General features: G+C 41.4%; 1 protein-coding gene across 1 annotated transcript; it reads right to left on the bottom strand.

The window, feature by feature from the left end:
* Window positions 1-36,600: 36,600 nt before the first annotated feature.
* On the bottom strand, window positions 36,601-66,072 carry LOC145415950 (protein CDV3 homolog). Its single transcript, XM_080285054.1, has 5 exons — window positions 65,740-66,072; window positions 56,377-56,580; window positions 54,007-54,112; window positions 49,640-49,751; window positions 36,601-44,499 (listed from the first exon to the last, which is right to left on the bottom strand). Exons 1-5 carry the CDS (start codon window positions 65,944-65,946, stop codon window positions 44,385-44,387), a joined length of 744 nt encoding a protein of 247 aa, XP_080141180.1. The 5' UTR covers window positions 65,947-66,072; the 3' UTR covers window positions 36,601-44,384.
* Between the last annotated feature and the right edge of the window lie 306 nt (window positions 66,073-66,378).

Here is a 66,378-nt window from a genome sequence, read left to right as displayed (position 1 = left end):
ACCCTTGAGTGGCGCCCCGACAACCCCGGGCACGGACCAGCCCAGACCCTCCACCAGGACTCCCACCACATTCAAGGGCAGGCGCCGAGCAGCGTGCCTACTAGCCCTGTTTGGCCCCAGTCCCAAGGTCCACCACACCTCGAAGGCCCCCACCGGGAAAGAGCCTCCCACAACGCCACCCAGCAGCCTACACTGGACGCCAGAATACGCAGCCAGAGATGACCGTCCCTCCCAAGAGTGCACCACTGACAGCCCACCTCCCACACGTGGATGCCACCTGCACCTACCTGTGATTTAGACTCTGTGTCTTACTTGTGTGTTATATAGTGTTGTACTGTGTTCTGTGTACTGAGCAAGTCCACTGTATCTTTGTAAAGTAATATACATGTAAGACTGGTTAGCCTGTGTTTAAACCCTATTCCATTGTTGCATGCTCTTGCCCGGTCCTGAAGAAAAGAACGCAAGTCTATGCCCATATGCTGAGTTCAAGAAGTTGAACCCAGAATATGCTGCATAACATATCTATTCCCTTTCTTGAATAGGGAAACAATGCTTGCTTTCTTCCAAATATCAGAAAATTTACCTTGATCTACGTATTCCTTGAATATTGAATAAGATGGTCTGCTTAACTCTTCTGCACATTCATGTACAACACCGAACCAGAAATTTCATCAGGACCATTTGCCTTTCCATTGTCTAATTTACTTAACTCTTCCTGTAATTCTTGTTCTGATATTTGTATACAGGTATCTGGTAATATGTGTGGGCATGGATGTTCTATATTATATCTCTCATAATTATTTGCTTCTGTAAAAACTAATTGGAAGTTTTTATTTAGTGCTTCACAAATATCTTTTTCTTGTGTATAGATGATCCCTGTTATGCAGCGTACTCCGAGTTCAACTCCTTGTCCTCAGAGCATGGGCAACTGACTTGGGTTCTTTTTAGGACCAGGTCTAGAGCATGAAACAAAAGGAACAGGGCTCAAACACAGGCTAACCAGTCTTACACGCATATTACCACAGAAGATACAAGTGCAGGACACAGTACAAATGACACAATACAAACACAGTATTAATACATATGGATAGGTGGTGGACTACAGGAGACCAGGTAGTTGCAGGTGTCATTCAGGTGTGGGAGGCGGCCCATCAGGCGTGCGCTCCTGTGAGAGGCACAGGTCCCTGATCGTGTAGTGGATTGTCCGGTGTGTGCTGCTGAGCAGTATCAAGGGAGGCTCCTCTCTGTTGGGGCCTCAGTGTGTGTGACAGCCCTCGGGACTGGGGCCGAACAGGACAAGCAGGCGCGCAGCCCCTGCCCTTGGAGGAGGAGGGCATCTCACTGGTGGATCTGGGTGGGTCCCGGCCTGGAGTCCTCAGGGTGTCCCTCGGTGGCTGGGGGTTGTGGTCTTGCTGGTGTCGGGAGGCTGTCAGGGTCTGCCTGTGTCCTCTCATCCTTGGGGAGTCCAACAGTGGCTGGTGACATCAGGCCACCGTCTGTAGTGAGCACATTCCCAGGATCATGATGGGGCCGCTCCAGACACTCTCCAACAGGGACTCCACTGGGGAGCAGGCTCCGCCCCTAGGGGTGTAGGGAGAGTGAGAGGGGCATCCCGCTCAGCCTCTGGAGGAGTGAGGCAAGCAAGGGACGCTACTCTCGAAGGGAGCCACAGGGGTAGTGGATGAGGGAAGCACGGTTCCCTCCCTGGCAAGTACTGTGGATGTTGCTGCGGTCCTGCTGTCAGTGGGGCTGCAGACAAGGGAAGTACGGTGGACATTCCCTCCCTTGGTGGACATTGCTGCAGTTCTGCTTTGCCCTGGGACGGCAGGTGAGGGAAGTACAGTGGATGTTCCCTCCCTGGCAAGTATGGTGGACATTGCCATGGTTCTGCTTTGTCCTGGGATGACAGGTGAGGGAAGTACAGTGGATGTTTCCTGCCTGGCAAGTATGGTGGACGTTGCTGTGGTCCTGCTCCTTGCGGGGTAGGTGAGGGAACTACAGTGGACATTCCCTCCCCGGCACGTACAGTGGACATTGCCGCAGTCCTACTGGGAACTGTGAGAGCACTAGTCCCACCCCAGTGCTGGCGAATGTTGGTCCGGCTGGAGTGTAGTGCAGCAGGGTGGTGTACTCCCTACTGGCTCTGTTGAGAGGAAGAGGGGCACATGATGGCGTGAGACATAGGCCCAACTGGCTTGGGGCCCTTATGCGCCTCCCTGTGGTTTCCCCTTGGGGTGGGTGTTTCCTCATTCCATCTGCGTGCCTCTCTGTGGTCTCCCCTTGGGGTAGGTATTTCACTCCCCTCATCCATAATGGACACTATTTTATCAATAACTTTGGTTTTGCTTCAGATGTAGCTGTAAAATGGCTTAGGTTGATCAGTGCTTTTATTTATAATGTCTTCGTCAAACAGTCTTTGAGCATCTCACCTTATCCTTGTATAATCATTTCTTGCCTGTTGATAGTTGTTATATACCCACTCAATATTGTGTCTTCTGTATCTACTCCACAGCAAATCTTTTTTTTCTTTTGATTTTTTGCATTCTTTATTAAATCATTTCTTTATTTTCATTTCTGTTTCTTTGTGCTGAGGGATGCACTTTTGGACTCCTGTTTCATAAAATTCACAGAAATTTCTATATATAAAATTTAATTCTCGTCCTCCAAGCTCCTTTTCCCAATCAGTTTCTAAGAAATACTTCTTTAGGTCATGATAGTTGCCCCTTTTGTAGTTTAGGCACTTTTTGTAACTCTCATTACTGTTAACTATGTCATATGCATTTCTGAAGCCGCAATTTAACACTGCATGGTCCCCTTTGCCGAATGGAGGGTGATACATTATATTGTCAATATAATTTTCTTGTGTTGTAAATATAACATCTAGTACTGATGGATCATTGTCCTCTTTTTCTGGTGTTATCCTTTACATGTTGTTTTAGAAGAATCTCCTGTGCAAGATCCAGGAGCTTCTGATTCCAGCAGCTTTCATGGCTTCTTACATCTAGAGTATTCCAATTTATATTTGTATTGAAATGTCCAGTTAGTAAAATTCCTTCAGATTTGTCTTCCATGCTGTGTAGTAATGCTCTTAAACTCTGAATTGTACTTTCTGCCAGGTCTTCATATTAGCCTCTTTGGGTGGCTTGTATAAATTTGCCACAATTACTTTCCCTTCAGATGTGTTACTCTCTACTGCAGTTATTTCTATGTGTTACAACGCTGGGTGGTAACCATATATCCAAACCATACGTGCTCCCTACGTGTCAACAAGTGGGTTGGTGGAGGGTTAGTGCCCCTCCCTGTAAAGCAAATAACTCAAAGTCAAATGGCCACCCCTTACGGGACTATGGTGTCTGGCAATAGATATATAGATAGATAGTGAGGGTATATCTAGGTCTTTCTTTGACTTGTAGATTTTTCTTTGTTAATTTTATAAATTCTCCTCCTCTTCTAAAATTTGTCTCTTCTCCATATACTGTATTCCTCTAAGTTTAGGGTATCATGTGAGATCTTTGGGGTTAATTTTGTTTCAGTTAGGCAAATAATATGTGGTTCCCTTTCTTTGGTATACTCTTTCATCTCTAATAATTTAGATACCATTCCATCTACATTTGAGTACATCAACTTAATCATCTTGTTTACATACTTCCCATAGCTTGAGTCTCCTACCTTCCTTCTTTTTATTATCTGTTAGTTATGTACCACTTTTGTACCTGCAAACCAATTACTTTGTAAAAAAAAGTTTACTCCTCTCTTCCTCTGCTCTTTCCTAGTTCTTTGTTTTTGTTTCCTCCCTCTTCTCCTTTAGTATTCCCAATTCCTCTTGAGTTAGGCATCATATTATCCATACTTTATAAAATTCTTCTTTTTCCATGAGTTTGTTTGCATTTTTTAGTATTTCCTCCACTGTGATCACACTCTGGAAGGTTACTTTTAGGGCGTTGACTTATTTCTCTCATATTTCCCTAGCCTTTTGTGTTCCTCTGTGTTTTTACCACAGATATCCTTTGATACTTTCTTCAATATGCTCATTATATTTGTCCTCTCCTTTTTGTCTCGATTTTTTTTTTTTAATTCTTCTTCTTTTATAACATCTATATGTTCTTACCTACCTAATTGTACCTAATTGTATCTTTACAGGAATGAGTCAAGCTCATACTGTCCCGTGTCTTAAACCATATTTATCGTACATATCCTTAAATTTGTGAATTGTTTTGGCACACACTATTTCATTCGGTAGTGCATTCCATTGATCAATTGCTCTGTTTGGGAAACTGAATTTCCTTACGTCTTTATCACCTCTCTTCTTATGCAGTTTTTTGCAGTGTCCTCTTGCTGATGCTTCTCCATATGATAAGTAATAACTTATGTCTATTTTCTCCTTTCCTGATATGCACTTATATAGCATTATCATGTCACCTCTTTTCCTTCTCTCCTGTAGTGTTGGTAGATTCAGTTTATTTAGTCTTTCTTCGTAGCTTAGGTCCCTTAAGCTTGGTATCCATCTTGTAGCGGCCCTTTGAACTTTTTCAATCTTGTCTATATGCTTTTTGAGATAAGGACTCCAGACTACTGATGCATATTCCAGGGTTGGTCTAATGAATGATGTTATTATCCTTCTTAGCATGTCTTCATTTATGTATGTGAATGCTATTCTCATATTTGCAAGCAGTGTATACATGTTCCGTACCTTCTCGCTGATGTGGTCAGCCAGAGATAGTCTGTTATTGATAATCACACCTAGGTCTTTCTCTCTTTCTGATGTGTATAGGGTTTTATTTCCTAACTTATAATCCCAATCAGGTCTCTTTCCACTTTTACCAAACTTGATCACATGACACTTGTCCACATTGAATTCCATTTGCCAATTACTACTCCATTCATGAAGTTTTTTTAATTCTTCTTGTAGCTCTTTACAAGAGTCTGTGTTAGTAATTCTCCATTGTATTTTTGCATCATCTGCAAACATATTCAGATAGCTCTCATTTCCAGTGTTACTGTTTATATCATTTATATACACTAAAAACATGATTGGTGCCAGCACTGAACCCTGTGGTACTCCACTAGTCACTTCTTTCCATGATGAGTAGTTTCCTCTTAGTACTGTCCTCATTTCTCTTTTTATGAGAAAGTCTTGCATCCAACAAAACAGTTTGCCTCGAATTCCTCCTTGATGGTACAGTTTCCATAAAAGTCTTTGGTGTGGTACTGTGTCAAAAGCTTTCTTGAAATCTAAATAGATACTGTCCACCCATCCTTTCCTTTCCTGTACTGTGTTTGTTACTCTGTCATAGTAGCTCAACAGATTAGTAACACATGATTTTACTTTTCTGAAACCAAACTGTCTTTCTGTTATCATACTGTGTTTTTCTAGATGATTTACCCAAGCTTTTCTTATAAGTTTTTCTAATACCTTGCTTACAACACTGGTCAGTGATACTGGTCGGTAGTTGAGTGGATTTTGTCTATTTCCTTTCTTGAATAAGGGGACAATATTTGCTTTTTTCCAAATATCAGGTAGTTTACCTTGACTCAAGGATTTCTTGGAAATTAAAAATAATGGTTTACTTAACTCCTTTGCACATTCTCGTAAAACTCAACATGAAATTTCATCAGGACCACTTGCTTTTCCTCTGTCTAATCTACTTAACTCCTCCTGTATTGCTTTTTCTGCTGTTTGTATATCTGGTAGTATGTGTGGACATGTGTGTTCCACATAGTCCCTCTCAAAATTTTTTTCTTCTGTAAAAACTAATTAGAAATTCTTATTTAGTGCTTCACAAATACTGTATCTTTCTCTTGTGTATAAGTGATTCCCTTGTCCGTAATGGATTGTATTATATCTTTTACTTTGGTTTTGCTTCTGATATAGCTGTAAAACAGCTTTGGTTGATCACTACTTTTATTTATTATATCCTCCTCAAACTGTTTTTGGGCTTCCCTCCTTATTCTTGTATAGTCGTTTCTTGCCTGTTTGTAATTATTATACGCCCTTTCACTATTGTGTCTTCTGTATCTATTCCACAACAAATCTCTTCTTTCTTTTGATTTTTTACATTCTGTATTGAACCATTTCTGTATTTTCTTATCTGCTTCTTTGTGTTGTGGGATGTACTTCTGGACTCCTGTTTCATAAAATTCACAAAATTTTTTATATACAGCAGGACAAGGGAGGTTAAGAGACTGGTGAAGGAGAGTAAGAAGAAAGTGGATGAAGAGTTTGGGAGGAATCTGAGTGTGAAATGGAGGGAGAGTAAGAAATTGTTTTGGAAGGAGGTAAAGAAAGTAAGGCAGTGTGAAAGGGGAAATAATAGGGGAGTGAAAGATAGGAATAATAGATTGTTGGTGGAGAAGAGAGAGAAATTGAGGAGATGGAAGGAGCACTTTGAGGATTTGTTGAATGTAGAGAGTGAGAGCAGTGTGAGTATAAGTGGTTAGGGAATGGCTGGGAGAAGAAGAGATGAGAGGAGGGAGGAAGAGATCAGTAGGGTGGATGTAGTGGAAGCGATGAAGAAGATTAAGCTGGGAAAGGCCCCTGGAATATATGGAGTGTGTGGTGAAATGCTTAGGTATGGGGGTGAGATTGTTGTGGAGTGGATATGGAAGTTGTGTAGATTGGCTTGGGAAGAGGGAAGGGTTCCAGAGGACTGGAAATCAGGTATAATTGTTCCTCTGTACAAAGGAAAAGGGGAAAGAGAAGTATGTGGTAACCATAGGGGTATTTGCCTTCTTAGTGTGACTGGTAAAATATATGGTAGAGTACTCATTGATAGGGTTAGGCATATGACAGAGGAGCTAGTTGGAGAAGAACAAGGGGGATTTAGGAAGGGAAAAGGGTGTGTAGATCAGATATTTGTTCTAAGATGTTTAGTGGAGAAGTATCTAGAGAAGGGAAGGAAAGTGTATGCTGCCTTCATGGACTTGGAGAAAGCTTATGACAGAAAAGACAGCCAAGGTATGTGGAAGGTATTAAGAATATATGGAGTGGAGGGGAAATTGTTGAGTGCTGTGAAGAGTATGTACGAGGGAGCTAGGGCTACGGTGCGAGTGGATGGTGAGCTGAGTGAGTTCTTTGATCTCAATGTGGGACTGAAACAGGGTTGTGTGATGTCTCCATGGCTGTTTAATATATATATGGATGGGGTTGTAAAGGAGGTGCAAGGTAGGGCAGTGGATGTGGGACTGGCCCTAATGAATGAGGGTGAGATTTGGAAGCTTCCTGTGTTGCTGTTTGCTGATGATACAGTATTGTTGAGTGAAGATGAATGGGAGTTGCAAGGTTTGGTGAATGAATTTGGGACAGTGTGTAGGAGGAGGAAGCTGAAAGTTAATGTAAACAAAAGTAAAGTTATGGTGTTTGAGAGGAATGAAGTCACAGAGTGTGCAGTGAGGTTGGATGGTGAGGATATGGAGAATGTGAGTGTATTCAAGCACTTGGGTAGTGTGATGAGTAAGGATGGAGCTTTGGGGGATGAAGTACGTGAAAGGGTACAGCAGAGAAGGAAGGTTGTTGGTACACTGAAAGCAGTGATGAGAAATAGGGAGGTGAGTATGGAAGTTAAGAAGTCACTGCATGATAGTATTGTGATCCCTACCCTGACGTATGGAAGCGAGGCTTGGACCTTGCAAGAGGGGAACAAGTCAAGAGTGAGAGCAGTGGAAATGAGTTACTTGAGAGGAGCATGTGGTGTGACGTGGAGGGACAGGTTGACGAATGAAGAAGTGAAGGAACGTTGTGGGGTAGATGTGGATGTGGTTGAGAAGATTAGGAGAAATACACTGAGGTGGTTTGGACATGTGGAGAGAATTGAGAATGAAAAACTGACTAAGAGGGTGTATGTAGGTGAGGTGGAGGGAGGGAGAGGGAGGGGTAGACCGAGGATGAGGTGGAGGGATGGAGTTGAGAGGTATATGAGGGAGGGGGGGGGTGAGTTGGGGGGAGGGTAGTCAAATGGTGGGTGACAGAGTGACTTGGAGGCGTTTTGTCTGCGGCCACCCTTTGTGGGATTAGGGCGTCGGGCTATAGATAGATAGATAGATTTAAATCTTGTCCTCTAAGCTCATTTTCCCAATCAACTTCTAAGAAATACTTCTTTAGGTCTTGATAATTTCCCTTTTTATAGTTTAGGCTCTTTTTGTAACTGTCATTGCTGTTTACTATGTCATATGCTATCCTGAAGTTATAATTTAGTACTGCATGATCGCTTTTGCCGAGTGGAGGGTGATATATTAAACTGTCAATATCATTTTCTTGCCTAGTAAATATTAGATCTAGCACTGAAGGTACATCAAGTCCTCTTTTTCTGGTGGTTTCCCTCACATGTTGCGTTAAGAAAAACTCTTGTACGAGATCCAGGAGCTTTTGGTCCCAACAGCTTTCTTGGCTATTTATATCTAAAGTATTCCAATTTATATTTGTATTGAAGTCCCCAGTTAGTATAATTCTTTCCGATTTCTCTTCCATTTTATGTAGCAATGATCTTATACTCTGAATTGTACTCTCTGCCAGGTCCTCATATTCGTCTCTTTCCCATGTGTTTGATCTGGGTGGCATATACAAATTGGCTACAATTACTTTACCTTCAGATGTGTCAATCTCTACTGCAATCAGTTTTACTTGTGATGGTATATCTAGTTTTATTTCCTTGACTTTTAGATTTTCCTTAGTTAATATTATAATTCCTCCTCCTTTTTTTAAATTTCTGTCTCTTCTCCATATATTGTATTCCTCTAAGTTTAGTATGTCATTGGATATCCTTGGTGTTAATTTTGTCTCAGTTAGGCATATTATTTGTGGTTCATTTTCTCTGACATAATCATTCATCTCTAGTAATTTAGATACCATTCCATCCACATTTGAGTACATCAACTTTATCATCTTGTTTATATACTTGTCATGACATGGTTCTACTACCTTCCTCCTTTTTCTTCCATCCTGTTTGTGTACCACTTTCATACCTGCAATCCTATTACTTTGTAAAAAAATTTCTTCTTCTCCTCTTCTGATCTTCCCTCATTTTTTGTTTTTGCTTCCTCCCTTTTCTCTTTCAGTAATTCCAGTTCCTCTTGTGTTAGGCATCTTTTTATCCATACATTTTTGAACTCCTCTTTTTCCATAAGATTCTTTGCATTTTTTAGTATCTCTTCCACAGTGTTTACACTCTGGAAAGTCACCTTTAGAGGTCTTGTCTTGCTTTTCTCGTATTTCCCTAACCTTTTGTGTTCCTCTTTGTCTTTACTACAGATTTCCTCTGATACTTCTTTCAGTAAGCTCATTACATTTGCCATCTCCTTTTTGTCTCTTGTGATCTTGTTTTTAACTTCCTCTTCTATGCCAGTGATTACTATTGATTTGTTTATCTCTACTGAATCTCTGACTAACTTTGGATTGTTTTGGATTATTCTTTTCACTTCCTTTTTAATGCTTTTTTCCTCCACCCTTGTTTCTAAGTCTTTTTTTACTTTCACCATTTCAGCATACGTGGTTTCTACATCATTTTTGTAGCTTTGCACAGCTTCATTCACCTGTGTTATCTTCTCCTCAGTATCACTGCTCTGGTCCATAAGTCTGCTTGCTTGCCTAATTGTCTGTGTGTCATTTTTGAACTCTTCCATAACACTCTCGTGATTGACTACTCTACTTGCCATTTCACTCACTTTCTTCCTAAGTGTACTCAGTTCCATTGTTAGTTCACTGATGGTTGTGTCTTTCTTATTGGCCTCCCTTCCTAGTTTTTCTATCTCTTCCTTTTGCAAGTGCATTTGCTTCTTTATTTCATCAATTTCATTTTTGAAAGCCATTTCTAGTTTGTGTACACATTCAACCAGTCTATTGTGAGTCTCCACTTCAACCAGTTCTTGGAAGAAATCAACATTTTGCTTTTTACTTTTATCCCTTTTCTTTTCCAAGTTTGTTTTACTGAAGTATGTATCCATTTTGTAATACTAAATGAACAGAGTACGTACGCTTTCCCCGTGTTGCTGTAGTCTAAACAAACCCAGCTGACTCAGCGCATTTTTTTTTCCTCGTGGTTTTTTGTTCTGTTTAAACCAGTCTTGTTTAAACTTATTATTTTTGTTTTCCTTTTAATAATGAAAAATCATTTAGTCCAACCTGGTACAGAGCTTGACTCATTGAAAGATACTAATTTAGGTAATGCCACTGGCCGTGTTGGTTTGGTACGGAGCGCCGATGTCGGACGTCTATATCTGATGACTCCCTGTGTGTGTGTGTGTGTGTGTGTGTGTGTGTGTGTGTGTGTGTGTGTGTGTGTGTGTGTGTGTGTGTGTGTGTGTGTGTGTGTGTGTGTGCACCCTCTACTTGAGGGACTCTTAGTGTGTTCTTCCTCCATGGTGCAACCTCTATAGAAGGCACCTCAACAGCATGACTGTCTTCAGGCAGATGACCTTCCCCTCTCACAGGGGCAGACTTCAGTACACAACAGAGGACCTGGTTTACCAAGTCCCCCAGTACAACCTTTCCTTCCTTATTGATATGCACTCCATCTGTCAGGTACAGGTGACCACTGATCATCATACTTGAATGGGTCAACAAACTGTGCAAGAGTGGGAAGGTACATGTACCCTTCATTGATCCTGATGACCTTGGAGAGTGCATGGTCACTGGCCCCAAGTCCAACCAGAACCCCTACAAACACTGCCCTTTAAGTCTTCAGCTCGCAGTCATCCACCACATAAGCTGCCAGCAGGTCATTTCTGGTAACTTGACCAATTATTTGTGCACTTTGATTCTGTACTCTTATGTTTTCTCCAAGTTTCTCAGTTTCTTTTGCCTTCCATCCTGGAAGACATGTAACACCATTTTAATACAGGTACCTCCAACAGCAGCAAAGTATCTCCCCTGATCGTTACCTGAGAGTAACCTGTTGATACAGTTTGGTTTCTGGTTCTTGAAGATAAAGAAGGGCATAATTATTTGCTGAGATGGGTGAGGGCTGCATTGATTTTTGGTTTTGCTTGAGAGCCTTCCAAATTGCAGCCTAGGTAACCCATCAAAACCACCCTCAGTGGTTAACTCTACATGACCAGCTGGCAAGCTATGTGACCCTTCATGTTTACTTGGGCTCCCACTTAGGGGTGCAGTCCCATTAACAATTCTTATTTACTTTGCATGTCTCTTTTTGCAATTTTCTTGTCTCCCATTGACCTAGCCGCAACATTCCTGGCCAGTGCTGGCACGATTATCATCTTACTTGCTGACGGTGCATCAGTACAACCATGTTGCCTGAAAGATCTCACCTTAAGGTAATCATCACTTCATGCAGCAGTTTTATCTGCTCTTTGGGATGTCACACCTTTCACATACATCCTTCAGGGGTTGCAGAGTCGCAAGAAGGTTGTTCTGCAAGGTCCTTGTGGTTTGCACCACTAAAACTCCACTTCAGTTGTGGACCTTGCCCTGTGGACATATAAACACTCTAGTACAGGTAGTTGGTCCATTCATTCTGTATATTTTGACTTAAGTACTGCATGAGCAAACATCAGTAGAGAAAAATAGGACTACTGAGTAAACTTTATGTCATTACCAAGTATTAGCAACGTAGAAGATTTGGTGCGTGGAAGAGGATAGTTATGGTAAGATGCCATGAATACAAGAAGTTCCTGCAGGGTCAGAAGTTGTCAGACTATGACAATTCATTTGCCCTGGGCCTTGATCTGCGGTGCAGCCTCTTTGGTCCAGCACACAGTGCTTTGTCCTGTTTTGTCCCACAAAATGACAATGGTGTAGCCACCCATGGCAAGGTTGGCAAAGAATGCCTGGGACCAGCAACTAGCCCCATCATGTAAAACACCCAATAAACCTCAAACCTCTGTGATAAACTTGAGGCCTTCTCAGGGACACTTGTAACCAGGTATATCCCTCTGACCATATGGCCAATTAGATATCCTTCCAGAAGGAACAAGCAATTGAAATACTGTATCCCATGTTGTGAGGCAGGACAACCATAACACCTGCTCCAGAGGCCCAGTAGTACAAATTCATAGGTCACCCAACAGGGAGGCTGCTGTGGTAGCTAAAGAGATAAGGACCACTTCAAGAAAAGGGATGGGAGGCCTGTTGATAGGGGAGGGACAGACTCTCACCAACCAACTGGTTCCCAAGAGTATGGGGGGGGGAGGGGGGAACAGTGGCTCTTTGGTCACTCAGGGGTGAGGAACCACTTGGTAAGTCAACCCATGCAACTTTATGAAGCTGCATGCAAGCATGCACATATGCATGCATATGTCTGCATGCACACACGGAGAGAGAGAGAGAGAGAGAGAGAGAGAGAGAGAGACAGACAGACAGACAGACAGAGACAGAGAGAGACAGAGTCTCCAATTTAATACTGCATAATGGGCATGAGGAGGTTGCCAATAATACAACTCAACCCTTTTCACAAAATTTTTGATAACATTATTTTGTATGCCTCAGTACCAGAAGTCTACCTTACCACAGCCAAGTCTTGGAGGTAAGGATACAAATCTGAAACCTTAAATATTTTCACATTATGAGTCATCTCAATATGTATTCATGTTCTTTATCCTGAAATGAAAACCTATGAATGTCTGAAGACTAAGTTCTTACAGAAATGCTCTATGATTACAAACATAACTCTACCAACACTAGTAGTCTGGAACATCAAACATGATTCAACCTATAAAGCACCACAGTGCTGCAAACACTCTTGCTATAAAATTACCACTTGCTAAAATGAACACACAGCACTGACAGCCTGACCAAGCCTGCCTCCTCATTCATCCTGATAACTTCATCAAGCTTTTGAGGTTTCAAATGTAATGGCTTATGGCTCTATTCTGATTGGCATAGGGGGCATTATGATGCCTCTTCCTTAGTGATTTACCTTTCTTATTTCAAGTTACTTTCTCTCGAATGTAATGCACACTTGTTTAACATCAACACCATGTGCACCAGGAACATACATGAAGATTATTAGCTAACTGTGATGTTCAAAATTAATCACTAAGGAGAAGGTGTTACAAAATCTCCAAAGCCAACTAGAAATACAGCCTTATTTGGAGCTTTCAGATTGGCCATACAAAGTTTCAGCCATATTGTGAAAGCTTGAGGGCATCACTGTACTATAATTCTCATTTGTTAGATAATGTCTGGTTTGTTTTACCCTTCAGTATGATGTCTTATTAACAATATTCTTGTTACTGCCACATAATTTTTTTCAGCTTGACTGGTATCTTATAATGTAGGAGTGGGACAAAATCTCCATTAGCCCCTTCAGCTAGATGGCTTTTATAATAATGTGTTCTTGTTAAAGGGACTCCACATGGTGAAGTGCTTAAAACAAAAACATTATGTACATCCTCTAGAAGTGAAGAACAAAACAGTGTTAACAGTGGTATATGGTTGTAGAGAGAATACAACTAGCTGGCTACATCATTCCATACAACATCTTGGCCCATGTTCTTGTCAGCTTAGGGCCTATATTCTAGGCGATACAGGAGGCTTCTTAGCACCCCTGTCTTATATATTTATTTTGCATATCATACCTTAATATTCTCCTATTATCACTTAATATTGTTTTAATACTGACAATGTTTATATCAATAACATACATGAGAATACTGAGGTGTAATATGCAGAATAAATCACTAAGGAAGACGTGTTACAAAACTCCAAAGCTACTTGAAATACAACTCTATGAGAATCTGCAGTATCTATTCCTTTTTTCTTTAAGTCACTCACAAGCATTCTCTTATACATTATTTATGCAATGCACATCAGGACATTACAAAGATATGAACGGCATACAAAAGAGGAATGAGGTGTAATATGCAGAATGAATAACAAAAAAGAGGTGCTACAAAACCAGTGAGGTTCACAACAATATAGGCCCTTGCTTCATAGTAACATATTCTCTTGGTCTTAAGAGGACAACTACCACCTCTTTCTTAGTGGTACACATCCAGATTCTCTTGTAGTTATGGACAGACTTTACGTGTACATCATAAAAGAGGATATGAATATGAAATATTCAAAACTAAACACGTAAGGAAGAGATGTTACGGAATCTGATAACCCCACAAAGTACAGTACAATACACAATACAGTCAGTGCCCATTACAAATTAAGAATGTGTTCTATAATGGCATGGCTTTTCCATACAGCTGGTACTGTAAATAGGGGGAAACTGGCAGATCAGGTTTATACAGCAAGTAGGAATGAAATACAGTATTAACCAGCAACTTGTCTGTAATACGAGTACTGCACAATACAGTATATCATGGATTTTATTAAAAGAAGAAATGTCAAAATAGGCAACTTCTGATAAGGCTTTATTGTGCTCAGGTGCAAGCATCACACCTGCCTGGGATTTCTGAGGCTGTATCCTCATAGGCTTACAAGATTTCTTAGCATATCTTCCCTCACATTTTATTTCTGCATATCAGAAATTACCATTCTCTTTTGCATAAAATGTGAGAGTATTAACATGAAAAAAAAAAAATCTAAAGAATATTAAAGTGTACAAGTACAGACACATGGACAAAAGGTCATCCTCAAAAAACATGGGATGAAGTACTGAAACATAACTCAAAGGCTATTGGTTTAGCTAGGAAGGTAATGTGATATTGTGTAGCTTGGATAGATGCCTCTGGATAAAACACATCTTACATATGCAAGCTAGCTGGGATCTCAAAAACATTTATGATCAATCCATGTCATAACCTAGATTTGTCTTTGTGGGAAGAACTAGTGACATGGGAGGATTTTGCACTCTCTCTTCCTTGTCTTTCCTGGGAAAACAAATCACAATTGCACCAGGGAATTGATCATAAGTGTCTTTGTGAATCAGGCACCTCAAAAATTGCTTAAAACCTCTAAGGAAGAGATGCTATGAAGCCTCCCAAGCCCGAGACAGCTGGAGTCCTGGTGAGAGGTGACACCCAGTTTCCAACTCATGAGCCAGTACAGCATAGTATGTTGAGACACACTTCCCTTCAGCAGCAAGTCAATCCACCCAGAAAACCAATCTGTCCTCAGGTCACTAGAATAGATTAGGTTAGGCTAAGGACAAAACAACTGGGAACGGACTGATCTTTGGGCTGGATCAACCTGAAAGTCTCACCTCAACACCACAATAATCTCTTGAAGGACATAGTATAGTACAAACTCTGAAATCCTAAATGTTCTGGTCAAAAGGCTTTATGGAAAATGGGGTATTTTTGAGTACAGATGACTCATGAAAAAAAATCATGCAATAAATACCATACAGCATTATTAACAGTAAATGCAGTGAAGTATCTTGTTTTAGTATTTTATTAGCTGCTCTTATAATGTCCACAGAAAAAACTTTGTCTTCATATATGCATTGATTGTCTAGAACATGTAACATCAACAGCCCCTACTGTTTTTGGAAACTGGGTGTCTGGATTTGAGTTTGTATTGTACATAATCAATGGACTAAACTCTGGTGGGTTTACTAGATTCCTTAGCACATACAGTATTCCTTAGCAAGTTCCTAAACATAATACACCTTGACATTCTCTTGTTCTAGTCATATATCTTTAAAACCAAACTTTAAGTGATATACTAGAGAATATTAATGTGCTGTTATATGCAGTTATGAAATAGCAAGGAGGTTCTAGTTCTAACCCCATGACAGTATAATCCTGTGAAACTTTAACTTTAAAAGAAAAAAAGAAAAAAAGAAAAAAAAAAGCTACAGGTTTAGTAGTACTGTACTGCACCTAATAAACAGTCAGTGAAATTAAGATATGCAGTATACAGTATATTACAATATTGTACTTTCTATATTTCATGCAACAGTAGAATGGCCTGCCCTATATTGCCCCTTGTGAGGTAAAGGAGATTGTGACTAGACTACTGTGGTCCTATATTATGATATTGAATTTGTGTGACTGCATTGGTCTCATCACACTGAGGTTGGCATCAGAAACATTCTGATGCAAATTATCTGACTGAGTAGGCTGGGGAAAACTTGAAGGACATATTTCATAAAGCTACATCATAGGCACTCTGTTTCTCCATATGCAGTATATGCAAAGGAGGGAACAATATACTGGTGAGAGAGAAGAGGAACAGGAGTGTGAGAGAGAGGTATGTGAAGATAAAGTACAACAAGGTGGAGGTATTCTGTCATAATCATCCATTGTCAGGGGGTTTCCAGGAGGAAGCATTATGTCTGAGAGGATGATGATGATCACAAATAGAATGTCCAAAATATGTCTCTGTGAAACAGGGCATTCTTCCAACTTTCACCCAGACCTACACAACTGGACAATTTGCATCACAGTGTCTGATTCCTACCTCAGTGCAACGAGGTATTAAAACTTACTGGACACTCACCGCACTGATGAAAGAGAAAGTTAAGGAAGACAAAAATGTCCTAGAGAAAATATTCTTGTACACTTTGGGTCCATAATCTTTTCAGCTTTGGAGTCTATATAGCAACTCTTTCTTAGTAATTAATTTTGCATATTACACCTTATTATTCTCTTGGATGTTATTTATGACCTGTTATCAACATATATGGCCATACTAACATATAAGGGAATATCAGTGTGCCATATGCATCCATACACCTGTTAGGAAGGTGCTGGTGAGCCTTCTTTATTGATCACAACACAGGTCTTGGGATGCTCTTCTACACCTCTTCCTTGGTTATTGATTTTGCATGTTAAAAAATATACACCGTAACCCCCTTCACCCAAGTACAGTATGTCCTTTATATTTAATCATTCTTCCAGCAGGTTTATTTTATTCAGCTTTGAGGATACTACCTGTACAGGAAATGTTACATAAATAGTCTTAAATAATCCTTTGACTCCAGTGATGTACTACTAACCCATTTGCGCCCAGTGTCCTCAGTGTAGAACGGAACTGGGCATTTCCAAAATTTAACAGAGGGAATCCTGCGGTAGGAACCTATGAGCTTTGCAACTGTGAGGCCATAGGTGGAGGGCAGTATGCTTAGTACCCTTCCAGCACAATCCCTCCCAAAGGAACTCTGGGAGCTAATGGGTTAAGTACAAATCTATCAGTTTCTTTAATGCATTTGTGCCCAGTGTTCTCTGTATAGGACGGAACTGGGTATTTTCAAAAGTTAATAGAGGAAGGAACCCCAGGGTAGGGACCTATGAGCTTCGCGACTATCAGCCGATAGGCGGAGGGCAGTACGCTTAGTACCCTACACAGGAACCCTGGGAGGTAATGGGTTAAGAGTATTTGTGCTACCTCCATATGATTTTCTTCAGCATGTGAGAGACTTCCTGGGTGGTATTCTAGTGCAGTTAGACATATTATGGTCTCAGTGCGCGAGTCTGAAGGTGTCATGATCATGCCCTGGCAATCTACCTGTCAGCTGTGCGTCCGATTTTGTGCACTGTATAATGAGATGTATGTAATTCATGTACAGTATATGTTTGTGTATAATACATTCACGTACAATATAATCGTGTAAATTAATGTAATTCATGTATGCTATGAAATTGGACGCACTTTTCTGGTAGGTTGCCAGCGTATGATAATGACACTTTCATACTCACACGCCACGACTTTAACATCTCATCCTTTCCAATTTATTCCTGAATCAGCTCCGTTACTATGTTCTTGTGTGTTATTTCATACAATCTATGTTGATATTGAAAAAAACATAAGAAGCAAACCAGGGGATACTAATGAGTAGCTTGGAAAATAAATTGTTAAGGATGAGGTGTTACAGAGCCTCCTTCCCTGACAAGAATATGGGTCTCTGAACTGGTGGGGTGAGATATACCAGTACCCTTCAATAACCCCTTGGCTACCAAAGGACCATCATGAACTGCATTAAATTCCTTGATGGTGGCCTGATTAAAATAAAACAAACGAACAAACTGAAGAGATCTCATTAAATACAAAAGATCTCTCATCAGCTGAATTAAGTTGTATGGTGGTGGTGTGGTTAAATATGAAAAAAGACATCACTAGACTGATGGAGTTAATATTCTCATGTTACTGATGTCTTTTGAACACCAGCATAGTTTGCATAATGGTATACAACCTTTGTTAGTTACATCTTTCGAACACTGAGAATTTGCATAACATACTGAAGAATATCAGTCCATTCAGTCTGGTGACAAATTTTTTAGTTTATACTTGCTACTGTCAAATGGGTTTATTCACTTTAGAGGAGACTTCTTCTTGTGAAGGGGTTAATGAATGCAATATCTAATCCCTTTAGTTCAAAAAGTCTCTCTTGAGCTGAAAAAATCATCAGAAGATGCCAAGAAGAAACAGATTCCATTAACAGATTGTTGTTTTCTTGCTATGGCCTCAGGTTCATTGGCATATGAAAACACAGACTGCAGGCTGAAGGTGCCTTTCTTCTACACTCCACCATCCTTGTTTTGGGGTATAGGGAGGGAGAAGAGGATTGTTTGTATAACTGGACACAAGAGCCACCCAGTTACACTGGTGCCACCAAAAGAATGCATCCCACTGCAGCACAACCTTGTCAAACTGAAGGGTTAAAATGCCATACAGAGTACATAGGTATGGAACAGATGCTAGAGTCTGCTACACTCCCTTAGAAACCCCCTGATAAACAAGATTAGAAGCCTAATTCACATGTTTTCAGTGATTACCAAATGCCATCAGCTCTTACATACACAACAGTAAGTCCTCATTTAACCCTAGAGTCCAGGTGATGCCCTTTTAAATTTATTCTTGCTAATATCAGGCAGTTATATTCAAGTTAGGAATGGCTTCTCATATAAGTGTGTGTGTGTGAGAGAGAGAGAGAGAGAGAGAGAGAAAGAGAGGAATGGAGGGGGAGGAATAGGATGAGATTCAAGGAAGAAGTGGAGAGGTATATGAGAAAGGGGAGTGTTACCTGGAGATAGGGCAGCCTAATGGCAGAGGACGGTGTCATGGAAGCGGTTCACCTGTGGCCACCTCTTCTGGGACTGAGGTGTCTGGCTGTAGGTAGACAAGCAGACAGATTATTAAGGCTGTGGGATAACTTACTCATGCAATTCAAAAAGTCTTTCCTGAAGTAAATAGAATCATCAGGAGGAAACAATACAATAAAAAAACATGTCTCTCAGACTCAACTGCTTAGAGTGAGACATGCTTTAGGTTCATGAGTGAAGGGCTAGAAGCATAAAAAACACTTGACTGCTGAATATCAGCACATCATTATCAAAAATCATGAGTGACTTATGTGAAGAGCAGATGATAATTCATTAGCAAAGCTATAATAAAAAACTTAACATGAGACAACTTTAATCCCTTGGACTGAAGAAATTAATAAAGGCTATATCTAACCCCTCATGTAGAAAAAAAAAAAAAGTCTGTTCAAAACTAAAGAGAATCATTTGGTGATGGCAATAATGGAATATGGTGCTGGAAAAGGATGCTTCCATGAGGCACCACTATGAGTGGGTAGTGGAACAGCCATTATACAAACATCCCTCAACTCCCTCCTTAACCCATTGGAAAGAGGATGGTGGGCTGTGGGAGAACATTAACTATGGTCTGCAGTCCACTGGGTTCATATTCAGATATGCCTGGGTAACTGAATATGCACTATACCATGGGACAGAAGGAGTTAAGAGGCTGTATACTCAAAATCATTGGACTCCCTTGCACCTCTTCCTTGCCATGTGTCATATTCACAAAGGATCCTAACCAATTCTGAAAATACACATACCTCCATAGCAACTGTTATCAGGAGTCTTACTGCCGGAGGCATGCGACAGAAATGTATCTGAATAAGGGAAGAGTGAGTTGGAGGGAGGACAGCCTGGTTGCAGAGGAAAGGATGACATGGAGGCAATTTGTTTGTGGACCTTTTCTGGGACTAAGGAGAGAGAGAGAGAGAGAGAGAGAGAGAGAGAGAGACAGTGAGTGTGTGTGTGTGTGTGTGTGTGTGTTTCACTTGTTATTTACCCTAGTTTGGTTGTGAAATGTTTGATGTCTATGTGAGTTAGCGGTAGTTGTAGTACGGTACTGTATTTACAACCTCAAGTTCAACTGAAATGTGAACCTATTGGACTGCAAGCTGAAGTTTCCATTATCCTGCAGTCCACCATCCCCCAGTTAGGTTATGGTGGGAGTTGAGAGTCATTTACAAAAACAAGCAAAGGAATTTCTCAGCTATATCAGTGTCAACAGAGGAAGACATCCCTTTCTAACACCCCTGTGTAAGTGGTGATACAATATACAGTACAAAAGATCCTATAGGCAACTTTATCAGAAGAGAGTTTATGAGTACACCTCTAATTTATTTCTTCACTCAAGAGGATATTTGTTTTATTGTCTTCTAATATACTCTGCATCAGTCCCTTCAAAACAGACACTTTCATTACACTGAATGAAATTATCTAGAAGTGGTACCCATAATACACTAAAGACTGTACAGTAAATAAATAAATAAACAAGGGGTTAATATTGTTGTACCATAATGACCAACAAATGGAAGCTTAGTGGTCTATTGGATTAAGGTATTCCAACTAGATGTTATCAGGTTTATTGCTGATACTGTACTATACAATGCCTCTTAGGCCTTTATTGTTACTCTTGCCTTAAATGTCTTGACTGTGTAGCCATCCCTCATGCCCCTCGGCTCATGTGTGTCAATAAAAGCCACTACGCCAACCATAAAATGATAATATAACACACGGAAGAGTATACACGGTCTTCCCTTTATGTCAGGTGCTGCGATGCATGGATGGAAGTTATGTAGGTAAACTATATAAAAAATAAAATGATAATATAACACACACGAGGGTACATGTGGTGTTAGTTATATGTCAGGTGTGTTCCAAAATATGAAAACGTTTTCTAAACAACTGTTGCTGTAAAATGGAAGAACTGGCAGATCAACTTTACAGGTTATCAAGAGTATGCATCATTATTTCTATGATTTACTAAGAAATTAACAGAAAAACACATGCAATTACAGAGATGGTAATATATAGCAAGGACTTGCTGTATTACTGGTCAGTTACAGAAACAAAAACAAAATCTGAGTTTCATATAGCATTAGATATTGTCATTTATCTACTGCTGTGATGCCAGATAAATATACCAGTATTATTTTCTTCCGCCATCCACCATGAATGAAAATATATATTTTAGTACGCATGTAAAGGCCAGCTGAGACACTACAGAATGAATCTTTTAAATATACTGCATACTTCTTGGCAACTTGCATTTAAAAACCTGTTGCTTGGCAGATACTGTGATACCACACAAGCCTATTACAAACACTGCAAGGCCTTAACCAGGAGATTTATTAGCCCTGGCTTCAACACAACACACCATTCTGCAACACTGGACACTCATGTTACTTAGGTGTGGGTGCTTATCATCTACTCATTCAATATAATGCTGCTCTCGGGTGACTGTGCTTTCCTCTCTTCCTCCCTTCTTTCCTTGTTTCCTCTTGTCATTCTTTCCTTCATTCTTTCCTCTTCATTCTGTCTACAGGTGACTCTACACTGAGTGACAAGCCAAATGGTTTCCTGTACATTAGAAAACCATTTACTATGCTGGGTGGCAACCATATAACCCATGCCACTCAGAGATGAGTGAGGCTGGTCATTTTAATCTTTAATGTCTGGACCAATTTGCCTAGCCCTGGGCTCCTATGCTCCTCGTAGGGCAACACAGGATTAGAAGTTGAATGAATGATGAATGAATGCCTTGTAATGGAACAACTGTACCTAAAAAAAGAAAAAAGGAAAATGGCTCATGATCTCATCTGTTTTTCTGCATAGTATTTGTTCTATTAATGTTTGGCAGCCAGACATTATCCTTTTTTTTCTATGTACTTGGCACACCACTACAGTCAACTTGCATATGCCATGGGTTTGTTAGTCGTGGTTTTCTAATTCGCAATACTTTTCCAGCCAAACCGTGATCGCTTCATACATCACGGTAACTAATTTGATAGCCACGCTTGCTGCCCTGAGTGACCCATTTCTGAGGAGATTTTCAGGGTGCGGAGTCGTTAACACTCGTCGCAGCCGGAAGCCAACCATATTCACGCATGATAAGCCACCCACAGCACTTCCTACTGACACCTAGCAGCAAGCAGGCGCATTAGTCCACCCTGTTGTTCCTGCTACTAGTGTGTGCTCGTGGAGTGAATACCAAGAACTACCTGGCTTTTATTGTGTTATTCATCCCGCATTCCCAGTGTTGCTGTGGCCAGCTGCAACCCACCTAAGCCCACATTTTCTAGGAAGCGGCTCAAGAGGAAGCCTATGCTTATGTACATGCAGAAAATGGACATAGTTAGAAGGACTGACAGTTGTAAGAAGAAAGCAAAAGTGGGTGACCATTATGGCCTGAATGAGCCAACCATAAGGACCATTTATAAGAACAAGATTCCTAAGTGCATTCATGCCTATGGATCAAGACCTGTGGCTGGGTGTTTCTGCTGTCCTAGTGAGGCCTTGATTTGGATGGAGAGGTACCTTGAGTTGTTTGTGCACCAGAAGGCTAGGCTGAACATTGCCGTGGATGGGCTCATGCTGAGTGTGAGGGCTAGGCTGTTCCACGTCGCCAGCATACGCCTTGGTGCCACTGACAACGAACCCTTTCAAGCCAGTCCTGCATGGTTTGCCAGTTTTCTCAGGAGGAAGGGACTCAACAATGTGCACCTAATTGGCGAACAGGGATCTGTACACACCACCACTGCCTCGAACTTCCCTTGGTTCCTGAAGGCTGTGACTGACGAGGGCGGCTACACTCTGACAATGATATTCAATATGGGCGAGACTGGTATGCAGTAGAAACTCCTCCCCAAATCTACATAGTCTCAAGACAACAGAAGCAGGCCTAGAGTAGCAAACCAGACCAGTTTCACCAAACTGTAATACTGTACTGTGCACTAATGGTGCCAGGACCTTCAGGATGAAACCCTGCATCCACAAAGCCAGAAAACTGCAGGCCTTCAGGAATCTGGGGAACATGAGTGAGTCTGGAATGTACTGGCGGCAGCTGGCTAAGGCTTGGGTTATAACACCCCTAGTTGTCTAGTGGTACCTGTTTGTGAAGGACGCGAGGGAGCACTGTCGGAAGGAAGACATCCCCTTCAAAGTCCTCGTCCTCCTCATGGATAATGCTCAGTGACATCCCCAGCACCTGACCTCTCTCCAACCTGTGGTTGAAGTGCTGTTTTTACCCCCCCAACACCGCATTTCTTCTGCCGTCCCTCAACCAAGAAATCATCACAAACACCAGCATGATTTACCAGCAACTCATAAGAAATTCCTTGATGCTGTCACTGACAATGCTTCTGAAATGGAGGTGCTGAAGGAAACTGAGGGCCCTGCATGGGAGGGCCAGCCTGAGGGGGCCGTTGGTGGCAGTTTGAGTGATAACGGTGAGGACAAGGCGGAGGAGTTACAGCATGACCCCACAGCTCCTCAGCCAGTCCTGACTGTAGGAGAGTTCTGGCAGCAGTACGACACTGAGGACTCAATTGAGGGGATACTGGAGTGGGGTCGGCTGTGTGTGGCAACAATTGAAGAACCTTGGTGCCTCATCCTGCCTCAACCTCAGTGTGCCACTAATGGGACAACCACAGTCACTTAACCGGGGTGTGGTCCAGATTGTGGAACTCGCCCACTGACTGCTGGGTGTAGCGAAGTGACAGCTCAGGATGTCATGGAAGTAGTTAATGATCAGCCGGAGGCTACAGAAGCAGTGTTAGATGCAGTGATGCAGGATGACAAGGATGTGGCTAGGTTGGAAAGAGAGGCAGGAAAAGGGAGAAAATGTGGTTGAGAGGCTTGAGCTTCCACGAAGGATATGAACGATGTGTTGGTGTTTGTGGATATGGCCAAGGAAAAAGTCAAAGGAATGGCAAGAGATGAAAACAGGCATAATGGGATTGTTTTTTGCTCTAGAAAAAGCTGTGCAATATTATAAAGGGATGCATAATAAGTGAGTAAACGAGTGTCATCAGAAGCTGATCACCTGCTACTTTGGCCGCCCTGCACTACAACTGGGCCATAGCCTGGCCTACTGCATGCAGCCGACTCTGACGACAACATGGAGGCATCTGAGGACGATGACAAAGTTTCAGCTGTCTCCTCACTGGACTTTGAGGAGTTCTTGAAGGAGGTTGATGAGGAGGAAGCAGGGCAGAGGCAGCAGCAGCAACATGAGGCACCTCCACACTCACCTCATGCTGAGAGGCCATAGTGTGCCTGAAGCCTCGGAACCTCCCCTTCCCTTGTCCACTCAAGCATTGTTGTCATTTGGAGTCAGGTAAGAATTTTACAATACCGTTCATTCCCATTAAATACATGCATTACATGCTGTTCTGAAAGGGTGTTAGTGTTTGCTGGTAACTAGTTGGGTGGTTGGAAGCAACTCTGCCAAGAGGCCAGACTCACAAATAGTTTATAAATCACAGAATTTCTAAGTCGCGGTAGGTATTAAGACTAAAACAACCACGAATTACCAGAGTGCACTGTATGAGCTTTTGAGTAAAGAAGTCACTTCATGACAATACCGTGATCTCCATTCTACCATTTGCCAGCAAAACTTGAACTCTGTTGGAAGGACACAAGTTGGGATTGAGAGCATTGGAAATAAGTTTAGAGGAGCATGAGGAATTATACGGAGACAGACAGACTAATAAGGAAGTGAGGAAGTGTCAGGACTGCTGTGGTAGTAATGCAGATATGCTGGAAAGCATCAGAACTACCTTGAGATAGTTTGGCCATATGAAGAGAATGCAGAAGTATATGAAAATGGAGAGTATGAGGTGGAGGAAGGGCTGCGGAGGGAAGATTGAAGATGAGACGGAGGGTTACTGTGTATGAGTAAGGAAGGTGTGAGTTGGAGAAGACAGCCTGATGCTGGAGGACTGGGTAAAATGGAGGCAATTTACTTACGGTCACCCACTTTGAAAGTAATGTGTGGCTGGGCTTAGTACTAAAAAATATGCCACTCAGAGGCATCCAACTGATCAATCTTGACTAAATATACAGACTAGTAGCCCAGCTCTGAGTTTCTATGCTTCTAATGGGGCACTAAGGGATTGAATGGCCATGGTACAGCTGATATTTTCTGCAGACTGGGAGCTAAGTCAGGTGCTAAAACCAACAACAGTAATTACTTCCTAACAGCTGCAGGAAACTGTTGGGAGAAAGAAGTTTTGGATGTTTAGCTTAAAATCTGATTCTGTTTACTTGTGGAAGAGAGAGTTATATGTAGAAAGGAAGAGAGAGGTGAAAAGATTAGTAAGAGAGAGTAAAAGAGAGTGGATGAGGAATTTGGAAGGAATTTGAGTGTAAAGTGGAGGGACTGTAAGAAAATGTTCTGGATAGAGGTGAAGAGAGTAAGACAGGGTGGAAGTGAAGTTAGCAGGGGAGTGAGAGATAAAAATGGTAGATTACTAGTGGAGAAGGGAGAAAAAGTGACCAGATGGAGAGAACACTTTAAGGAATTGTTGAACATAAAGGATGGAAGTAATGTGAGTATAAGTGGCTGGGGAATGGCTGGGAGAAAGAGGGAGGTGAGAAGACAGGAAGAAATCAGTAGCATAGAAGTTGTGGAAGCAATGAAGAAAGTTAAATTGGGGAAAGCCCCAGGAATTGATGGAGTGTGTGGTGAAATGCTGAAGCATGGGGGAGAGATAGTAGTAGAATGGATGTGGAAGATGTGCAGATTGGCCTGGAAGGAAGGTAGAGTCCCGGAGGATTGGAAGTCAGGTATAATTATTCCCTTGTACAAAGGAAAAGGGGAAAAAGAAGTGAGTGGTAATCATAGAGGCATTTGTCTTCTTAGTATAATAGGAAAAGTGTATGGTAGGATACTTATTGACAGAGTTAGAGAAAGAACAGAGGAATTAGTTGGAGAAGAACAGGGAGGCTTTAGAAAGGGAAGAGGTTGTGTAGATCAGATATTCATTCTTGGATCTTTAGTGGAAAAGTTTCTAGGGAAGGGAAACAAGTTGTATGTGGCTTTCATGGATTTGGAGAAAGCACATGTCAGGGTCGATAGACAAGGATCGTGGAAAGTATTAAGTATATATGGAGTAGATGGGAAGTTGTTGAATGCTCTGACGTGTATGTATGATGGTGCTAAGGCTGCAGTGCATGTGGATGGTGAACTGAGTGAATTTTTCTCTTTGAAGGTTGGGTTGAAACAGGGATGTGTCATGTCTCCATGGTTGTTCAATCTGTACATGGATGGGGTAATAAAAGAGGTACAAGGTAGGGTAGTGGATGCTGGAGTGGCCCTGGCGAGAGAGGGTAGCGTTTGGAAACTCCCTGTACTGTTGTTTGCAGATGATACTGTGTTGTTGAGTGAAGACAAAGGGGAGCTGCAAGGCTTGGTGGATGAGTCTGGGAGAGTATGTAAGAAACAGAATCTAAAGGTGAATGTAGGGAAGAGCAAAGTGATGGTCTCTGAGAGAGCTGAAGTCAGTGAATGTACAGTGAGGTTGGATGGTGAGGAATTGGAAAATGTGAGAACGTTTAAGTACTTGGGTAGTGTGATGAGTAAGGATGGAGGTTTGGAGGGTGAAGTGCTTGAAAGGGTACAGCAGGGAAGAAAGGTTGCTGGTTCCTTGAATGCAGTGATAAGAAACAGGAAGTTAGCATGGAAGTGAAAAAGTTACTACATGACAGTATTGTGATACCAACTCTAATGTATGGAAGTGAAGCTTGGACGTTGTTAGGACACAAGTCAAGAGTGAGAGCAGTGGAAATGAGTTATTTAAGAGGAGCCTGTGGAGTCACATGGAGAGACAGGCTGACAAATGAGGATATAAAGGAGCGTTGTTGTGTGGATGTGGATGTGATAGGAAGCATTAGGAGGAATACACTGAGGTGGTTTGGCCATGTGGAGAGGATGGAGGGTGAAAGACTGATGAAGAGAGTGTATGTGAGTGAGGTGGAGAAGGGGAGAGGGGGGTGCAAGTTGGGAGGAGGGCAGTGAAATGGCAGGGGACAGGGCGACATGGAGGCGATTTGTTTGTGGCCACCCCGAATGGGATTGAGGCATCTGCCAATAGATAGATAGATAGAATTTTCTCCCTATGATATGATTGGGTGGCTAGTTACGGTGCCAGGTTTGCTTCAGAAACAAATTCCATTTTTACTCAGGCAACCATCAATTTTACTCAAGTCTGGAGGGTCCTTTAACTATGCAGTGGTTAATGGAGGCTATACACTGTCCAACAATCTCTGGATAACTTTATTCAGCTTAGGGGAGATTTTTAAAAATGAAAGTGTTCAATGGATTAAAAAAATAAGCTCCATTACAGTACTTCTTTACACAGACTCCTCATTTTACTAAATACTTCCTACACACAGATGACTGCATTCAATTAAGAAAAGGTATTACATACAGAATGTATCAGAAGCTTTCATTACATTGTAATTGTTTTCAGTTCATTCTTGCCGAAATACCTATAAGGAGGAGCCAGCCAGGACTCCAGGGGGTTGAAAGGTGAATGTGTGTGTGTGTGGTCCATTTCACCGGGCATGCTGTTGATTAGTTCTCCCATTATTGTATTCTTTCGTTTTCCTGACTTTCTATACCCTACCTTCCCCTAAGTACAGGTGGGAAGGAGAGGTGGGATGATGATATGATGATGATGAGTGAGATCTCTCAAAACATTACCAAATATATCTGTGTAGTTTATCGTTCCCCCAATGCTTCTTCGGAACCCAGTGTATTTGATTCCATATCCACTCAGTTGAGTAACCTTGACCTTGCCCTTGGCAATGAAATTACCATTTTGGGTGATTTTAACATACACAATGTTGAATGGCTATTGCATTCTGCCCGGACTGACGACGCTGGTCTAGAATGCGAGCTATTTGCGGAATCGTTTAATCTCACCCAGTTGGTAAAGCAACCAACCAGAATACCTGATAACCCTGACCATAATGCCCATCTCTTGGATTTATTCTTGACAAATAATCCAGATCAATACAGGATAGAGGTACTGTCACCACTTGGATCCTCTGACCACAATCTCATCAAAGCCTCATTAGTTAACCCTCCTACACCTCCCATTCCGAACCTGTCAGGGTGACCCGATGGCACTTTGACAGGGCAGACTGGGATGGATTTAGAAATTATCTTGCTGATGTTCCATGGCAGTCTTTCTTCTCTAGTGATCCCAATTCTACCCAGTCCCACATTTGTGACTTAATACTAGCTGGTATGGATTTATTCATACCAAGTCAACAATTCACTAAAAGATCAAACTCTCCAAAATGGTTTGATGGCAATTGTGCCAGAGCAACAGCCCAAAAGTCATTAGCATATAACTCTTACTTAAAATCAAAAACACCTGAATCACTCTCCCAATTTAAAATTGCTAGAAATCATGCAAAAGCTGTATTAAATCTATCTAAATCAAACTTTCTTCAAAAGCAAGCATCAAAACTACTTAACAACCCTAATGACAATAGAATATTCTGGTCAACTCTTAATTCTTTCAATAATAACTTTAACAAGTCATCTTCCATTCCCCCACTAAAATCTTCAGATGGCAATATTACAAATGACCCACGTGGGAAAGCAGATATCTTTGCTAGTACCTTTGCAAGAAACTCTACCATAGATGATACCAGCCAGAATGTCTCAGTACTGGAACTTGATTCTCCCGAAATTGCCCCACTTAAAAATACAGACAAGATTTGTAAAATCCATCCTAGACAATTTACCTACCAACAAAGCTCCAGGTCCAGATGGAATTCCGCCAATTGTTTTGAAAAAGTGTTCCCCTGAACTTGCCTCTGTCCTAGCTAAATTATTCAGACTATGCATACGTACTTTTTATTCCCAAATTCATGGAAAGAAGCCAATATCCACCCAGTTCCGAAGAAAGGAAGTTCGTCTGACCCCTCCAATTACAGACCAATAGCTATCACATCTTCTCTTGGTAAGGTATTTGAAACTTTAATTAATAAGCATATTGTTAAACATCTTGAATCCAACAACTTAATTAATGATAGACAATACGGTTTTCGCCACGAAAGATCCACCATTGACATACTCAATCTCTTAACTCATACCATCCATCAATCAATAGATCTTTTTGGAGAAACTCATGCAGTAGCTCTTGATATCTCTAAAGCTTTCGACAGAGTATGGCACCGTTCCCTGCTGTCCAAACTCCCTTGCTATGGACTAACGTCTTTTGTTCCTTTGATTTCTTCTTATCTTAGTGACAGGAAAATAAGAGTAAAAGTAGATGATGTATATTCGAATTTCCACTCAATTAACGCCGGCGTGCCGCATGGATCAGTTCTGGCGCCAACGCTATTTCTGGTTCATATTAATGATCTCTTATCTGTCACTCACAATCCCATTCACTCATATGCAGATGACTCAACACTACATAGTTCATTCACACTCAGACATCCATTTACAAAGTCTAATATCTCTACCTCTCAACTCAATACAGCCATCTCCATAAATGAAGATCTATCTACAATCAGTGAATGGGGACAAAACAACCTTGTCTCTTTTAATGCTAGTAAAACTAAATATATACAGTTTACCAATAGACAGATATTGCCAGACTCGTACATTACCTTCAGTGCTACTAATATTCCCATCTCCAAAAGTATTGAAGTTCTTGGTGTCTCACTTAACAGTGCCCTCAGCTGGACCTCTCATGTCAGATCACTTGCTAAAACCGCCTCAAAGAAACTTGGATTATTGTACAGAGTCCGTAACTTCTCTCGCCGATGAGCAGTTAGCTATAATTTATAAGAGTCATGTGCGCTCTCAGCTTGAATATTGCTCACCCTTGTGGAATGGTTGTGGAGAGGTTGCATTAAGGCAACTAGACAAAATTCAGAATAAAGCTGTTAGAATCATTAACAACCCTGCCATTACATATAAACTACCTCCCCTGCAAGTAAGAAGGAATGTTGCCTCCCTTGCATTATTTTACAGATATTTTTTGGCAAATGCTCAGACGAAGTTGCGTCCATGGTGCCACCTCTCCATGCCTTCCCTCGTGCTACACGGGCATCTGGTAGCGCTCATGACTGGAATGTCACTCAACCATATTGCAGAACTTCTGCCTATCAGAATTCTTTCATTCCCCGAACTGCATCTCTCTGGAACTCGCTTCCCCAGAGTTGTTTTCCTCCAAATTTCAACCTACAACTCTTCAAGTCTAACTGTTACAGATATTTTATGAACAGAGGACACCAGTAATCTGGTGTATGGATTATTTTTTTTTCTCCATTTGTTTTTCCTTCCTCCGTTCTGTTATTAAAAAAAAAAAAAAAAAAAAAATTAAAGGGGCTTAAACCTTTCAGAACTACAGAACAGAAATTGCAATTGAAAAAGGTTATATTTCGTTAGTGTCATGACAGTTCACTCAGGCTACCTGCTGGCAACTTTATTCAACCTAAGACAAAATTTTAAGTGGTAAAAAAAAAAAAAAAAAAAAAAAAAAAAAAAGGAAATGAAGAAAACACTAAGAATGAAAAAAATTAAATTCTGCTCTTTTTAAATATCTAGTACAGCATTTACAGAAACTGAACACCATCTGGCATTTACAGAAACAACACTATATAACCCACTTTTCCCAAGAAACTCAGTACAGTCATTCTGATGGCATTTTATTCTAATTACCTGCCAATGATTTTAAACTCAGGGAACACCTCAAGTGGTAAGATTAATGAATGCCACATCTAACCTCTCCAGTTTGAAGTCCTTCTAAAGCTGAATAAAATAGTCTGGTAATTGCAAGAACAAAATCAAAAGCATGTTACTATTTTCAAGGAGTTAATAATGGAAGTATTGGCTTTTGTCCACTCATCCTCAGAAACTTGTTTGCTTCTCAGTACAATGTCTTGCTATTGCAAGATTTTATACAACACAGAGGACACATCCTGTAGTAGTTGTTGCTGTGGCTTCAGGCTCATCTATACATGAAGCCAGTCCTCCAACTTCCTTTCAGAGAATATGTAAGGAGGTGAGGAATGTTTGTATAACCCAGTGGCTGAGCTGCCCAGTTATACCAGTGGCACTGCATTGAGGTGTCCTTCTCCATCAACCACCTCCTCTACTAGTAAAAGGATTATATGAGTCCAGTAACTCATCCCGAACATTCGTTTTATTCTTACTACTGTCAAGCTATGTTACTTTGACCTGGAGGGGAACCTCAAAGTAAAGATTACCAATAACAACTGGTACAAAATCAAAATCCATAGTGAATTTACCGGTAAATACAAAATGCTGCACCGTACTCTCAGCTCAGTTAAATCTCTAACAGTTTTCCTTTACTATCTCGTGTATATATATATATATATATATATATATACATACTAGGCTACTGTAGTTCTGTTCATTTAGGTGATGACCAGCCTACTTCCCTCAATGGTATTACAAGAGTAAAAAACCCCCAGGTGCCTCTTGGAAATCAAAACTCTGTAAGGCTATCACTTGAACCAGGGCACTCAGATCATTGGACCTTTAACTCTCCATACAGTCACATTTGCTAATCAATTTGTAAGGAGTCTGAGGAGAAAAGAAAGGAAGGTGGTTTAGATGAGAACGAGGATGGTGGATATGAGCTGTGTACAGGTTGTATTCTTAAAAACTTTGGCTTTGCAACACCTCTTAGCTATTTATAATGAAAGTTATATCTTACCATCCACTTGCTGTCATATATCTTTTCAATGCCAATACAGATTGCATAAATAAAGTACATCAGAATACCTGTATTACCATATCACAGGCAAAAATTAACTGGAAAGGAAGAGGTGCTAGAAAACTTGCTAAACTGATGGAAATATGACCCTTAGTAAAAGGAAGATGTACAGTACACTGTACAGTATATGCTATATGTCTGTCTATTCCCAGATGCCTCAATCCCATAAGGGGTGGCCACAAACAAATCGCCTCCACATCACCATTTCCAATGCCATTTCACTGCCCTGCTTCCAGCTCTCCCCTCCCCCCCTCTCATATACCTCTCCACTACATCCCTCCATCTCATCCTTGGCCTCCCCCTCCCTCTCCCCCCTCCACCACCTCACTCGCGTACATTCTCCTCGTTAGTATCTTGCTCTCCATCCTCTCCACGTGGCCAAACAACCTCAATATATATATCCTAACGCTTTCTATCACATCCTCATCCACACCACAGCACTCCTTTACTTCCCCATTTGTCAGTCTGTCTCTCCATGTACCTCCAGAAGATCCTCTCATATAACTCATTTCTACTGCTCTCACTCTTGACTTGTGTCCTTCCAGCAAGGTCCAAGCATCATTTCCCTGCATTAGGGTTGGTATCACAATAATGTCATGCAGTGACTTTCTTACTTCCATGCTCACTTCCCTGTTCCTTATCAATGCTTTCAAAGAACCAGCAACCTTTCTTCCTTGTTGTACACTTTCAAGCACTTCACCCTCTAAACTTCCATCCTTACACATCACACTACCCCGATACTTAAAACGCACTCACATTTTCCATTTCCTCCTCATACAACCTCACTGAACATTCAGTGACTTCATTTTTCTCAAACACCATAACTTTACTCTTCCCTACATTCACCTTTAGATTCTGTTTCTTACCACTCACTTGATGTAGTGCTGCCTACTTCTTCCTTAGCCTTTATCATTCTTTTTCTGTGTCTGTCCTCCTCTCTTCCTATTTCTCCCATCTTTCCTGTCATTTCTTATTGCTTTTCTTTCCTTTACAGGTGGCTTTACATTGAGTGACAAGCCAAATGGTTTCCTGTAAGCCAAGAAACCATTTACAACGCTGGGTGGTAACCATATAACCAAATCATACGTGCTCCCTACGTGTCAGCAAGTGGGTTGGTGGAGGGTTAGTGCCCCTCCCCATAAAACAAATAACTCAGAGTCAAATGGCCACCCTTTATGGGATTATGATGTCTGGCAATAGATAGATAGATAGACATACACTCTGAAACTCATTCATCAAGCCTTGCAACTCCCCCTTGTCTTCACATAACAATACAGTATCATCTGCAAACAATAGTACAGGGTTTCCAAACACTGCCCTCTCTCAGTACAGTCGCTCCAACCTCTGCTGCCCTACCTTGTATCTCTTTTATAACCCCACCCTTATACAGACTGAACAACCATGGGGACATGACACATCCCTGTTTCAATCCAACATTCAAACAAAAAAATTCACTTAGTTCACTATCCACATGCACTGCAGCCTTAGCACCCTCATACATACTCTTCATGGTATTCAACAACTTCCCATTTGCTTCATGTATTCTTAATACTTTCCACAATCCTTGTCTATCCACTGTCATTTGCTTTCTCCAAATCCACAAGCACCACATACAACTTCTTTTCCTTCTCTAGAAACTTTTCCATGAAAGACGTACACCTCTTCCCGTCCTAAAACCTCCCTGATCTTCTCCAACTAATTCCTCTGTTATTTCCCTATCAACTGCCATCCTACCATATACTATTCCTATCACCCTAAGAAGACAAATGCCCCTATGATTACCACACACTTCTTTTCCCCCTTTTCTTTGCACAAGGGAATAATTATACCTGCCTTCCAATCCTCCAGGACTCTACCTTCCTCCCAGGCCAATTTCCAAATCTTCCATATCCATTCTACTACTATCTCTCCCCAATGCTTCAGCATTTCACCACACACTTCATCAACTCCTGAGGCTTTCCCCATTTTGACTTTCTTCATTGCTTCCACTACTACCATCCTACTGATTTCTTCCTCTCTTCTCACCTTCCTCCTTCTCCCAGCCACTTATACTTGCATTACTTTCATTCTCTATGCTACACAATTCCTTAAAGTGTTCTCTCCATTTGCTCACTATTTCTCCCTTCTCCACAAGCAATCTACCATTTTTATCTTCCACTCCCCAACTTACCTCTTTATCACCCTGTCTAACTCTCTTTCCCTCTTTCCAGAACATTTTCCCACATTCCCTTCACTTTACAAATTCCTTCCAAATTCCTCATCCACTCTTTATTCTCTTACTAATCTTTTCATCTCTCTCTTCCCCTCTACATATATATTGTATATTGACAGTGTATAAATACCATGGACAGTGCTGTTAGCATATCCCACTAGTTTATGAAAGTAAAAAAACATACACACACACAAAAAATCTAGTACGAAGTGCCAGGAGCCTCCTCTGCCCATGAAAATAGTTTGAAAACCCAATATGTGAAAGTAATAATCTGTATATTAACCTCTATGGACCCCAGTGTTAGACACCACTTGTATGCTTCAGAGACAGTACCCATTGAACCAGTATTGTTAAGGGATGCCTGCATGTGATGGCACTAATAGTATAACCAGACTACTCCAGTCTGTAACTGGATATAAATAGAAAGTTTTGACTATGACTGTATATGTAAATAATCCTAAACTTAAGTCAGAGCCATGTTCAAATTACTGTTCATTAACTCTTTTGTACAGCTCAGGTTGCAATCTGAGGGAACCTGGCAAATTAACTTGTTATTTACTGTAGTAAAGAAACTTCATTTGATAATCTCCCTGTTATTTACTGTGGCCTTGACAGAAAAAAGGACCATCAAAACATGGATTTCTAAAGAAGACTTATGTATATGAGTGTGTGAACCCAGTACTGTACAGTGGCCAAGCTGTGGGTGGAATAATTACACATCCACATGTGGAAGTGTTACTTAACAACAGTTTCAGCATAACTTTGACCCTCTTCAGGGAAAAACACACAAAACATATACATGTAAAGTATACCATGCCCAATGCCTTGCTCCCTCCATGGAATCCCCTGCATATGTTCCATCCTTATTCATACATGGATAGGGTCCAAGTCAGAATAAAACTGCTGTATCTTGCTAAAAAGGAACATATCCATGTGTGGGCATAATTCTTTTTCATCTGAACATTTTATGGCAGCTACGAAATTAAGGGCCACATTCTCATCTGCTCAGGATGCTCTCAGGCATCTCTTCCTTAGCAATGTATTCTGCATACTACAATATACATCTTACTGCTGTCTTGTTTGTAAGTTATGGCATTGTGGTGGTGATGTGGATGTGACTGAAAGTGTTAAGAGAAATACTCTGTGATGGTAGGGCAATGCAGAAAGGATGGATGGATGGATGGATGGATGGATGGATGGATGGAGGAGGAAGAGGAGAAAAGAAGAAGAAGAATAAAAGAAGAAGAAGAAGAAGAGGAAGAGGAAGAAGAAGAAGAGGACGAAGAAGAAGAAGAAGAAGAGGAAGAGAAGAAGAGGAAGAGGAAGAAGAAGAAGAAGTGAAAGAAGAAGAAAAAAAAAGAAGAAAAAGAGGAGGAGGAGGAAATATATGAGAGGTGTGGGAGTTGGAGGGATGACAGCCAAATGGCAGAGGACAGGGCAACATGAAGGTAATTTGATTGTGGCCACCCCTTAGGGGATTAAGGCATCTGGCAACAGACTAACAGAATATCAACACCGATAAACAACACAAAAACATTATTAATGACACATGCTGCACTAAGTGGATAAGGAAGAGGTGCCAGACAGCCTCCTAAGCAGAGTTCAAAACAGGTCTAAGAAAGAAGCTGGGAGTACTGCTGGAGTATTCTATATTATTATAGTACTTTTACCTTAACTTGACCCAGATTTTTGTCCCACTGCATCTTATACCACATAGCTCAATGGCACAATAAGAATAATGTCATTCTACAGTATATCCTTTCCCTAGTACAGCTTCATGACCACCATAATTCCATTGTTAATCTCTTTTTAGAACTCAGTATTAACAAAGAAGAAACGTTAGTTTTAGGCCAGGTTAGATATATTTGGAAATAGGAAAAAAAAAAAAAAATAATGGCAACAGCAAATCCTATTTTACTGTCTTTGAAGTGCACGGGCGAGAGGCTAGGCTACCAGAGTCCAGTATATTTAAGAGTAGGTGACCGACCTACTTCCCCTGATGGCATTATGATTCAAAAACTCTCAATTACTTATGCAAGGCTGTCACTCCACGTATGGCATTCTACACACTAGATCACCTAATCATAAAAATGTCAAAATAATCTACAATGCACTAAAATTTGCATCCTTCAGAAATAAACAGCATACTCTGTAATGTATATTGCATGCACATGTGCATTTAACTAATGCACAATGTTTGCATGTCACAAAACAGGCCCAATGTACAATAAAGAGCATACCTTGGTAAGGTCTGGGAGAATATTTCAAGGAAAACTGCTACAAAAAAATGCCTTTATTAACCCTTTCAATAGATGATTTATAGTTCATTATTGCTACCTCAAACTGATTTTAAGCATAGGAAAGATCTCTGAGGTGACATGGTTAAATACTGTTTTCATTAACTCAGTCATGTTATAGGGACAGTACTACTTTATTTTTGCTACCTCAAGATTATTTTATTAAGTTTAATGCAGGCCTCTTGTAGTGAAGCCAGCATCAAGTCTGCTTGATCCCTCTGATTGTTTTTTAATTATTCTTGCTGCCTACAGACAATTTTATTCTGCTTAAGTGACTTTTTAATGCGGAATCAGATACAGAATTTATTTAAAAATATCTTCAGTATGTGAGGCAGTTATGAGATGAACACTGTCTTAAAAAAAAAAAAAAAAAAAAAAAAAAAAAAAAGGGGGGGGTTAAGCTGGGCTGACAAAATACATAATCTGGCCAATGTATCAATATGGTATTTACAGTAATTACTTTGGGCTATTTCACCACTTAAATCTGGGTCATATATCTGTAACTCTTGCTGCTATCAGACCATTTTAACTTCAGAAAGGCCTCTCAAAAGCTTTTATTAAGCCTTTATCCAACTCACTCCAATTCAAAAAGTCTAAGCCAAATAAAAAAAAAATCAGGATACGGCAAGAATTAAATGGTCAATCTCAGGCTCAATGGGTAAACCTCTTCAATTCAAAAGCATACTTTTATTCTCATTATCCTTGGATGATTACAGGGTGGCCCGTATGTAATGCTCCACTTCCACTCCTCCAGGTGATTCTTGTGTGTTGTGGGGATGGTTCAGCCAGTGTTATCAGTATCCACCCTGCATCATTTAGTCATTTCATACTCTCACTGCTACACCCATACCCACACAAGCCAAATGAGCCATTCCTGCAACACACAAGGTACTGCCACACGAGCTTCTAGTGAAGTACTATTTATGGGTCACCCTGTATTTTAAGCTTAGGATACAATTTTCAAAAAGAAGGGGTTTAGATAAACTCATTAACTCCCTCACTCTAGAAGCCTCTCATAAGTTTAATAAAATTATCTAAAGGCAGCACAAATAACACAAATTGGACTGAAGGGGCTAAAAGTTACTATTCCTTGTGCACATGCACCAAATTCTCTGGGATCTTTCTACAATCCCTTCCTTCACAATTTATTTATCTTATTACCTCAAAATACTCTTACTTCACCTCATTACATAAGAAGAAAAGTCAGGATAGACTAATTATGATGATGATCTCATTAAAACAACGATTATACAGACTATTCTCCAATGATCTAAAAAGAGACTCGGCCAATCCCATATCATCCACTTAAAGGTGCACAGGCCTGAAACCAGACTACACCAGTAGCTTCACGGTGGATGATTTTTTCTTGACATTACTGGAAATTACTGAAAAATCACTAGTCACCTCTTTAGGCTCTTGGTGATCATTCCTATGCAAGGCCATCATTCCACATGGCATGTTCTAACCAATATACCATCAGGTGCCTTTATTAACCCACCAAGAACAGTGATTTCATTTTATTCTTATCTCCCTGACAATTTTATTCAACTCCGGAAAGATTATTTAAATGGATGGGCTACATACTGCATTAATGACTCCCTAAGTATGAAAACTATCCTAAACTGAATAAAAACATCTGGTAGCAACAGGAATAAAGTTAAAAGGACATCACCTGGAACCTGGGTGTTACAACCTCTTTTCAGCTTAGTCAGATGAAAGATAAACTTTACCAGTAACTAAAGTCATTCCTACCTCATAATTAAGGCTCAGTGAATTTTATGCAACCATAACTTAGCAGTCAAGCCTGGTGGCCTGCTCCATCACATGAAAATAAATCAGCTACACCACCTCTTCCTCACCACTTCATTTCTGCATAGTGGATTAATATTAACCCACACTGTTATCACCCCTTCAATCCAGTGATGCTTCTCTACTCCATTCTTGCTATCTGCAGGCAATCATATACAGCTTATGGGAGACTATTTGAACTCAGTGCAATAGATACAGTCTTCATTGACCCCTTTACCACTCGGCTGCAGTTGTATCATCTATGAAGACTCCCACATGCTTGAATGCATTGGCCTTGGTCACCTAATGACGGCTCCCTCACTGATTACAATGGTATTGTTGTGAGTAAAACATAAACTAAAGCACATCATTGGAATGAAGGAGTTAGATCTAGGATATTACCAGGCAAAAGTGTATTTTAAGTACCTGTTTCTGGTTCTTGAATGGGGGGGGGGGAATAATACAGTAATATAATAAATTAATAATACAGTAATCAGATTTGTAATGCAACTCTGAAATGACTTAAGTAAGTGAAGAACAGGTGTTACTTCACCAGATAGTATACAATGAAACAAATCTTAGTAAAACAACTTTAAATAATGACTATGCATATGCTATCTATACAAACTCTGTAAACCGCAAAAATAATAATAATCATCATCATCCTGATCTTTTCATCCCACATATGGATAACATAGTATAATATGCAGTGAGACTGTGGAGAAGGCTTGTGGGAAAGACTGTAAGGTGTTTGTGGCATTTATGGATCTGGAAAAAGCATACGACAAAGTAGAGAGAAGGATTGTGGGAGGTTTTGCACATGTACAGTGTAGACGGTAAGCTGCTAGGTGCCGTCAAGTTTTTATGATCATAGTGAGGCATGTGTAAGGATAAACGGGCATCTAAGTGAATGGTTCATGATCGGTGTGGGCATACGACAAGGTTGTGTGGTCCCCATGGTTGTTCAATATAGTTGTATATATACGGATGGGGTGTTGAGAAAGTAAAACACGAGTACCGGAGAGAGGAATGGCGTTGGTAATGAATGGTGATGGATGGAATATCTCAAATTTGTTGTATGCTGATGATGCTGTGCTGCTTGCAAATACTGGACAAGAACTTGGTAGACTTGTGCAGAATTTTGCTAATGTCTGTGAGAGTCATGCTTTGACAGTAAATGTAGAAAAAGAATAAAGTGATGGTATTCGAGAGAGAAGGTGACTCACAGTGTGACGTTACAGTGAATGAAGAGGGACTGGAATTGGTGAGAGAGTCCAAATATCTGGGTACGGTGATAGACATGAGAGGAAAATGTGCAAAAGAATTGGAAAGTAGAGTGACACAAGGAAGGAAAGTAGCTTGTGGTATGAAGGCCTTAATAAGAAACAGATGCTTGAGTGTTGCAGCTGTGTGAGGCTTACATGAAGGAGTGTTAGTGCCAACTTTAACATAAGCATGTGAGACTATGGTGAGGCATGAAAATGAAAAGTCAAGAGTGAGAAGAGTGGAGATGGGACTGCTGGGGATTGTATGTGGAGTACAGAGAATGGATAGGATATGAAATAATGTGATTCGTGAAAGATGCGGAATGAGGAAGTCTATGGACACCAGAACTGAAGAATGTACTGAGATGGTATGGTCATGTGGAAAGAATGGATAACAACAGAGTACTGAATAAGGTATATCTGAGTGAATCTGGAGGGAGGAGGCGAGGTAGGCCAAGGAGAAGGTGGAGAGATATGGTGGATGAGTGTGTAAGGAAGAGAGGTATAGAAGTCAGTGAGGCTAGGGCACTGACAAGAGATCAAGCTGGGTGAATAGTAGTTGTGAGTAGTACATGATCAGGGATTTGGCACCCCTTAACATGACAACATTTGGATTGACTCTATTTGATAGGTTTATGTGAAGCTACAGAATGTGGTGAAAGTTTTTGGCGTATCAGATGGAGCCTGAATTCCGGGGGCTTGAATGATGAGTGAATGGAAGCATGGCCCATTGGACTGGGCAAATTTGGGCTGTCTGGACGTTGCTACTCCTCACCCTGCCCTAGGGTGGAAAAGCTGGTCTGAATGATGATGATGATGATGGTATAATATGCTAAACAAGTTATTTCTTTCAATCCAGATGACAATTTTCACAGCAGTAAGTCCAGCAGCACACACTTTTATTCAACATAATATGGATCTGGAGTGGGGTGAAAGGGTTAAAGAAGTGTTTATCCATGAACTCAAGTTCAAAAAGTCTTTCCCCAGCTGAGTAATATATGGTTAATGAAGGTCATATCTATCCTTTCCAGTTCAACATCTCTCTCCACAGGTAAATTATATAATCTGATGGTTGGAAAAATAAAAGTGTCACCCAATTGCAGAAGGTAACCCCATGATTCCTGGTAAAGGTCTTTCTTGTTTATTCTTGCTGCTGCTGCTGCCAGACTTCTTTATTCACAATAGGAAATGCCTCTAATACCGAAGGGTTTTATTATGACTCTCTAACCCCTCTAGTTTAAAAAAAGTAAAGTACCCTGTGCCGACTAATACCTGTCAGGAGACGGCAAGAATAAAATGGAAAAGACATCCCCGGGTCAATGGGTTAATGCTCTGGATTCTGGTGACATCCTTCTGATTTACTCTTCCTACCACGAGATATTACTCAGGAAAAGCTTCTCAGATTAATGGGATTTATCAAGGCTGCATCACGCCCTTCCAGATAAAAGTGTATTGTAGGCTGAATAAAATCATCACGAAATCAAAAGAATAAAATTAAAAAGACATCCCCGATCTCAGTGGATTAAAAGGGATGCTAGAAGAGCCTACATGTCTACAAGAACACCAGCCACAAACTTGAGCCAACATAGTGCACTCCTCATACATACACACATATAATATACACATAATATTTACACATCAAGGCTCTGATTCACAAACATACCTACGATAATTTCCCTGTTGTAACTACAATTTTATTTCCATGAAGGACACAGAGTGAAATACTTCACATGTCTCTAGTAGCTCCAACAAAAACAAGTACACTCAGTCCTCACTTAAAGCCTACTGTAGAGCACATTTACTCTGACCTGACAAAGATGTCTAATCCCTTTCGGCTAAGTTCATGGCAAAGTGAAGTCAGATGAAGGCAGTGATTTGTCTTGTAAACTAAGGAAACTCACTCTGATTCGTCTATTACTCAAGGTGACTCACTCTGATTTGACTATTAACCAGAGACTCATTCTGAGTTGTCTGTTAGCCAATGAGACTAACTCTGGTCTGTCTATTAACCAAGAAGACTCATTCCTAGCCCATAACCATGGCTCACTGAATTTCATGCAACCACAAACTGGTATTCATGTTCGAGAGCAACTAAGTTCTGTCAGATGATGAACATGAACCAACTCCACTGTAAGCAGGCAAAATACTACTTTAACCCGTACCATCCCAGGCATTTTTGCAATTTTATACCCACCCAATCCCGGACCAAAAACGGAAAAAATTTTTATTGCATAAAACAATCCAAAAGGACATATAAATCAAGGAAAAGCCAAAAAAAAAGTACCCCTTATAGGAGAAATAAGTGCAGGATGGCTGTCCATCATGTTTCTAGCACAGTTTCTCAAGCTGTGAGCTACGTTTTCCCACCCAGCTAGGTGGGGTGAGAGAGAACGGGGGAGGAGAGTAGGGGAATCCCCATTCTCAACATCCTTCTCCACTGGCTCATATTCCTCCCCAGAAGAGTCATCCAGGTCTTCCTCTTCTATAGAATCACTAAATGAAGGGACAGAGGGTCCATGTGACAGTTTCAACCGCCTTCTCCAGCCCAATGAGGCAGAAAAATGGCGTGACTTCCGCGACATTCTAACGCTGGGACGGACAGTGGCACACTGATGTTACCCAGCCATGCAGAACCAAACTCAGTGCTACAAGTGCTTCTGCACAATGCTGCCAATACATTAAGCTACTCCTTAGCAAAAAATCAGCTACACTGAAGCAGTTACAGACGCGCTACAGCGCTCGTAATTTTGCTGTCGGCACCATCATATTGCTGAGATTACTTGAGACATTTTGTACTATCGGCACCATGCCGACGGAGGGATTGTACGGGTTAACTGAAAAAATGAAAATATATATATTCTGGAGTTCATTTACAAGTCAATAACAGCACTAATTCACAACTTCAAAACTAATTCAAATGAATAAAGAGCAACTAAAAACAAAATGCACTTAATCCAACAGCAACTTCAACTGATTATGCCTGCAGATCATTCATTTTTACCAAGCAGTGATTTTCATCCTTTTGCAGCTTATTCCCAGTAGCCAATTGGCAGAATAAGTCAATACTACAACTCTATCCTTTCCATATAACTATTTAAAAGTCTAGCACCACATTCTGGCATAAATCTGTTGTCACAGCACAGCATTCAATATGGAAAGATGGCAATTTTAAATCTAGTTAAGGTGAACAGCATATAGTACAGTAGTTGCAACCCCTGGCTTATCTGGACATGAACCCAATGGACTGCAGGAACCCAAGTACCTCAACCAGGTGCAAAAAGATATTCTTTACTAAGGTTATGTTGAAGGATTGTCTGTGTTGTGATAGAGAGGTTCAACAGCCTTAAATGAGGACTACTTGTACTTATTATGACAAGGAACTGATCATATGTTAAATCTGTGAATATTAGCCCAAGGACTTTCCCAGACAATATGTACACTGTCAAATATATATTTCTGTAAAGGTCAAGCTCATTCAGCAACAATATACAGTATTTCTTGATACAAAAAAACAGATACAGCCAATTCCATATTACCCCTACTGAGGTGCAGTGACCTAAGGTAAGGCTACCTCAGCCCCATATTCATCAGGGTAGATCGGCAGCAAACTCTCCTTGCTGGCATTACATGAGCAATACCTTGATCAAAATATCCACCACTGACCTCCAAGTTTGATACTGTATTTCATTCCTTTTTTTTTTTTCTGATAATTTACCCAGTTAAGGAGAGACCTCTCAGGGTGAAGGGGTTCAAAATGATCTCCTTTATCCCCTGTAGTTCAGTACCATGACACTTTCATTCTCGCAACGGCCAGACAATGTTAAGTTAGCTTAGGGAAGACCTGTCATAGTGAAGGGGTTGTCCACTTCACCCTGATGACACTTTATATTTATTTCTTCCAATCTCCAGATCATTTTAATCAGCTAGGAGGACATCTGGAATTCTGAGGTTTACATATAGCCTTCACTATCTCGTTCAATACAAGAGATCTTATGCTGACATATTCTGGTTGTAGCAAGAATAAAATACAAAATTAGGTCATCAGACAGAAGGGATTAATAGTAGACAAATAAACAGATGACAGTGCATGGGACCTGGCAAAAGAACCATTAAGATGAGCAGCCACCTCATCCTAGGGTACGAACACCATGTTTACCACCAAACCCAGTGGTCAAGAGATCAGACAATTTCCACTGTCCAAGGGGTGGAAACTGTACCATGTCTTAAGTGAATGGTCAAATTTCCATCCTTGGTACTGTAGGGCAATTTCCACGGCCCATAAAGAAGGAAGTTCTCCCATCTCTGTTAGCCTGTTTACAATAAGGTCTAACTTCCACTGTCAAAATGGCAGAAACCGTCTATCTAATTTCTACCTTACAAAATTGCAGAAGTTGTCACACCTCTCTTTACTGTACAGTCCAATTTCCATCCTGTTTACAGTAGGGTCCAATTTGCACTGTCCAAAATGGTAAAGTTCTCCTATCCCTGTTTACCACTTCCGAAAATGGTGGCAGTTGGCCTCTCCCTGTTCACCATAGAGTCTCCACATCACACGCACACATGCACGCACAAGAACACACACACACACACACACACACACACACACACACACACACGGTGCCACGTCACCTCGGAGAACCCCACGCCAGTCCCATCCTCCTTTGGGATTCACCTGGATTTGATATTCGGTGCCTTGTACGAACCTCAACTTTAATCAAAATAGAGCATTAAAGTAGCTGTGAAGTTATCTTCAAACACTTCTTCAAAAATATTGATAGCATTGATATATATCTTCATAAAAATGTTTACAGATCCTAGTTAACTTAATTCACACATTATCTTGGGTCAACTCATGTGTTTTTATATTCCTATAGCTGGAAGCTTGATTATCACAAAGAGCAACACCACAATTAGCTTTCGAAAACACAAGAAAATTTGGAGAGTTCTCTTAATAATAATCATAATAATAATAATAATAATAATAATAATAGTAAAAACTATAATAAAAAAAATCTTCCAGCTGCATCCACTTTTTACATGTAACCATAAAAATGCTGTAATCTATAAACCACTAAAGTGTTGTCTGTCTGCCTAAACTGCCTCAACTAGCCTAGTATCTGTCGCCTCAGCTATTGTCACTGAGGGCATCGAATCGGTTGGCTGTGCTCAGCTTAGGGGCTGCAAAATCTTCTTGCACCGAGCGCGTTGACCCATGTCTCACACTCTCAAAGCCTTCCATGCTGTATGAAAAAGGTAAGGATACATTAGTGAGAAAATTTCCAGAGGGAGGATTGAAGTGGTGCTAGGCAGAGACACTGAAGTGCAGGAATGAAATATTAGTGGGTTTATTACATAAGAGGGGGGGACAGAAGTTGGAGAGAGAGAGAGAGAGAGAGAGAGAGAGAGAGAAACGGTAAAAAGTTAGCAGGGTAATACATAAGGGTTGGTAGCTTCTTGTGGAGGGATAAAGGCACAAAATAGGGGGATGACAGGCTTCTTGTGGGGGAATGACAGGCTTCTTGAGGAGGGCTGGAAGGTTCTTCTGGAGGGCTGGAGGTTCACTGTGGAGGGCTGGAGGCTTTTGGTGGAGGGCTGGAGGCTTCTTGTGGAAGAATGGAAGTTCACTGTGGAGGGCTGGAGGCTTTTTGTGGAGGGATGGAGTTTTTTTGTGGAAAGATGGATGCTTTTTATCAAGGAATGGAAGCTTCTGGTCAAGGGATGGAGGCTTCCTGAGGGGAGATGGATGCTTTTTGTGGAGGGATGGAAGTTTGACATGGAGGAAGAAAGCAGTGATGGAGAGGACTGGAGCGGTGGGAGGGAGTAGATGAGGAAAAGTGTATTGGAATAGTGGCAGAGAGGGGTCAATGATGAAGAGAAGCTTTTAGTTGTAGGAGAGAGGAGTACATGGGAAAGGGAACCTGTAGTGATTAGAGTGACAAAGCAGTAGTTATTCCCTGGGCAGTCTTGCCGAACAGCCCCGAGTCCCTAAAGAATGCCACGGCTGAGACCGGGCTTTCCCACAGAGTTCTCAAGGAGTGTATGTTGTGTTGTTGGCACAGGCAATTGTGTGCAATGCAGTCCTCCATGTAATGAGCTTAACAGAATGGGGTGCTGTGTTGAATCCTGGACAGGCATCAGCAACTGAGTCATCCAACCTCAAGATAACTTAAGAGGACTGGATGATGCCCACCTCTCATCATATTCAGGTGGACTCTGTCCTCACAAGGGAGGTAGGATTCAGGAGGGCGGATATCAGGAGGCTGCGCATGCAGCTGTGTGTTGTCTTTAAGTGTCAGCCTGGCCAGGTGGACCCTGTCCTCACAAGGGAGATAGGATTCAGAAGGGTGGATATAAGGAGGCCGTGCATGCAGCTGTGTGTTGTCTTTGAGTGACTCAATGGTGCGGCGAGTGATATGAGTATGGATATGCTTCTGGAAGCTGGTTTGAGGTGGGCGAGGGGAAGAGATGACAGTATTTTTGTATATCGTTTGGTGGGTGTTGTTTTGACGCTCCTTGGTGTGTGTGGATGTGCAGCTGTGCGGTGTAGTGGATGGTGTGGGTTTGTGGAGGCTGTGGCAAGAATTTGTGTGCCTCTCATACCTAGATGATCCTTGACTTTGAGGACTTTGGTTTCTTGGTATAGGTGGTCTGTAAGTGTAGCAGCTGTGCTGCCTGTGATTGTTCTGTATGGTCTGTAGGGTGTTGTAAAGTGAGTCCTCAATATATGAAAGGGATAGGAACAAAAAAAAAACTTTCGTAATCTGAAATTTCATATATTGAAACGATTTTCCCCACTGAAATATACACAGAAATGGGGGTATGCATCCCAGGACCCCCTCGGACCCCCCACCTAAACTTTACCCTTCCTATTTTGAAGTAAGTAATACCTGTAGAAGTAATACCAGTAGATGTAAGGTAACGAAGTGGCCATTTTCTTTTACATCTCCTTTCTTTTGGTCACAGTCCCAATGGTGAAAGCTGCAAGGCCTAAAGCACGCCCAATCTCCATGACTCCCTGCCTCTTCCTGTAGCGTCTTATAATTTACAATTTCCTCTCCAGAGTTAGAGTACGGTGCTGCTGCTTCTTTGCAGAGGGCTCCCCTGATGCTGGAGATTATGCAGGGCGCTTGGGAGGCATGTCTAAACAGTACAAAAAGATGTAGAGCTGCGAAAATATCCTTGTGTACAGCAAAGCTGCGAGGAGGGACATGGCTCGGTTCCGGGACAATTCGCCATGGAGTCAATTCGCCCTCAAAACATGGACAATTCCCCGTCAGGACAATTCGTACCCAAGATGATTCCCCATCATTCTATAAATATACTTAATATTAATTGATTAATACTAAAATAACTAATTTCACGGGGAACTATCAAGGTCTATGTTCATTCAACAGCGTAGGCTTTGGATATTATTTATAATTTGAACTTGTAGTCAATAATTAACTTGCTTCTGCCTCGCTGTAGTCAACTTTGAATTATAATCTGACGTCTCCCATAGCTGTCCTAAATATTTTTTATTGTAATTTTTGGATGCAGTCGGTTGAGACTGATTGATTAGCTGAGAATGTAGACGTTATATGAAGATTATTCGTTTCGTTTTAGTAGACGTTATATGAAGATTATTCGTTTCGTTTTAGAGTATGTCGATCGTTCACTTTATATAAATGCCAATGTCTCATACGTAGCCCTATGTTAAACGATGAAATGAAACGTTGTATGTCACCTGATTCACGTTTCAATATACAGTAATCACTCCAATATCCGACGTAATAGAGCCATAGGTAGGTCCGGATATTGGTTCTGTCCGGATATTGGGCCCCAACTTATGGACTTGTACTTATGGACCCTAACTCAGAGAAACACCTATACAACTTCCTCTGGACATGCATAGCACCTATTTAAGACCCAAATCACACCAATAAGGCACATAAATGACTGAAATAAATGCAAAAGAAACATAAAATGAGGGTTTAGAAGTAGGTTCATACAATAATAAACATTCTGGTGACTGGCTCCTGGACTGGTACTTATGGACCCTAACCTAGCCTAACTCAGAAAAACACCTTCCTACTGCACATGCATAGCTCCTAACACCCTATTCACACCAATAAAGGACATTAAAGAGTGAAATGAGGTAAGTATAGTATGGAAAAAAGTACAGTATGAAACATTCTTATGTTCGGATAGTGGGGATGTTCGGATATTGGGCGTCCGGATATTAGAGTGATTACTGTATTTATATTTTTTTCCGTTAATACCAACCATTTGATGCCATATTTTACATTTATTATCTATCTATCTACTGCCAGACCCCTCAATCCCGTTCGGGGTGGCCACAAACAAATCGCCTCCATGTCGCCCTGTCCCCACCATTTCACTGCCCAGCTCCCAACTCACACCCCCCTCTCTCATATACCTCTCCACCCCATCCCTCCGATACAAAGAATAAACCACCATCACCTTTATAACTCATATAAATCGAAAACTAATATACTTGCTCAATAAACTCATATGTAAATAAATGATGGGGAATCGACTTGATGACGAATTGTCCTGAAACTGTGGACTCAACTGAGAAGTACAGTATGTGTGAAAAACTGTTTACCAGAGAGGGGTTAGTTCGTTTCCTCGCCAAAAGCGAGTGCGCATTTTGGATTTTTCTTATTTCCTTTTGTATCACTTTTCATATCACTGAGACAGATACTTTTGTATTGTGGAATTTGGCCTATATTAATCGCTTCCGTAACATCGAAAATTTGTACTTCGGGTTTTTGTTTATCAAGGACTCACTGTAGTATGTTTTAGTGAGGTTAGAAGCCCAAGCAGGGCCTGAATAATTCATCACTGAACATATATATTGTTTGAATACTGTGGTGGTGGTTTCTTTGTTGTGTCTGAATGTTGTATGGGCAAGTGACCTTAGGGCATTGAGGACACTGAATCTTGATGTTAATTTATTTTTAATGTTTGTGATGTGTTGTTTAAATGACACTTATGTACTGTGTGTTACACCATGGATTTTGGATGTGTGTATGTGTGGTACGGGGGTGTTTTTTATGGTGAGGTGTGAAATGTGGCTATGTTCTGCTGTCCAGTCTGCAAGAAGGGTCACTGTAGATTTGGCTGGGGCTATATTGAGTCTGTCTGTGGTGAACCATTCGTGTCGTGTGTTGAGGTAAGGTTGGAGGATGTGTGCAGCTGTGTTTGCGTTTTGGTGTGTACAACTGTACATGTAAGTGTTCTGTCGTCTCCATAGGAAGCTACAGTACGTGTATCTGTGGTGTGTGGGTATGTCATGCATGTATAGGTTAAAGAGTGTAAGGGACAAAACAGATCTTTGAGGGATGCTGTTGGTGAAGTTTCTGATATTTGGGACAATGCAGTTTTGAGTGGTGATAAGACCAAAGAAATATGCAACAACAACAATATCCAATCCCATTTTACCCCGTATAAACAAAAGTGTAGGTGCCTGGGGCTAGGCAACTCACTACTCAGTCCTGACATTTAAATTAAGTGACCAGATGCCTCTGAGTGGCACTCTGCCAGCTAAAAAGTCCAACCTCCCATAATCCAGACAAAATTGTCTGAAACTAATCAGTCATGGTCATCACCTCTCAAAGCACTCCCAAGAGGAAGCAAGGGTCTGAAGGTGGTGGTGGCAATGATGCATATGAAGACTTACCATCATAACAGACCATTTAACACTAAGCAATGGAGTGGGTGGGATTATAAAATAAGAAATTGGGTGTTAAAAGAAGTCTGGATGTTAATGAGATTGATAATGAAAGCTGAAAAGTACAACTACAGTATCACTAATGTACTCAATGAAATGGGACAATCTCCTTCAGATTACTGTATAAAGGTGAGTCTAAATGCCCACATGAATGTATGAGAGTGAGACAGTGGTAAGGAAGTCTGAAAAGTTAAGAAATGAGGCAGTTCAAGGATACATACAGGTTGCAGTGACCAGACTGGATAAGAAATGCACTGGTTGGTGAAAGCTACAGTGACTCTTGATGAAAAGTTGAAAAGTGTGTGCTCAGATGATAGTCATACAGAATGATGGGGAGAGAGGGGTATTTATATACGGTATAATATAAAGTGTAAGACTAGCATGTGTGCAGGCCAAAAAGACAACTTCAAGTAAAACACCTTAAAGTGAAACATGATTCTGGGACTCAAGACTGGTGAAAAATTCTAACTGAAACAACCTTCTAATTAATCACAAGAAATATTAACAGAAGGTAAGCTGCTAATCCACCATAAATAGTAGTTCTATCAATAGTGTCCATTGAAATGTAGTCACAAATTCATTCACACATCACTTAAACTATGAAGGAGTTACAGATCCTTAACAGACAACAACAAGAAGGAACTGACTTAAACTTTTTCTTGCCCCACGCGCCCATGGGGTTTGATGCCTGGGCATCAGAGAGGGAAGGGAATGCCATCTCATTGTTGATATCTGGGGCTGTCCGATGACGCCGAGGAGCTGTGGAGAGAGAGGAAGAATACACTAACGATCCTGTACAGAACGGTTATAAAAATTAACACACAGTAACAGTAAACAGCCAGATATTCTCTGGCCATTATCTGAATGCTAAAGCTCGCAACAGAGGAAGCTTATCTACACCTACTGCTCACCTAATTGGCATTATCTAAGTAATTATCCCAAAACAGTCCTTGGATTGAAACCCACAACATCTGGTTGGAGTACCTTAACCCACTACACCACTAGGTATCCATTTGGTTATACACCATCCAATGTGGTAAAGATTTCATGGGCTACAAGAACCCATTCTGCCTGACACGCAGTGCAGTCACCTAAATGCAGCACTGCAATGAATGAGTGGATGGCGGGTGCCCCCACCAACCAAAAATAAATATATCAGACTGGTTCATTGCTTTGTATATAATGTATGATGGGGTATTATTGTATCAATGGGATAAAATCGGCACATTTTTTTCCCCCAGAAAAGAAAAAGAACACTTTTTGAACGCTTTTGCCTAATACTGACTGTGTTCGTTATGGTGATAGGTTTAGACTGAAATAAATTTTGAGTTCACTATGCTGCATATTGCTGACAGGCGAAAAGAAATATGGATTTTACAAAGACTGAAAACTGTACTGAGAAAGAAGTGTGTGTGTAGCACCTGGACAGCCTGCTTGGATCAAACCTGTATACCCCATGCATTCTATGGATTCTATATGATAACTTTTATCCATAAAGAGTTAGCTGATAACTCATAATGTATAGACTTATCAGTCTTTCTCCAAGATTGGGTAATACTGGCATATCTGGTGGAGTAATTGTTCCATCAGTTCAAATAATATATTTCTTGCAGCAGGAGCTAAATTAAATGCTGATGAGTGATTACTACTAATTCATAAACTTGTATCCATATGGAGAGGACTGACAGTTACTGTATACTGAAGATGATCCAGCAATTGCTGAATTATGAGAAGTGTCAGATGAGGAACTGTTTTTATCAGCAGAAGTCTCTGAGGTTCAAAGCCAAGAATATGGAGGTGAAACCAGGAACACAGCAGATTTTACAAGAGATGTAATATGATCTTTCCAAGACAAGTCCCGAGCAAATGAAACCCCAAGCATGTTCAACGATGATGCAGGATTAAGTTGAGTATTATTAAACATAAGTGGGTATACCTGTGGACGATTTTGTCGGGTTGATAGGTGCAAAAACTGAGTCTTTGATGTATTAAAAACAACCAGATTATTTTTACCCCAGTCAGAGATACGAGCCAAGTCAGACATTAGGTGTGCCATAGCCTCATCCCTTGCCTGTTGAAGTAACTGCTGAGATGGACGTTGTGAGAATTGAATGGAAAGGTGAAGGGTGGAGTCATCAGCGTATGAGTGGATAGGGTTAGATGTACAGCTTAGAAGGTCACTGATGAATAAAAGGAAGAGAGTTGGTGATAGGACAGAGCCCTGAGGAACACCACTGTTAACAGATCTAGGAGAAGAACGATAGCCGTCTACAACAGCTGCTATAGAACGACCAGAAAGGAAGTTAGAGATGAAGGCACAGATAGAAGGATAGAAACCGTAAGAGGGCAGTTTGGAAATTAAAGATTTATGCCAGACTCAATTGAAAGCCTTTGAGATGTCAAGTGCAATGGCAAAGCTTTCGCCAAAGTCCCGAAAGGAGGATGACCAGGAGTCTGAAAGGTAGGTGAGAAGATCACCAGTGGAGCGTCCCTGACGGAACCCATACTGACGATCAGAAAGAAGGTTGTGATAGGAAAGATGCTTTAAAATTTTTCTATTAAGAATAGACTCAAAAACTTTTGAGATACAGGATGTTAAAACAATTGGACGATAGTTAGAGGGTTGGGAATGGTCACCTTTCTTTGGGAATGGCTGAATGAGAGCAAACTTCCAGCAAGAAGGAATGGTACAAGTTGACAGACAAAGGCGAAAGAGTTTGCCTAGGCAGGGTGTAAGCACAGTTCTTGAGAACAACAGGAGGGACCCCATCAGGCCCATATGCCTTATTAGTACTGAGGCCAGCAATGGCAGAAAATACATCAGCTGAAGAAATTTTAATGTTAGCCATGAGGAAGTCAGAGGGGGGAAGTGATGGAGGAACAGCACCGGAATCGTCTAAGGTGGAATTGGAGGAGAAAGTCTGAGCGAAGAGATTTGCTTTATCAGTAGAAGAAATAGCTACAGAACCATCAGAGTAGAAAAGAGGAGGGAAGGATGATGAGGTAAAGTTGTTAGAAAGGTTTCTGGCAAGGTGCCAGAAGGAGCGGGAAGAATTCGAGTTGGAGAGTTGAGAGCATTTAGTACGGATGAAATTATTTTTAGCAGAGCGAAGAACAAACTTAGCATGATTCCGGGCAGAAACGTAAAGATGACGTGATTCAGGGGTGGGTTGGCTCCGGTACCTTTTGTAGGCCCTCTCCTTGTTGCGGACAGCATTAGAACAAGCGTGATTAACCCTTTAACCGCGGGTGTCATCCCAGAATGACATTGCAAAAACTGGACCAAACCGCGGATGTCATTCTCAAATGTTTGTGAATATTTTGCATACCACGCGTTTTTTCCGTGCGCCAATTGTTTCAAGGGAGAGTAGCTATTAAGTTCTTTCACTCCAGCCAACCCCCACCTCCCTCCTTCCCCCCCCAGGCCCCCACCTCCCACCCCCTGGGCCCCTCACCCCACCCCGGACCAAACACGCATCAGTATCTGTTCAGCTGTGTGAGTGACAACACTGCTGATGTGGCAGTGAAGTGCAAGCAATTACAGTACCTTTTACCTGCCTCAGTGAGTGGGTGTTTATCATATGTGCAGTGTTCATATATGTTTATAGTATTACTATCAGAATGAGGTTGGCATTTGGTAATGGTGTGTGAGCGAAAAATAGTGATTACAACACCGCTGATATGGCAGTGAAGTGCGGGCAATTACAGTGCCTTTTACCTGCCTCAGTGAACACAGAGTGGGTGTTTATCGTATGTGCAGTGTTCATATATGTTTGTAGTATTAATATCAGAATGAGGTTGGCATTTGGTAATGGCGTGTGAGCGAAGGTAATGGTGTGTGAGCGAAAAATAGTGATTTTAGATCGCTCTCTTCTGATGGCACTGCCCATCCAGTGATAGTCAACGAAATCATGAAACCTACATCATTGCAAAGCCGAAGGTTAGTACTTTCTAATGGTACCTTATTTTTCGCTCTAGATTTATTCTGTGCAGAGTTATAAAGGTTTAAAGTTTGTTTACATTTTGGCTGGAACCCCCACGGGAGAGGCCAGTCGGGGCAAAACAATGCCCGCAGTTAAAGGGTTAAACCAAGGCTTCTTGCGTTAGTCAAAGGATATGAGCAAGGAATGTATGCTTCCATGCCCGAGAGAATAACCTCCGTAATGCGCAAGGCACACTCAGATGGCTCCCAGCCATGGAAGCAATAATCATTCCAGGGAAAATCAAAGAAGTACTGCCTGAGGGCTTCCCAATTCGCGTCTCCAAAATGCCACAGACAACGTTTCCCTGGAGGGTCCACAGGCTGTACCGGAGTGATAGGACAGGTTAAGGTGATAAGGTTGTGATCAGAGGAGCCCAACGGAGAGAAAAGATTAACAGTGTAAGCAGAAGGATTAGTTGTAAGGAAGAGGTCAAGTATGTTGGAGCTCTCTCCAAGGCGGTCAGGGATACGGGTAGGGTGCTGTACAAGCTGCTCTAGGTCATTGAGGATAGGAAAGGTGTGGGCTTGTTCACCAGGTGGATCAGTGAAAGGAGAGGAGAGCCAAAGGTGGTGGTGAACATTGAAATCTCCAAGAATGGAGATTTCAGAGAAAGGAGAAATGGATAGAATGTGTTAGCAGTAGGCTGGATATAGGTACAGTACTGGATATTGCTCTGTATCTGGATTTTGTTCATATCTGGCCATGCCTCTGGCTCTATTAGGTTGGATAATTGAGGTTTACTGTACATCTATAAAGAAAAATACAAATCAACAGGATCAGACAGTTCAAGAAGTACATAAAAAGGTTCTAGCATCCCTCTTAACCTTTACAGTTGATGGAATGTTTTTATCCTTCTGGTATATGTGAAGTACATCTAAGTATAAATAAATAAATATATACAAATAAGTAGGAGCAGATGGTTTCACATCTAAGGTGGAGTCAGATTTAAAAGGCCTGAATTAAATAAGAAAAACTGTGTGATCCACTGGTTATATGCAGAGCTGGACCTGATTATCCTGAGTCTAACTTACTTGATTTTGGAAGTGGTGAGGGGGTCATGTTACGCATGTGTGGTGGGACGTAGGAAGAGGAACCCTGACTTCTGCTGCTTTTCTCCTCAGGTTCTGCAGCTGGAGCCTGAAGTTGGGTTAATAATAATAATAATAACAACAATTAGAATGCATTCAGAAAGCATACCTCCACCAATGCCAAAAAGATGTATGATTTACTACTGTAATTTTTCTACCAAATGAATATTATACCGTATTTTTATGGTCTCAGTCAATTTGCTTTAGTGTCCTTTGTTACACATTTCTGTGAGCGTACAACTACACCAACACTAATAAAATGTATAGTTTATTCCTGTAGCTGAATCCAAATCCACCTCAAAATCTCACTGACTCTTCCTTCACCCACTGCCGACCTATCCACTATATTTCACAGAAATATGATAACTCTGAGATATCTTGTACACAGACAGACACAGGTGAATACATAAAATCTGTTGAAATTCACTGAAAATAACAATAATCTATCCATTCATCATCCAATCTTATGTCGCCCCATGAGGAGCATGGGAACCCGGGGGTAGGCAAGTTGGTCCTGATATTTAAGATGAGACTGACCAGCCTCACTCATCCCTGAGTCGCATTACGAGAGCAATAAACCCCAACCACCCCTTAGATACAAATCTACACCAATTCAATCCTACTGGAGCGCCTCAACTGCCCACTAAACCACCAGGCGCCATAATTTGGTTATATGGTTACCACCCAGCAGTGTAAATGGTTTCCTGTACCATTTGGCTTGCTACTCAGTGTACAGTCACCCACAGGCAGAAGGAAGGGGAAAGAATGAAGGAAAGGAAGACAGAAGAGGCACTGTAAAGTCACCTGTAGGCAGCACGAAAAGGAAAATAATAATACAGACATACCCTAAGATTCGGTGCATCGCACACCGATGATTCACTAGACCGAACAAAAGAAATGGGGGAACATTCCCACAATCTGAACAACCGTCAATTTGCTAGTCCGAACACTCGACCCTCTAGGCTTGAAATCAATGCGTCTGAAGATGTATGTGGTGGGGCATGGGGCTCTCCGGGTCCTCCCTCCATCCCCTCTCTTCTCCCCCCTCCCCGGTTCCTCCTCCATCTCCCGTCACACTCAGCACTGCCAGGCGTGTCTCCCTCCCCCAGCCCTGGTTATCTCCCTCCCCATCTCTCCACCTTCCCCCATCCCTGTGTGTGTGTGGGGGGGGAGGGAATATGGCAATATGGCTTTCTTGCCTCTCTCCACCATCCCCCCACTCTCCTCTACCCATGCTTGTCTCCCAACCCATCCTCCCACCCCCACTTGTCTCCCTCTAGAACCCCCCACCCCTGCTTGTCTCCCTCCTCATCCCCCTGCCCTCCCCCACCCCTATTTGTTTCCCTCTTCATCCCCCCACTTTCCCCCACCCCCACTTGGTGGGCTGCCAGCTACCCTGAAGCATCTCAACACTGCACGTCTCATTGCCTTACCTTCTTGCATGTGATGTTTGATGTCCCATTTTTTAGAAGTGATACTGTTTATGAGGATAATAACATTACCTATGGTGTTTCTGTGTCAGTCTCTATTGATTGAGCAAGGTATGAGGGTTTGGGTTTGGGCCTGGAATGCATCTCTGGCTATTCTGCAGTATCTTATGGAGAAAATTGCTTCGATATCCGACATACTTGCTGATCGAACACTCCCACTGGTACTGCCAACATCGGGGTAGGCCTGTAAGTAATCCAGAGCTCTTTTTCCCACCTATGGATGAGGTGAGACAGGGTCCAGATAGTAAGAGGGGAACAGAGCTAGGATACCAGTTCCTACATTTAAGGCAAGGGTAACCTAACTCGTTTTCCCCTGAGTGGCATCGGGACTGCCTGTGGGCTCTGAGACTATTTTCACTAGATATTCACAGTGTATGGGGTCAGCTTATGGAAGTGTTTAAAGTACTGAATGGGTCTGACAATCTTGACCACAGAAAGTTGTTTAGTCTCAACACACAACCATGGTTGGAAGCTGGAATTGAAAAGATTTGATACCAACATTTGTGACAATTTTTTAACGTCCAAGATCTGCTCCACCTGAAAAAGATGCCCCCAAAGATGTTGTGTTGTTAATAGTATTACAGTAGAGCAGTCTAAAAGAAACCTTAAAGGGATCTTCCATCCATCCACCCATCATCTAAACCTACACTGCCCCATGAGAAGCATATGAGATCATACTCACACTAAATGAGGGAGAATTGGATATGCACTCCCAAGCATATACAGTAAAAACTACGGTATCTCCTCGTTATGGACCGCAAGACCTTTCAGATACAGGACTGTACTAACTTTTCCTTGTAATCCACCCCCCCTCTCCACTTACCACTACAGTCGCTGGAGGTGCCTGTGTCTGCTCTGTCTTCCACACTCCATCCTTTCTGTCTCCCCGTCCTTCCTTTTCTCCATCATCATCTGCTGACCCTCCCCCTCCTTCCTCCTCATCTTCTATCTGTAGTTTGGAGATCTTTAGGTCTGTCAGGTCACGGTCTGCCTCATCTTTGAAATCATTCCATTCCTCCTCCTCAGCCTGGAAAACAAATATCATCACAACATCAGTCACAAACTTCCCTCACCTTCCTTCCCATCCCCCTAAAGGATGCACAAGAAGTGGTGAGGTTAACTCTGGCCTGCAGTTCACTGGATTCACCACAGGTGAACCAGAGGCTATAATGACAACAAAAACACAATAAGAACAAAAACTACTAATCAATTACAAAACACCAGAGAAGCAAGTATCATATAACCTTTAAAAACATACGGTATCCAGAGATTTTGCCACCATCGAGTTTGCCACCTGCCTTACTCTGAACCTCATACATATTTGCAGCTGACGATTTCACTCCTAGAGAAGAATTACTTATTTCATTACTCACTTGGCAGAGGGTTAGTGCCCCTCCCTGGAAAACAGCTAACTAAAAAGACGAACAAGCAGCCTCAGACAAGGACTGACCAAAAGATGACCAAGGACTGGACAAAGGACATGGTACGGATCGCGACATGGAATATAAGGGGTGCGAATGATGAGGTGAAAGAGAGAGAGATTGTCCAGCTAATTGAGGAAGCAAAAGTGGATGTATGTGAAGTAACTGAAACTAAATGGAGAGGAGAGAGTGTGAGAGAATGGGAGCATGGATGGGGTACACGTGCAGGAGTAGGTGAGAATGAGAGGGCAAAAGAAGGAGTGTGTATTGTTGTGAGTAAAAGATGGAAGAAGAACATAAAAGAGTATGGATCAGTTGGCTCACGGATTATGTGGGTAAGATTGAAAGTTGGAATACAAATGTGGGCGATTGTGTGCATGTATGCGCCAACACAAGATCGTGCAAGCAGAGTGAGAGAAGAGTTCTGGACAAATGTGGAAGTGTGCATGGAAAAGTTTGGAAGGAATGAGAGAGTGTTTTTGACTGGTGATACGAATGGTAAAGTAGGGAATGTGAAGGTGGATGGAGTAGTTGGTGAGTGGGGTGTGCCTGCTGAGATAGATGAGAATAGCAGTGCGTTAGTGGACATTTGTGCCGGGAGGAAGTTGGTGATAGCCAATACCCTCTTCCGGCACAAAATGATCCAGAGGTATACATGGTGAATGATGAGAAGAGTGGGTGGTGAACTGAATGAAAGGAAGGCAATGATTGATTATATGTGTGTGGATGAAAGGATGCAAAAATGTGTAATGGATGCAAGAGCTTATACAGGTTGGGGGAGTGGACTTTCTGATCATTATTTGGTGGCGGCCAGAATCAAGATCCAAGTAAGCTGGAGAAATAGAAAAAGGGAAGGACAGGAGGAAGGTGTAGATGCAAGGAGAGTGGGAAGGTTATAAGAGGATGAGAAAAAGGCAGAATATAAGAGAGAAGTAGAGGAACGATTGGGTAAATATGAATTGGAGCAGATGGGGGACGTAGAAGGTGTGTACAAGATATTCACAGAAGAAATATGTGCAGCATGATGTGATGTGTGGGGTGAAGAGAAGACGGAATGGGGTGCAAGGAACAGCATGGTGGAATGAAGAGGTGAGACAGGCTGTGGCACAAAAGAAGAAAGCATACAATGAATGGATGAGAAATAGGGGTGTGGAAGAAATTGACAGGCAGAAGAGAGTTATATGTAGAAAGGAAGAAAGAGGTGAAAAAATTAGTAAGAGAGTGTAAGAAGAGAGTGGATGAGGAATTTGGAAGGAATTAAAGTGTGAAGTGGAGGGACTGTAAGAAAAAGAGGTGAAGAGAGTAAGACAGGGTGGCAGTGAAGTTAGTAGGGGATTGAAAGATAAAAATGGTAGATTACTAGTGGAGAAAGGAGAAAAAGTGAACAGATGGAGAGAACACGTTCAGGAATTGTTGAACATACAGGATGGAAGTAATGCGAGAATAAGTGGCTGGGGAATGGCTGGGAGAAGGAGAGAGGTGAGAAGACAGGAAGAAATCAGTAGGATACAAGTTGTGGAAGCCATGAAGAAAGTCAAATCGGGGAAAGCCCCAGGAATTGATGGAGTGTGTGGTGAAATGCTGAAGCATGGGGGAGAGACAGTAGTAGAATGGATGTGGAAAATGTGCAGATTGGCCAGGGAGGAAGGTAGAGTCCCGGAGGATTGGAGGTCAGGTATAATTATTCCCTTGTACAAAGAAAAAGGGGAAAAAGAAGTGTGTGGTAATCATAGGGACATTTGTCTTCTTAGTGTAACAGGAAAAGTGTGTGGTAGGATACTTACTGACAGTTAGAGAAAGAACAGAGGAATTAGTTGGAGAAGAACAGGGAGGCTTTAGGAAGGGAAGAGGTTGTGTACTGTAGATCAGATATTCATTCTTAGATCTTTAGTGGGAAAGTTTCTAGAGAAGGGAAAGAAGTTGTATGCAGCCTTCATGGATTTGAAGAAAGCATATGACAGGGTGGATAGACAAGGATTGTAGAAAGTATTAAGAATATATGGAGTAGATGGGAAGTTGTTGAATGCTGTGAAGAGTATGTATGATGGTGCTAAGGTTGCTGTGCATGTGGATGGTGAACTGAGTGAATTTTTCTATTTGAAGGTTGGGTTGAAACAGGGATGTGTCATGTCTCCATGGTTGTTCAATCTGTACATGGATGGGGTAATAAAAGAGGTACAAGGTAGGGTGGTGGATGTTGGAGTGGCCCTAGTGAGAGAGGATAGTGTTTGGAAACTCCCTGTACTGTTGTTTGCAGATGATACTGTGTTGTTGAGTGAAGACGAAGGGGAGCTGCAAGGCTTGGTGGATGAGTTTGGGAGTGTAAGAAATGGTATCTAAAGGTGAATGTAGGGAAGAGTAAAGTGATGGTCTTTGAGAAGTCAGTGAATGTACAGCGAGGTTGGATAGTGAGGAATTGGAAAATGTGAGAAAGTTTAAGTACTTGGGTAGTGTGATGAGTAAGGATGGAGGTTTGGAGGGTGAAGTGCTTGAAAGGGTACAGCAGGGAAGAAAGGTTGCTGGTTCTTTGAAAGCAGTGATAAGAAACAGGGAAGTGAGCATGGAAGTGAAAAAGTTACTACATGACAGTATTGTGATACCAACTCTAAACGTATGGAAGTGAAGCTTGGACGTTGCTGGAAGGACACAAGTCAAGAGTGAGAGCAGTGGAAATAAGTTATTTAAGAGGAGCCTGTGGAGTCACATGGAGAGACAGGGTGACAAATAAGGATATAAAGGAGCGTTGTGGTGTGGATGTGATAGGAAGCGTTATGAGCAACACACTGAGGTGGTTTGGCCATGTGGAGAGGATGGAGGGTGAAAGACTGACGAAGCGAGTGTATGTGAGTGAGGTGGAGGGGGGAAGAGGGAGGGGGAGGCCGAGGATGAGATGGAGAGATGGGGTGGAGACGTATATAAGAGAGGGGGGTGTGAGTTGGGAACGGGGCAGTGAAACGGTGGGGGATAGGGCGACGTGGAGGCGATTTGTTTGTGGCCACCCTGAACGGGACTGAGGCATCTGGCAATAGATAGATAGATAGACTTCTGGGCCGTTGCTCTGGCACAGTTGCTATCAAACCATTTTGGAGAGTTTGATCTTTTAGTGAACTGCTAACTTGGTATGAATAAATCCATACCAGATAGTATTACGTCATTAATGTGGGACTGGATAGAACTGACATCACTAGAGAAGAAAGACTGCCATGGAATGTAAGCAAGATAATTTCTAAATCCATCACGGTTTGCCCTGTCAAAGTGCCATCGGGTCACCATGACAGGTTCACAACGGGGAGGTTTGGGGAGGCTAACTAATGAGGCTTTTATGAGATTGTGGTCAGAGGATCCAAGTGGTGACATTATTTCTATTATGTATTGGTCTGGATTATATGTCATGAAGAGATCCAAGAGATGGGCAGGATTATCTGGTATTCTATGGCCTAATGTCTTTTGTTCCCCTCCTTTCCTCATATCTCAGTGACAGAAAAATAAGAGTAAAAGTAGATGATGTATATTCCAATTTCCACTCAATTAAAGCAGGCATGCCACAGGGATCAGTTCTGGCGCCAACCTTGTTCCTGGTTCATATTAATAATCTCTTATCCGTCACCCACAATCCCTTCCGTTCATATGCAGATGACTCAACTCTTCACAGTTCGTTCACACACAAACACAATTTTACAAAGCCTGATATCTCTAACTCTCAATCAGTACAGCCATCTCCATAAATCAACACTTATCTAAGATCAATGAATGGGGACAAAATAACCTTGTCCCATTTAATGCTAGTAAAACCAAGTACAGTATATACAATTTACTAACAGACAGGTTGCCATACAAGCATCGTAAGAAGATCAACATCTTAGCCTTGGTATATGGTATTATTACCCTTGTGGGTATCAAATGACCAGTTTTAAAGGTAAATAAAAACTTGAGTAAAGCTCCCATACATAAAATTTACAATAGCTCCTATGCATAAACTATACAATAGTATTATCTTTTCAATAAACTACAGTAGAACCTCTTTGGTCTGGACCCCTTTAATCCGGACTTCTGTTAATTCGGACAAAATTTAAAAATAATAAGCTCCAAAAATACGTTGAAAGTAATTCTAAAGTCATTTTCAGTATCGGCGTGGAAAGCGATCGTCATTCATTTAGTCTCGGATCACACCAGGTCGCAACATAGGCGCTTGTTTATACACACGCTAGCATTCGTTCCATGAACTAGTTCACCAACCATTTATATTTTTACACTGTATTTCAAAAGTTAATCCTCCTTACCATGCCCCTTAACCCCTTAAACGCGGCCGTGAACAGTCGACCCCCCCCCGAGTGGCGGGGTTGTATCGCGGTCTGAGTACCTGTAGGAAAATATTAGCCAAAAATCAAGAGATTAACCCTAGAACATTATACTTGGTATGGCAGATAGTACTTACATTCAGCTTTCTCCAGAGACAGGTGTTGAGCCTTCGTGGACTACCCAAGGACTTGTGGAGACTTGCAAAGTTGGGTAACCAAATCTTCACTTTCACACCACCAGCAAACCGGTTTCCCCTCTACCACAGCCTCATTCTGTCACAGTAAACTTTATACTACAACGTAAAGGTAGTTTGGAATCCGTATTTGTACAATAAGCACTGAAAATAAGGCTAAAATCAACGGAGCGTACAGCCGACATACACCGCGGCGGCAGTCTTCCCGTCACTCAACAAACATTTCCATTTTCACAGATAAAAACATGTATACTACATTATTTTCAATCATATTACTGTACTTCCCAAAAGATCACCACGGCGCGCTTTTTATTCTGCCTTACGCCCGCCACTTTATTCTCGTTCCTGTCGGCCGCTTGCACTGACTCGGAAGAGCTAGAACTCGCCATAATGTCACTTTGAAAGCCTGCGGTAAACAGACGCTAAACAGGGGAAAACCGTGAGAAAAAAAGCTAGTGTTACAACTGGGGAAACAAGCGTTTCCTATTAGCATAAACTGCTTGTGACAGGAGAGCGCAGATTTACAGTTCTGAGCACTCAGAGCGCTGCCATGTATCACAGCCAGGCTGGCCGGGCCGTGGTGGGGGGGGAACGGGGGAAAAACGCGATACTTGGCAACAACTGAGGTCAGTAGTACAAAGGTAAAGTATGCTAATTGTAGCTAAAGGGTGGTGGTACTGATAGACAATACCAGCTGGAGCCTGCTTGCCCGCGGTTATTCAAAATTTACTAGAATTGCAAACGCGACGATCCGCCGTTATGTCCTTTTTGCCGAGCGTCACAAACGAGACGATCTGCGTTTAAAGGGTTAATGTAAGTGTAGCTTCTGCAATGAATAAAGGTGTTAAATGGAGGAGTTTGCTTACACAAAAATGGGTCAGAATATTCTGCAGTGTTTAGTGATTACTGTAGGTTATTTTTTGTACTTAAATGTGCTTTACTTGTACATCAAACATTAGCTTCTTGCCCATATGGGCATTATCAATATGTCAAAGATGACAATGTATTTTTTGCCTACATAAGTTTTATTTTTATTCCAAATATTAGTTAATTAATTAATTTATTTTTTTGCCTACACGGGCCTTAGTCACATACTACAATTTAAAATGTAGGCTAGTTTCTTGTCATGGCCTTACCTGTAAATTATGCAATACATCGTACATGATTAGTTTGGTTATTTTAGTATCCTTTCATCTTTTGCAGTTACGTAGGGTTGACATATGCCACATATGATAATAATTAAGAAACATACCATATGTAGATAGTTTTTGGTATGAACTGGAGATTACCCTGATGGTCAATTAAGAAACATACCATATGTAGATAGTTTTTGGTATGAACTGGAGATTACCCTGATGGTCCGGACAATCTGCTAATTCAGACAACCCTTCCCCCCATATAGTCCGAATGAGAGAGGTTCTACTGTATAATGTAATTATCATTTTGGTAGCTTGAGAAATTTCTGGATACAAGTACAGTTATTTTAAACTCCCGAAACAGGTTCATGTCTGAGGACGTGTGGTCAACAGGCGCTGGTTCAAGTCTGAGATCATTTTAATGTTTCCGGGGCATGTTCAAACTTAAAAGCGCACCCAACTCACTGAGGGTAGTGTGGCAGGTTCTCTCGTGTGCCTGAGGGTACAGGGAGAGGCTGCCTGGGAAAGAGAGAGAAAGGGAGGGGGGATTGGGAGGCCCACCTGCAGTGACTGAGGAGGAAGGGGGAGAGGCAGGCAGGGACCGAGTAGGGTGGGGATGAGGGGCAGAGTACATGTGTACAGCCAGCTGTCAGTCACTCACGGACTAGTAGAGATATACACCAGACAGTTGTAGTAGTATATATAAATATATATAGATATATATATATATATATATATATATATATCTAAATATATATATATATATATATATATCTACATAGATATATATATATATATATATATCTATATATATCTACATATATATATATATATATATATATATATATCTAAATATATATATATATATATATATATATATATATATATATCTACATATATATATATATATATATATATATATATATATATATCTACATATATATATATATATATATATATATATATATATATATATATATATACATTATATACCAGTATATATATATACTGCATATATACATATACATTATATACCAATATCTATCTATCTATCTATCTATCTATTGCCAGATGCCTCAATCCCGTTTGGGGTGGCCACAAACAAATCGCCTCCAAGTCGCCCTGTCTCCCGCCATTTCACTGCCCTGCTCCCAACTCACACCCCCCTGTCTCATATACCTCTCCACCCCATCTCTCCATCTCATCCTCGGCCTCTCCCTCCCTCTTCCCCCCTCCACCTCACTCACATACACTCTCTTCATCAGTCTTTCACCCTCCATCCTCTCCACATGGCCAAACCACCTCAGTGTGTTCCTCATAACGCTTCCTATCACATCCACATCCACACCACAACGCTCCTTTATATCCTCATTCATCAGCCTGTCTCTCCATGTGACTCCACAGGCTCCTCTTAAATAACTCATTTCCACTGCTCTCACTCTTGACTTGTGGCCTTCCAACAACGTCCAAGCTTCACTTCCATACGTTAGAGTTGGTATCACAATACTGTCATGTAGTAACTTTTTCACTTCCATGCTCACTTCCCTGTTTCTTATCACTGCTTTCAAAGAACCAGCAACCTTTCTTCCCTGCTGTACCCTTTCAAGCACTTCATCCTCCAAACCTCCATCCCTACTCATCACACTACCCAAGTACTTAAATGTACTCACATTTTCCAATTCCTCACCATCCAACCTAGCTGTACATTCACTGACTTCACCTCTCTCTCAAAGACCATCACTTTACTCTTCCCTACATTCACCTTTAGATTCCGTTTCTTACACACTCTCCCAAACTCATCCACCAAGCCTTGCAACTCCCCTTTGTCTTCACTCAACAACACAGTATCATCTGCAAACAACAGTACAGGGAGTTTCCAAACACTATCCTCTCTCACCAGGGCCACTCCAACATCCACTACTCTACCTTGTACCTCTTTTATTACCCCATCCATGTACAGATTGAACAACCATGGAGACATGACACATCCCTGTTTCAACCCAACTATATATATATATATATATATATATATATATATATATATATATATATATATACACACACTGAATGCAGGTGATATACAACAGCCAGCTGACACCATGACCTCTACAATGGCAGCAGAAGGTAGGTACATGTTTTTTTGTATCACTTATGATTGCTAAGAAAAAATTATATATATTTTTTGGGAAATTCAAATTGCAAAAAATAAGCCCAGTTGTGGGAAGGGGAAAGGGGGAAGGGAGCCTGGCATCAGGGGGTTAAAGATACTGGTGTCAAATATAAAACCACCAGTTTTACATGCAAACTGTGGCAAATGACCATCTGTCATGTTGGACTCTTAGGCTGATTTGGCTCCAAAGTCAATCCGTCACTGTTTGTCCCTCCTAACCTAACGTAACTTAACCTAATTCAACCACTTAATTTAACCTAACCTAACTAACCTGAATGATTTGGCAATGAATGAGTTGCAGGTCTGAATCAACCCACTGCCCTCTCTAGGACTCCACCGTCGATGTCAACAAACTTGACTTCGTCCTCTGAGTAACATGTTATTTTCACAGAACTGGGGTGTCATGAATGAATTATACAGTCTTTAATAACATAAGTGATACTTCTCCAGAATCTGGATGTCAAAAACATATTTACAATTATGGAAGACAATCCCTGTCATAAAATATTCATCTTTTGTTAATGGGATCTCTGCTGCAGTTTGTCCCTAACCTGATCTAAGTAGACCCACAGGGCAGCAATGTTCTGGGAAATTTCCAAAGCCTCCAACTACCTGTTCACAAGTTGTATGAGTGCCCACAGCAATGACCTTCACCTTGACTGGAAGCATAAACCATTTCACAAGCAAAACCAAATACTATATACATACACTACTAAACCAAATCCCATTATGATATTCAAACACAAGCTTATTTATCCCACCTTCCATGGTAAAAGAACAGGTCACTTCTGAATTAAACTTGAAGAAACCTAATCACTCTACAAGTTGGCATCTTACAATGCCATAAAGACAGGTGGAGGCTAAGTAGGTGATGCATAAGCTAGTTTGGAAAAAATAATGTAAATTCTGCTGTTGAGTAAGTGGATAGGTGCTATACATTGTGGCTGAAGTACCAAATATGTCTCACCTTCTGTGATGTCTCCTCGGTCACTGGTGAATCCTCTGAATTCTCCTCCTGCTTTTTGATTGGCTCCACCTTGGCCTTGACCCCCTGCTGCTGTTCCTTCTTCTCAGTCTCCTCCAGGCGGCGGGCGATCTCGTCAGTGGTGGTGAACTTCTTCCCCTTCACCTTCTTCTTGTCCTTCTTGGCAAAAAAACTGTCCAAATCAGCCATTGTGAGCAGTTGTGGGCGGTCGCTGTGTGCCTGGTAAAATGTCGGCCGCGAGCACTACAAACTCGCCAGCAGAAATCCAAAAGGAGTCCAGATGGAAATAAGAAATCACATGGACCTAAACATCAGGGTGAAGGCAATCAGGGAGAATATGGGTGTTATGGTGAAGCATTCAACACCTCATCCACCACAAGTTATAATCGCTAGGTAGAATCCGATCCTTTTATCGCCGGTGACAGGCGAGAGGAGCTTTAGTATTTAGCCCTTTTAATCAAGAGTTATGTTTACTTGTAGTTCAATAGGCAACAAAATTAGATTCTCATTTGCCGGATAAATATATAAAAAAGTAAATATTTTATGTTTATCACTGCTATTTTTAACCCTATACAAGTATGTATGAAACTTCATTCTCATTATGTGGAGCCGATTAAAAAA

Source organism: Coenobita brevimanus, chromosome 104, assembly GCF_032717465.1.
Source record: "Coenobita brevimanus isolate Jiangsu-jjx chromosome 104, ASM3271746v2, whole genome shotgun sequence".
Lineage (NCBI taxonomy): Eukaryota > Metazoa > Arthropoda > Malacostraca > Decapoda > Coenobitidae > Coenobita > Coenobita brevimanus.
Note: the sequence above shows the minus strand (reverse complement) of the source record. Positions and strands in the feature narration are given on the sequence as shown.

Coding starts and splice junctions, on each gene's coding strand:
- LOC145415950 (XM_080285054.1), bottom strand. CDS start 65,946: ATGGCTGATTTGGACAGTTTTTTTGCCAAGAAGGACAAGAAGAAGGTG. Junction 54,113..56,376: donor CACCTCCAGCGACTGTAGTG/GTAAGTGGAGAG, acceptor ACCCAACTTCAG/GCTCCAGCTGCAGAACCTGA. Junction 44,500..49,639: donor TGGGGCAAGAAAAAGTTTAA/GTCAGTTCCTTC, acceptor TTTTTCATACAG/CATGGAAGGCTTTGAGAGTG.